Here is a 72,089-nt window from a genome sequence, read left to right as displayed (position 1 = left end):
CAAAGTAGGTGGGTTCCATTCAGTTACTGTGGCTTGCCACACACTCTCATCCATTGATTTGAAGAAGATCCTCATCCTGGCTTTCCAATAAGCATAGTTGGAGCCATCAAATGGTGGAGGCCTAGTGATTGAAAGACTATCAAAATTTAACATCTTAATTATAGCTTAGATCGTTATCTCAAGAAATGAATCCAAAAATAAAGAATTTAAAAACGAGCTATTAGGCTTTGATACCACTTGAAACTGCCTAGCTATACGTCCTAGAGGGGGGGGGGTGAATAGGATGATGCCAAATTAAATTATAACAGTGGAATAAAATAGATAGATAGCCAAATAAAATAAATCAATTCACAGTGCTAAAATAAAATCAACCTCAATAAACAAGTATTGAGAGGTTGATACGAATTCAGTCCTAAGGACAACCTTACACCATAAAAACCAAGGGTTTATGGCAGGACAACCTTATTTCTAGAACGTCCTTTGTATCAAAAACTCAATCTGAAGAGAAATAAATAAATAGCATGGAATTGAAATAAATTGCAGGAATTTAAATCTAAATTATTACAACATTCCACACACTTGCTTGAAATGTAAATTTTATAACATTCACATCCACACATACATCCCATAAACTTGAATGATAAAAGATATAAAACTTAAGCAAGCATTCGAACCACAAGACAGAATTATAGTGGTTCGCCTGTGTGTACACTAACTGTTTAACAACAGCCACACAGAATGCTACTCCACTCCTAATATCCTTACAAAGGGGATATTAGCGTTCACTAACAAAATAGGTTTCACAGGTTCACCTAAAACCTTCACAATTGTGTCTTTTTAATTTGGGCTTACACAATCCAAAAACCCACACTTTCTAAGTTTTCTAGCTCTCCTCAGATAACCACACAATGAGATTTTTCTGGCGAATCTCAAACAAAAACTAAAAGAATAGATATTTTACATAAACGTAAAATACCTGGATTTCTCCTTTTTGTAGTAGTCCAGTAGAACCAATCGGAGTAGATGTTCGAATCAACGTTTAATGTCCAATACTCACTTTATAATGGTTCTAAGTTCTAATTGATTTTAAATTAAATCAAATGGGCGTAGCTCTATTTGATTTTGATTCCAAGAAGAAGGAATACAGCAATTCCTCTTTTCAAATAAGATTGGAATATAGGAATAAAATCAAATAAGAAAAGCTAACAAAAAGAATATTAAATATGCACAGCGTAGCTTAAAATGAACAAACTTATCTCAGAGTGGAGGCTAGAATTTTCTTGAAATTAATCGATGAAAAACTCTGAAATTCGTGTTCAATTTATAGATGAAAAGATCACGTCTACAACTGGTCTTCGGAACCCTTCGACTGGTCATAGAACCAACGGCATTTTGAATTTTTTGAGTGCGATCTTAAAAAACCATTATACGACTGGTCTTAGGGAGTCTAAGACTGGTCGTGGACCACCTACAACCGGTCGTAGCTGACCCAGGACTGGTCGTAGACAACTAGGTTTGGTTGTTGGAGTTTGAGTCGTAGTTCTAGGACTGGTCGAGGGTCGAGTTGTGACCTCTCTACGACCGGTCGAACAATTTCCAAGACTGATCGTAGAGTAACCAAAAAATTTTAAAAATCTTCAACAACTTAGAACTGGTCGTGGAATTTCTTGGACTGGTCGAACCAGTGCTAGGACTAGTTGAACAAGATCTAGGACTAGTCTTAGAACAGACCAGTTCATATAAATAGATTCATTTTGAATTATGTATACAAAATGACCTATCCTAAGGTTAATCTAAGGTCTATCATACCTGGGACATGAAGTATGAACATTGAACTTCATCCTTTCAGATGTAGGTTGACCTTTGAACCTTATGAAGCTTGAGATCTCTATCTTGATGTAGCTTGATCTTGAGATCTTTGAGAGCTTGAAGTTAAACTTCATCTTTAGTTGTACTTGAGTCTTGAAATGTACTTTTCGTATCGATGTAGCTCTGAACATTGATGCTGAAAGTACATGAGTTTACATTTCTTAAAGCAGAGCACCGTACATGTCTTGAACCATTGTAATGCAGTGTCTTGATCATATATATATATATATATATCAATGTACAAACACAAGACACAGATAAAGGTTTTGGCACAATAAAATTTGACAATCAAAGGAGCATGAGACCATAGCACTTATAGGGGTTCACATGGTACAACTAATCCAAGATGACCCTAATGTTAGGGTATGTAAGTGAATAAAGCGCAGCAAGTAGTCTCACATCCTACATATATTTAAAATAAATAAACAAATAAAGATAGATAAGTAAGTAAATGACAATGTATAGGTAACAATGATAATAATTAAATATTTAATAATATAAAGTCATGAGATGGATAGTCCTAACTTACAAAGTGGGACCCATGACATGAATAAAAATGCATACATGTGTGATGGAGAAACTACTAATAATAGTAACAACAATGATGGAAATAAAGTGAAACAACTAATGATAGAAATATATAGTTTATAATAAAGTAACAATAATCAAATTAGCATTAATATTAGTATTGGATTAGTAAACCGTTTAGAAGGACATGCAAACAGCCGTTACAAACCCACTTGCATAGTCCCTAGGATCTTTCTGACCGTTGGTGTTCAAGAACAGTGCTATCTGACCATTAGATCAATGAAACTCCACGACTAAGAGCTAAAAACATAGGAGAATGGCCCACTCAAGCCTTGGAACTGCTCCATCCTTTGTCAAAGGCCCATTTTGAACCAAAGGGACCTGATGGATGGAGTGGATTTTACCCGATCATCACTGTGGGCCCCACACCCTCTGCGTGTGTGTGCCAAGATGGTGCACCTGCAGTTCACCAGACCAGAGGTCTGGTCAAGGCGGGTTGGACCCGACACTACCTTTTGGTTTTGCGCCTGTACCCGTTCAAAAACGGACTGCCTCCATTTGGTTAAGATGGGCCCCACATCTACTACTCCAATACGTGATCTGAACCGTTCATCGTGTTCAGGGCTTGGGCCTCACCAAATTAGAACACTTGTTTGCGCTGGAGACCCCAAGGATGTGCACAATTTCGGCAGAATCGGGCTGACACACCAACGAGATTGTGTTTCCAGCTGCCCCAAAATCGACCCGGTGTGACCAAGGTGGGTCACCTCGGGCTGATTCAAACCGTTCATCTGATAGGGCAGTTCCGTCTGACTTAATCCATTTGTCCGTACACGCTTGTGCACATGTGTGTGTGCACAAACTGGGCCCAAATAGAGCCGCGTGCGGCATTTCTAAAAATGGAAAAAATGCCATTTCCATTTCTGTTTGCCAGGAGGACGATCCGCGTGAACACTTACCCTCGGATCTCACCGTCCATGGGAAGAAGATCTTGGCCGTCCAATGCCAACTGATCCAGCTGTGTGAATAAAAGAAAAGGAAAAGAGAGAATGAAAGAAAGAAAACAGAGAGGAAAACGGCCGTCTCTCCCCAAGCTCGAACCCACCAGGAAGGCATCAATGGAGCTCCAGTTTTCTGCTCCTGCGAGCTTCCATAAGCCTGTCCGCACCTTGTGGAGCCTTCGCCTTGGAGAAAAACCCACCCGATGGAAATCCACCATGAGCAGCAGCTCATCTTCCTCACTAGAGCCGAACCGAGTCGTCTCAACTCGGGGCGGAATCAGGTCTATTGGTCAGTAGAGAAACAAAAAAAAGGGGGAGGGAAGGAAAGGAGGAGGAAGAGAAGAAGGAAAGAGAGGGTGATTGAGTGTGCAAGCCTAACTCTACTCGACACATCTCTGGCTCAACTCGGCTGAGAGTCGGGCTGCCATTCACCGCCGGCATCCGCTATCGTGGCTGCTACTGAGTCTGAGCCGACTCAGTCGACATTGGGACCGCCCAGGTATCATCCAACGCCCCACCTGCATTATCTCGGACTGGACTTCCAGTTACAGCAGGCCGTCTGGCCCTCTTGCAGGTTGGTGATGGGTGAGAGTCAGGCCTCAGCTGGGACCAAAACGGTCCCAGACGTGCGCCCAAAACCACCTGTGAACAGCCCGGATATGAGGCCGAAACCAAGCCTCCAACAGGCCATGCAAACGGACTGAAATCAGCCCTCAGCTGGTCCGTTAGGCGGGAAGAAATCAGCCCAAACGGTGGGCCAATCAGCCACACAGATAGGCCTGGATGCAGCCCAGTCCCATTGGGGCCACACCATGGGCCGGGACAGTCCAGCCCAGCCTCAATTTGGGCCATGATCTGGACCAGGCCCAGCCACCAATTTGGGCCAGGTTTGGGGCTAAAATCGGCCTTTACTTGGGCCTTGAATTGGGCCGAAACCAGCCAATATTCTGGGCTGACATTGGTCCAAAGAATGGGCTGGAACCAGCCCTTCAGTTGGACCAAAACCAGCCTAGAGGTGGGCCAGCTACGGCCACAAACATGGGCCACACCATAAGTCTCAATGGGCCACACTAAGCACTAATAGGCCAAAAATGTGCCAAACCCAGGCCCAATTTGGGGCCATAGTCGGGCAACAATTGCAGGGCCGAATCGGGCTAAGACCAGGCCCAGTTTTTACTTGGGATATTAATATTATATATGAGTAACCATTAGTAAATTGTCCATACCAATATTATCTATTACATACAATTATCAATATTAAATATTAGTGTTTTGTCTTGTCACTCTTAAATATCATCACTAATAGTAGACCATAATGTTAATCATCATCGTTACTGCCATGTTAGCTAATATAACACTAACGCTAGTAGTTATCTTATGATTGTTGAGATTCAAATTGTAACTAACACACCAACTAGAGTTCAAATCCCAGGATCTAAGTTAAGACTAAAGCCTAGGATGAAAGTCCCGATCTTACACAAAAAAAAACCCTAAGATAAATTATTCAAACTCTAGGCCATGACCTCAAACCTAGGTGATGCGTAATCCTCGGATCAAATCGTACTAATTGGTGTCGTCATAATAATTATTAACTAATGTCAACTATAATACTAATGTTAATAAATATCTTATAATTATGAAATTAACACTAAGGTTAAGTTCACAGATCTAAGCCTAGACCTACACTCTAGGGTGAAACCCTAAAGATAAGTAATCCAAGCCCTAGGTTGTATCGGTCTAGACCATAGATACTTGGTAGAACATTGACCTCACATACAACTTCACCGTTCATGGTAGGGTTCAGTTCTAAGGGTGCACACGCTCACTAGCAACATCAGTTGGTGATTCAAAGTATAAGATAATGATTCTTCCCCTTGAGCTTTCCATCTTCCCATTAGCTTAAGTTATAGTTTGTATTTTATTTTATAATTGATACTCTCTTTTATAATCACATGCGTTAGCTGGTAGAAATTGAATTGCCATATTACATGCTTAATGTCCATCTTGTATATTTGTTCATACTTGTAGATTATTTGTAGATTGCTTATGCAACTTAAACTTGTACATTAGTGGGAAACCCTCACTTATAAATACACACCCATACTGGGGATGTAACTCTATTGATGGTGATTGCAATGAACCTTTGATCTAGTGGTTATTGAGTGGTGGTATAGATGGATCATTGATGTGGGCCTACCATCCAGGGTTGTTGTGTCTAAGTAGTTTTCAAGGATGGTCTTTTATCACATGGCTTTGATACTCACCCTATGTGGCTTATTTTGATATTTGGCTTATGTGGCTTGTTTGATATTATCCTATGTGGCTTTGTTTGGGTATTTTCCCTATATGGGTTCGATGTTTCATATCGTGTAACCATGCGATGGTAAGCCCCATATATTGTATTATGATTGGCCACTAGTCAACGGGGTTCCATTAAACATCCTAAGATAGTAGTCTCATGAGCCGGGGATGGTGGTATGGGACCTATGCCCGAGCTGTCGGCCTACGCTGGTGACGAGCTCCCATAGTGACCTTAAGCTTATATAAATTGGCAGATTGTAACTGAACTAATAACGGTTTGGCTAATCATGCATCCATAGCATATTGGCGATGATGGGTGGCTAATTCTGGATGCTGTAGCACATGCCCTTCGGATCTTCAAGGTATCGTTTCACTAGCTCCCAAACCACCGACTATTGATCTATTGTTCCGACTTAAGGATTTTCCCAGGTCGATGATTTGCATGGGTGATGAGCCCACTGTCCGCATGGATGAGCATCCCTGAGGCAATGATTGCATTCACGCATCCATGCATCTAATAAGACTGCATTGTGTATTGTTTTGTGTGTTTTGTTTTATAATTATCCTTACCTAATGCGGTGGTGTGAAATCTTGAGAGAAATTCACACTGAGTTGGCCACTCATCCATCAAATATACAACTGTACAGGTAGTACAGGTGGCTTAAGTGATATGTAGGTTCAGACTGATGAGGAGCCGTTATGATGGCCAAGGATGCATGGTTGTACTTGTCAAGAAAGTTGCGCGATCTTACGGCTTTTGTTTATATATTTTCTTTTATACTTCTCATGTATGTAAATCTTATAATTGTTAATGTAGAGACATTGGTTTGTATAAGTCATTATGGGCAACCTCTTGTATATTTTAGATGCAATTGCACTTTTTCCTTTATGCTTACTTGTCCATTCTACGCTCATCTGCTTACTCTGATAGTTGAAAATATATATATATATATATATATATATATATATATATATATACTCAAATTTAACCATCCGTTAAGGTTAACACCCGAGTTTTTGAGAAACGGGTCATACATTTGCGTCCTGAAAACATGGTGCGTTACATACACAAACTGAGCGATCGACAAGTTGTAATGTAGTCTAGGTGGGTTTTAATTTAGCTAGACCCAGTTGTTCGTAGACCGAGTAAGGGATCAAATTTACACTCGCTCCTAAGTCAAGAAGTGCATGCTCAATCCAGTAATTCCCAATTACGCAAGCAATGGTTGAGCTAGCGGGATCTTTGTATTTCTGTGGCACATCTTGCTTTAGGATGACATTCACTTTCTCTATCAAAAATATTTTCTTTTGGATATTTTGTCATCTTTTGGTCGTATATAAGTCTTTCAGAAATTTGGTATATGAAGGTATCTGTTTTATGACATCTAGTAGAGGAATGTTGACCTTTACTTGCTTAAGCACCTCTAAAATATCCTGAGAGTTAGAGAGAGGTTTTGGTGCAATCAACCGTTGGGGGAATGGAACATCTGGTTTGCTTTGAAGTTTCGGTTCTACCTCATGTGGAGCATTGCTTAGTCTATCGTTCTCATCTACATCCGGGTACTTAGACTTTTCAGCCCTTACCAGAATAGATTTGCCAATTATCTTCCCACTCCTAAGAGTGGTGATAAACTTAGCGTGTTCCATTGAATTTAAAGAGCTTAGTTCACTAACTCCGTATTGCAGTTTAGGATTGGGGATAGGTTGGGCTAAAAGCATCCCTTTTTCCATAACTGTAATGCGTGAGTCTATCTTTTGTATAGCCTTTGTGAGTTCTTATAAGGCTTGAAGAGTACTTTGTTGGATGAGCTCTTGAGGATTTTGAACTAATTCCTCTTGAGGTTTTCCTTGATTTAAGAATTAATTAGGGATTCCTTGAGGTGTAACAAATTGTCCATTCCTCCAACTAAAATTCCAATGATATCTCCAACTAGAGTTGTATGTGTTCGAAGTGAGTCCCTTAAAAGGCCTTTAGTAGTTGTTTATGGCATTTGATTGCTCATTCAATATTTCTTGAAATACAGGTATTGTTGGGCAATTTTCAGTTATATGAATGTTACAAGCACAAATACCACAGACAACTTCCTTGTCCTTATCCTTCCTAAGTTCAATGGTCTCGAGTTTCCTTGTGAGACTGGCCACTTTAGCATTAATATCATCTTCCTCTTTCAAAAGATATATTCCACCTCTCTCCTTTGATTGAGTAGGCTTAGACGTGATTAGGGAGATGTCCCATGATTGTGCGGTTTCAGCAAGTTTATCAAAGTAATCCTACACTTCATCAACATCTTTGTTCAAGAATTCCCCATTGCACATTGTCTCAACAAATTGGCGCATGGAAGATATCAATCCTTCATGGAAGAAATTTATTATGCGCAACATTTCAAAACCATATTGTAGGCATAAACTGACAAAATCCTTGAACTGCTCCCAACATTGGAAGAATGTTTCATCTTCCTTTTAGGCGAAGTTCATGATCGACTTTCTGATGGTGTTCATTTTATGATATGGGAAGTCATGTCATTCCATCTGCCAATAGATCGTGGACGTAGTGAATGTAACCATGTCTTAACCTTTTCTTTCAGAGAAAAAGGGAAGAGTTTCAGCCAGATTGTCTCCTCAAACACATTAGGAAAGTATAAAGTGGCTATGATCTCATCAAACTCTTTCAAGTGTAAATATGGATTTTTAGATTCAAGCCCAAGGAACTTTGGAAGGAGTTGGATCATTCCTGGCTTGATGTCTATGTTTCCTGTAATTTCTGGAAAACCCATACAAGAAGGGGTGCTCACCCCTAGCGGTTGTAAATAGTCTCGTAAAGTACAAGGTGAGGGTGCTCGATGTACCTCGTTCTCATCCTTGATTTCCACTACCCTAGGTTGGGGTGGATTTGGAGGTTGATTGGTCAGTTGATTTGCAGTCATAACTTCAATTAACTCTGTGGATCTTGAGTGGTGTCTAATCCTGTGATGGATAGATTGAAAAGGCCGAGCTATATGTCCTAGAGGGGGTTGAATAGGACTATGTCAAATTAAAAAATAAATGCGAAATTTAAAGAATGATAGCATAATCAAACAATAAATAAGCACAAGTAAATAGCAACCTCAAATGTACTAGTCTTAAGAGGTTGATACAAACTTAGTTCTAAGGACAACCTAACACCAAAAACCAAAGGCTTATGGCAGGACAACCATACTAGAACGTTTGTAAGTATCAAAAACTCAAACAATAAAGAAGCAAAGGAAATAGTAAATAAAATAAACTAAGTTATTACAACATTCCCATAAGTGTATAAAATAAATTACACCATTCACCACAAATGCTTAAAAAAATTAAAACATTCACACATAGGCACATTCAACCATCCATCACAACACCAAAAATTATAGTGGTTCGATTGTGTGTACATCAACTGTTAGAAAACAGCCACACAACTACTCCACTCCTAATATCCACTCCCTCGGGATATTAGCGTTCACTATGAAAAAGGTTTTCCAAAGTTCACCTTAAAACCTTCACAATTGTGTCTTTGATTGGGCTTACACAATTCCAAAAACCCCACACTCTGAGATTTTCTAAATTACCTCAGACTAGACCAAAAAGAGATTTTTCTGGCACAACCTCAAAAACCAAAAAGAAATGTATAAAATGTAAATGTAATTATCTGGAAATTCTCCTTTGAAGAAGCCCGGTAGAACCGATCCGATATAGACGCAGATGTTTAATGTCCAGTCTCACAGATAAAAAGGTTCTAGTTCTAAATGATTTTTAAATTAAATCAACCTAGGCTAACTTGATTTGATTTTAATATCAAGAAAGGGGAAAACACAAATCCCTTCTTAAAATAAGATTGGAATAAAGATCTCAAAATCAAATAACAAAAGCTAACTAAAGAGAATATTAAATGAGCACAATATAGCTTAAAAATATCACAAACTTATCTCTCAGAGTGGTGTCTTGATTTTGCTTTAATGAATAAATAAACTTTGAAATCCATGCTCTATTTACAGGTGAAAATATTGTTCACTTGACTGGTCTAAGGGTCAGTTCGACTGGTCGAAGGATCAACAAAATTTCAAATTTTCTGGCATGATAAGATATGCAAGTGACTTGCTCAACTGGTTGAGTGACCTGCTTGACTGGTCGAGCAATGCACTCGACTGGTCGAGTGGGAACAGAAAAGCTTGCTGGAGTTTGAGTCGAGCCTGCATGACCAGTCGAGCACTGTTCACTCAACTGGTCGAGCAGTCTCCAAGACTAGTCGAGAGTCCAATAGAAAATTTCAAAAATTAGCAACAAACCTTGGACTGGTCGAGAAAACTCTTAGATTGGTCGAGCCAGTACTTGGACTAGTCAAACAAGATCTAAGACTAGTCGAGAAAATGACTTATAAACATCTGAAATGACCTAAAAAGAATATGTAATGAATATGACACTATCTAGGGTCAATCTAGGGTCATCCAAACCTGTTTGTGAGTTGGAACAAATGAAACATCATTCACTTCCGAATATTGATATCTTGCGATACTTGGAGCTTGAGTTTGATCTCTTGAACTTGAGCTTGAGTTACGCTTGAGTTCTAGAGTCTTTAGCGTATAGCAGTTGAACTCCAAACTTGAACTTGAGTTCTTAAAATTTTATCTTGAAACCATGAACTTCAAAACTCTTCACTTCAACTTGAAGATGTAGGCAAGTTCGATAAAGATCTAGAGAACTTTGAAATGTATGAACCTGATCACTTCAACTCAAAGCATGATACAAATACTAAATGGTTTGGCACAACAAAATTTGACAATACAACGGGTGCTAGATTTTCACAATAGCATTTACAATCTCCTCCTTTGTCAAATTTGTGACAAAACCAAAAGAATCATGCACCAGTTATATAAGCATAATAAAGAATCATGCACCATATGAGTAACAAATGATCAACAGACACAACTCTCCCTCATTCCATTACTCCCCCTCGATCCAGGAGAGGTGATTTGCAGAACCTGTAAAAAAAAAAAAAAAATCATACATACTACACTTCATATTCCACGATCACACATCTCAACAATTTCTCCCCCTTTTTGTCACAATATGACAAAGGAAAGATAATAAAAGATAAGAGAAGTAAAGGAAATAAGATAGAAAATAGTATCACCATGATAATCAAAATATAAACGAAAGGCACAATAGCATGTCCACATACTAAAAAGTAAAAGTATGTCCAAGAAATATCCCAACACACAAAGAGTAGAAAGTATTAATACATGTCTAGAAAGAAATAAACAGCTAATTAGATCCAGATGAAGGAGCAAGAATAGAAGGATCTATCTGATGCAATCCCTTGTTAATGCGCCTAAGATATTTATGCATGTATTTAAATTAATTTTCTTGGGACACATGCATACCCTCTACCTTCTCCTCAAGGGATCGCAAACGCTCATCAAAGTCAGAAGGCTGAAAGTCAGGATCAGCCACAGAGTCTGACTCAATCTCATCAAATAAGTCATCCATATTGACATCATCTGGAGGCAAAGCATCCTCCTCTTCAGTTGCTTCAGCAGCTCCTCCAACACCCACATCAACTTGGTTAGGAGTCAACCTCAAATTCATCTTATTTATATTCGAGTTGTTGAAGGGAAGATGGTTAGTGGGAGCTTCTCCAACAGGCATAGCCACAAGACTATGAGTGGCTAAGACAGTCATAAGATACGCAAATAGAATATCACTATGACCTGGATGGAGACGAAACTGAATCATGATGTAATAGATAAGAGATGGAAGACACACAGAGACACTAGTAACAATAGAGTGAAGGATGCGCCCCATAAAAGTAGTGAGCTCAGTCTTGTTACCATACCTAGGATAGACATTAGAGATAAAAATTTGATGGAGAATCCTGTATTTGGGTAACATAAATTTGAAACTGAGCACATTCCTAGAACTCCATTCCGCATTCATGTGGCATAACACTCTAATAAGCATTCTTTTCTCAGACTCAGAAGGTTTTGCTACAAGAGTTGAAATGGGAATACCGTCATTATTAACTGGAAGATCCATCAATCCAGATATTAAATGACGGTCCACATCAATAGGACCTTCTTTGGTTGTAATTGTAAAAGTTAGATTCTCAAAAGAGAAGTCAGTTATACAAGAAAACATGGCCTGCGTAATGGGACGGTATGTAGGACCGCCCCAATTTAACATGTTATCCCATCCTACAGCTTGAAGAGGGGGAACAATGTCAAATGGTTTCAAGTGATTAGAGTTGACCGTCCATTCAACAATCATATTACAAAGACGTATATCCCGCACATACTCGGGGTCTTCTTCGGGTGAACGAAGATAGCGCACCATGAATGGAGCAGAACGAGAAGAAGGACCACGAGTGGGTCTCTTCTTATTTCGACCTTCCATAGCAATAAGAAAGATAAGAAATATAAACAATACAAGAAAGGAAGAATGAGTTTCAAGGAAATTAGATTTTTAGAAAGAAAACCCAATAAACCACCATAAACCTTAAAATAAACTACAAAAACAAAGAAATGGAAGTGCAAAGAACTTAAATCCACAAGAAAATCGAAAATGATACACTAACCATGAAGGAATCGAAGGTGGGTTCGACCGATCGTGGTAAGGATGGTTGGGGAAGATGAAACAAATAAAGAAAAAGTACTTTTTGCATAATAAAAACCCCAAAGCCGAGCGGCTCAACTGGTCAAGTACATACTCGACCGATCGTGTCACGACTGGTCGAGTGTGTACTCGACTGGTCGTGCACCATAAAAATTCTGCAATTTTCATTATTTTTGAAATTTAAAAATTTGTAAAAATAAATAAAATAAAAATATGCAATATATTACAAATAAACACAAACATTTCAGTTTATATTGCACATATCCATATCCAATTTCAACTTAGCAAACCTGTTTTTGTCAAGCAGTTTTATAAATATGTCTGCAAGTTGATTTTCAATCTGAATATAATTCATAGAAATAATCTTATCTTCTACTAATTCACGAATATAATAATATCAAATATCAATATGCTTAGTTCGTGAATGCTGAATTGGATTTTTAGAAATGTTAATTGCGCTAGAATTGTCACAATACAATACCATAGAATCTTGCGCAAATCCGTAATCACATAACATCTTTTCATTCATATAAGTTGGGTACATGCATTACCAGCTGCAATATACTCAGCCTCAGCTATGAAAAGTGATACGAAACTCTGTTTCTTACTATGCCATGAAACTAGACAGTTCTCGACATAAAAACATCTACTGCTGGTTGACTTGCAGTCATTAATATTACCAGCCCAATTAGCATCTGAATAACCGGCTAATTGAAATTAGTATCATGAGGATACCAAACGCCAAGTTTGGCTGAACTTGTGACATATCTTAAAATGTGCTTTACAGCAATCAGGTGGGACTCTTTAGGGTCCGATTGCTATCTAGTATAGATTCCTATGTTGAATGCAATATCAGGTCGGCTCGCAGTTAAATATAATAAATTACCTATCATGTTGCGATACAATTTAGGATCTATACTTTTACCTGTTGAATCCTTAGAGAGTTTAAGTGTCGTACTCATGGGAGTATTAAAAATTTTACCGCTCTCAAATCCAAACTTTTTAACCAAGTTTAGAGAGTATTTGGTTTGAGAGATAAAGAACCCATTAGGAAGCTGGTTTACTTACAAACCTAAGAAATAGTTCAGTTCTCTAACCATGCTCATTTCAAATTTCGACTTCATTAAATCTGCAAACTCAATAATCATGTTAGAACAGGTAGATCCATAGATAATGTCATCAACATATATCTGTACTATCAGTATGTGATCATTGTGTTTCTTTACAAAAAGTGTCTTATCAACACTCCCCATTATAAAGTTATGACTTAGTAAAAACTTAGTCAATTTCTCGTACCATGCCCTGGGAGCTTATTTCAATTTATAGAGTGCCTTTTTTAGGCAATAAACATGATTAGAATGTTTAGGGTCTTCAAAACCAGTAGGTTGTTTTACATATACTTCTTCATATAGATCACCATTCATGAAAGCACTCTTAACATCCATTTGGTAAATTTTAAACTTTTTGTAACAAGCAATGAACATAAACAGTCTGATAGATTCAAGACGAGCTACTGGGGCAAAGGTTTCATTATAATCGATGCCTTCTATCTGAGTGTACCCTTATACAACCAGTCTAGCCTTGTTTCTTATAATGTTATCAAGTTCATTAGACTTATTTTTAAAGATCTATTTAGTTCTAATAATGTGTTTATCATTAGGTATAGGAACTAAGTACCATACATCATTCCTTATGAATTGATTAAGTTCATCTTGCATAGCTACAATCCAATTTTCATCAGCAAAAGCTTCTTTTACGTTAGTCGGCTTAATCTGAGATATGAAGCACACATAATTACAAATGTTTTCTAATTCTCTAGGAGTACACACACCATGAGAGGATTCCATCTTACATAGCTACAATCCAGTTTTCATCAGCAAAAGTTTCTTTTACGTTAGCCGGCTTAATCTGAGATGTGAAGCACACATAATTATAAATGTTTTCTAATTGTCTACGAGTGCGCACACCATGAGAGGATTCTCAAGAATTTGATCAGTTGGATGGTCTTTAACTGACCACAGTTCAAGGTCATTTTGACTAGATGAAGAGTCTGGTTTATCAAATAAAGAAACTTCATCATCTTCTGAACTTGAGATAGGTGTATTCAAGTAATTATCTATAACCACATTAATGGATTCCTAAATAACATCAGTCCTCTTGTTAAGAACATAATACGCTCGATTATTTAGCACATATCCTAGGAAAATACCCTTGTCACTTTTAGTGTTGAATTTTTTCAGATTTTTTCGGTCACGCAAAATGTAGCACTTGCTGCCAAAAACTCGAAAGTATTTAACAGTAGGCTTCTTATTGAACCATAGTTCATATGCAGTCTTATTATTAGACTTTCTTATATAAACACGGTTAGTAATATAACACGCCGTGTTCATAGCTTCAGCCCAAAGATTTTTAGGAAGTTTCATACTATTTAACATCACATACTCATGCGATATTCCATGATCGCTATAGAACTTCCCAAAACTGCTATTATTAAATTCGGAACCATGATCACTGCGGATTTTGGTGACATGTGATTCCTTCTCAGTTTGGATATGCTTGAGTACCCTTTTCACTTCATCGAAAGTCTTAAATTTTTCTCTCATGAAAACTACCCATGTATACATGGTAAAATCATCTACTATGACTAGTATATATTTCTTATCGCCTCGACTCTCCATTTTAGTCAGTCCAACGAGATCCATGTGGAGAAGTTCAAGGGGTTTGGATGTGGCATTAGAGTTCACTTTCTTGTGAGCACTCCTAGTTTGTTTTCCAATCTGGCATTCGCCACAAACTTTATCCAATTTCTTAATCTTGAGTAGACCTCTTATTACTTCACTTTTGCTCAGTCTATAAAGATTACGGTAGTGTACATGTCCTAAGCATTTATGCCATAGTTCGGTCTCATCGGTTTGGACCATATAACACGATAATTTAGACAAGCTTGAATCACTGACTATATAGCAGTTCTTAGATGTTCTGTGACCAGTTAATATTACAGAACTATTCTCATTAGAAATTTAATACCCTAGGTTGGTGAATTTTACGCTATGTTTATTATTACAGATTTGAAAAATGCTTAAGAGATTATGCTTAAGGCCCTTTACAAACAACACATTCTCAAATGGAGGAAGATTAAAGAGTTGAACCGTACCTTGGCCAATAATCCTGCAGTTGCTACCATCACCAAATGTGACTGAACCATCTGTCATATCTTTAAGATTGGTGAACAAATCTTTATCACATGTTATGTAACTAGAGCAACCACTATGTAGGTACCACTTTGATTGACTCGACGCCTTGAAAGCAGTATGAGCAACCAAACAAGCAACCTTAGGAACCCATTTCATTACCATTTTGGGTTTTGGAGTATAATTGGTCTTTCTATGCTGGTAGTTGTTGTATATTCTACCTTTCGAGTTAGATTTTAGAAGCTCGTTAAGTAAATCCACAATTTTCTTAGATAAGGGGTTATGATTCTGGTTTCTATAGTTGATATGGTTGTTTTTAGGTTTTATAGGCTGAAAAGTTTTAGAATTTTTAAAAGCATTTTGATTCAGACTTTTCCCTTTTGAGTTAGAGAACTCCCCTTTAACAAATTTAGGAGGAGTAGTCTTATATATTTAGGAGGGGTATTTTTATTGTAGCCCAGACCAAATCGATCACCACATTTCCTTGATCCGATTAGTAGTCTTTCTAGTTTAGGATCACCCTGGGCATACCTCCAAGTATCCTTCATACTCAAGAGAGAAGAGACTTCTAGTTTTAGTTTTTCATTTTCAGATTTGAGGTTTTCAACTAGGGATGTTTTGAAATCTAAATCATACTTAGCTTTTTCAAAATAATCTGAAAGGTGCGATTTTTCTAAAACTAGATTATCAAAATTTTCTTTTAGTTTCAAAAAATTTTCTTTTTGAAGTTTTAATTTTACAACTATCTTGTAACTTTCCCTGTATAGGGCATCATAGGCATTTTGTAAATCCTCATCATTTTTAGGATCACTTCTTAGATTTTCTTCACTAGTTGAATCACAACTGTCTAAGAAAGTGAATTTAGCTAGAGTCATTAAGGCTTTGACTTCATTAGCAGACTCGCGTTTAGAATCATCTGACTCAGAAGATGCTTCAGAGCAAGACGATTCATCCCATGTAGCCAACATGCCTTTTTTTTTATTTGTCCCTCTTTGGACATTTGTTTGCCAGATGTGCGTATTCATAGCAGTTGAAACATTGGCTGTCTTTAATAGATTTTCAATTTTTAGATCCAGTCCTTTTCTTTTCTGAAGGTTTTTGAAAATCTACCTTCTTTTTACTTTTGAAAATCTTATAAAACTTCTTGCTTAATGATGTCATATCATCTTCAGAGTTTTCAAAATCAGAATTACTAACATTTTCATGAGAAGTATTTTTAGAAGACTTAAGGGTGATGGACTTACCTTTAGAAGCTTTAAAGTTTAACTCGTAGGTTTGTAAAGAACCAACTAGCTCTTCAACCCTCATATTATCCGTATCACGAAGTTCCTGAATGGCAGTGACCTTTGAATTGAACCTTTCAAGCAATGAGCGCAGTATCTTTACACAGACTTTACTTTCTGGGATACTATCACTAAGACCCCACATAAAGTTGACTATGTCATTTAACTTAGTATAGAAGTCCATGAAAGTTTCACTTTCTTCCATACATATTTCCTCAAACCGAGTGGTGAGGATTTGAAGTTTAAATTTCTTGACAATAGTTATACCCTCCTGTGTCATTTCTAGAATGTCCCAAGCTTGCTTTGCAGAATCATAGGATATAATTCTTTTGAATTCATCTGGTGACAGTGCGCAAGTAATTGCATTTAAAGCCTTTGCATTGGCACTACTCTCATTTTTCTGAAGTGTGGTCCAAGAAAAATATGGTGTAACCTTTATAGTTTTGGATCCATCAGTGCCAGTCACTTCAATGGTAGGAGGGGTCCATCTAGTCACTGTGGCTTGTCACACGCTCTCATCTATGGACCTTAGAAAGATCCTCACTCTGGCTTTCCAATAAGCATAATTGGAGCCATCAAAAGGTGGAGGCCTAGTGATTGAGAGGCTATCAAAATTTGATATCTTATAAGCTCAGATCGGTTAGCTTGGGAAATGAATCCAAATAAAAAAGCAATTAGGCTCTGATACCACTTGAAAAGGCCGAGCTATATGTCCTAGAAGGGGGTGAATAGAACTATGCGGAATTTAAAGAATGATAGCACAATCAAATAATAAATAAGCACAAGTAAATAGCAACCTCAAATGTACTAGTCTTGAGAGGTTGATACAAACTTAGTTCTAAGGACAACCTAACACCAAAAACTAAAGGCTTATGGCTGGACAATCTTACTAGAACGTTTATAAGTATCAAAAACTCAAACCAATAAAGAGGCAAAGGAAATAGTAAATAAAATAAACTAAGTTATTACAACATTCCCACAAGTGCATAAAATAAATTACATCATTCGCCACAAATGCTCGAAGAAAATTACAACGTTCACACATAGGCACATTCAACCATCCACCACAACACCAGAAATTATAGTGGTTCGCTTATGTGTACACCAACTGTTAGAAAACAGCCACACAACTACTCCACTCCTAATATCCACTCCCTCGGGATGTTAGCATTCACTATAAAAAAGGTTTTCCAAGGTTCACCTTAAAACCTTCACAATTGTGTCTTTGATTGGGCTTACACAATTCCAAAAATCCCACACTCTGAGATTTTCTGGATCACCTCAGACTAAACCAAAAATAGATTTTTCTGGCACAACCTCAAAAACCAAAAAGAAATGTACAAAATGTAAATGTACTTATCTAGAAATTCTCCTTTGAAGAAGCCCAGTAAAACTGATCCGATGTAGACGTAGATGTTCGATGTCCAGTCTTACAGATTAAAATGTTCTAGTTCTAAATGATTTTTAAATTAAATCAACCTGGGCTAGCTTAATTTGATTTTGATCTCAAGAAAAGGAAAAATACAAATCCCTTCTTAAAGTAAGACTGGAATAAAGATCTCAAAATCAAATAACAAAAATTAATTAAAGAAAATATTAAATGAGCACAATATAGCTTAAAAATATCACAAACTTATCTCTCAGAATGGTATCTTGATTTTGCTTTAATGAATAAATAAACTCTAAAATTCGTGCTCTATTTATAGGTGAAAATACTATTCACTCGAATGGTCTAAGGGTCGGTTCAACTGGTCAAAGGACCAACAAAATTTTAAATTTTTTGGCATGATAAGATAAGACCGTTACTCAACTGGTCGAGTGGCCTGATCGACTGGTTGAGCAATGCACTTGACTGGTCAAGTGGGACTAGAAAAGTTTGCTGGACTTTGAGTCGAGCCTGCACAACCAGTCGAGCACTGTTCACTTGACTGGTTGAGCAGTCTCCAGGACTAGTCGAGAGTCTAATAGAAAATTTTAAATATTATCAACAAACCTTGAACTGGTCGAGAAAACTCTTAGACTGGTCGAGCCAGTACTTGGACTAGTCGAACAAGGTCTAAGACTAGTCGAGAAAATGACCTATAAATATCTGAAATGACCCACAAAGATTATACAATGAATATGACACTATCTAGGGTCAATCTAGGGTCATCCAAACCTATTTGTGAGTTGGAACAAATGAAACATCATTCACTTTCGAATCTTGATATATTGCGATACTTGGAGCTTGAGTTCGATCTCTTGAACTTGAGCATGAGTTATACTTGAGTTCTTGAGTCTTTAACGTATAACAGTTGAACTCCAAACTTGAACTTGAGATCTTGAAATTTTAGCTTGAAACCATGAACTTCAAAACTCTTCACTTCAACTTGAAGATGTAGGTAAGTTCGATGAAGATCCAAAGAACTTTGAAATGTACGAACCTGATCACTTCAACTCAAAGCATGATAAAAATACTAAATGGTTTGGCACAACAAAATTTGACAATACAACGGGTGCTAGATTTACATAATAGCATTTACATAGATAACCCCTTAACCAATCCTCCTTCACTCAAGAGACGTCGAGTATTGTCACGGACCTACTTGGGCGTGAAACACTCTCAGCCCTCAATTTCAGAATCTAACCTAAACCTAAAAAGAAAAAGGGAAATAGAAATGTAGAAATAGAAAGAGAGAGAATTAGAAAGAAATTAACAAATTAGAAGTTTCTATGTTAGGATCCTGCAAAAGAAAAAGGAAAGCAAATTAGTTTCTAAAAAAGAAATAAGAAAGTTTCTAAAAATAAAAATAGAAAGATGAGTTAGTATCTAAAACTAAACAGGAAAATTTCTAAAAAAAACAACATAGTTTCTAAAAATGAAAAAGGAAAGTTTCTAAAAACAAATTAGGAAAGTTTCTAAAACAAGCAACCTAGTTTCTAAAAACGAAAAACGAAAGTTTCTATAAACAAATTAGGAAAGTTTCTAAAAAAGGAGCCTAATTTCTAAAAACGAAAAAGGAAAGTTTCTAAACCTAGAAATAGAAAACTAAATTAGTTTCTAAAAACAAATTAGAAAAGTTTCTAAATCTAAAAATAAAAAGAAAAGTTAGTTGCTAAAAACAAATTAGAAATAACCCTAACCTAAAAATAAAAAGTAAATAAATCCTAATCTTAACCTAATTCCAAAACTAATCAAATCTGGAAAACTCAACCAACCATCCTCGGCAACGACACCAAAAACTTGTTCACAACTCCAAGTGTAGGGTCGCGATGTAGTAATAATCTCGATGAGACCGAGGTTGAATCCACAAGGACTAATATCATGAGTAATTCTGAAAGCAACTAGAAGAAGAACTAGAAAAAGATCTAATCCTAAATATGAAAGTATAGAGAGTAATTATAAGAGATTTAATGAAAAACTTAATAAATTCAAAGGTGGGAACTAAGGTTTCCAAGGATCTATTTGTAGAGATCAGGGAGATCTATGGCTGATTCAAGGACACAACTAGAATCAGAGTCTCATCTTATCCAATTGGAAGATATCTCAGTAAAACCAAATCTAAACTTCCTTTGACTTAATTCTCAATGGATGAGAGGTGTGAGAACTGTAAGTGATCCCATCACAAAACCATGCCCAGAGGCAAGGCAAGCAACAGGATTTACCAATCCCACAACCAACATGGGAGAAGTGTGAAAGTTAAGAACGATTCCATCATCCAACCATGCTTAAAGGACGATGGTGAACAACAAGATTTCCTAATTTCACAATGTCAATACAAGAAAAAAAACATACTCAAAGCTATCGCAGATTTATTGTAATTTGAGTCATAACAAACCATTAAAAACTGAAAGTATTTCTTAAATATCAAACCAGAATAAAAGATAGTTCAACTTAAACATGAATCAAAGCAATAGAAAATATCTCATCATACTACAAGGTTTACCTCCTAGCCCTAGCTAAGAGGTTCAGCCAACTATAGACATGATTGAACTAAAATCTCTTAAGAAAAGCATAAAAACGACTAAAGAAGAGGAAGAAAAACTCTTGGCGACAGCTTCTCCACACTTTTTCTCCACTCCTCAAACCCTAGAAAATGCCTAGGAACATCCTAGGGAGACCTATTTATAGTTGTGGAACTCCAACTTTTGCACCTAGTTGAAAAACTCTAGCAACCGCCTTAAATTTACGCAATTTTCCAAAATAGACTTCACTTTGCGCAATTTCACAGAATGACCCAGAGTTTCAGAATATGTTTCTTCAGGACACATTCAGAAATATGTTTTTTTAGGACAATTTCAGGATTCCTTTTCTTCACTTCAAATATTTGATTCTCTTCATTCCTCATTTGGTTTTCTTGGATCTTTAGCATGTGAATTCTTCAATCTTAGTCTCCTAAGATCCATCCCTTGCCTTGGTGATTCTTGAGCATTAAATCCATGCTTTTAGCACCCTTTTCAATCTAAGCTCTTAAATTTACCTTGCAACACAAACATGAGTAAAATAGAATATTAAGCATTATTATGTTCATAAAACCAAGATATAAATGGGAGATAATATGCAATATTTGGCCCTCAACACCCTCTGAGGCTTCGTCGTTGAGGATTACATCCAAGTTCCGATCAGGATACAGCCGCTTCACATCCTTAATGCTGGTATCATAACCGCGGCTGTAGATAACATCAGCCTCATCAGATCTTTCCTTCGAGGCCTTGTATTCTTTTACAGACGCGGCCTTAGTCGATGCCTCAAACTCGGCCAGTTAGACAGCTAAGGTCTTTTTGACCTCTGGCAACTTGGCTGCCGAACTGGTCATCACCCTCCCCAGCTCTGCCCTCAACCCTGCTGCATCCGGCTCAATAGAGGAAATATGCACCCTCACTCTCCCCAGCCTAGCCTTAGTGGAGATGAGATGGGACTTCGTCCCGTCAAGCTCAGCCATCACTAAGCTCTCCTTCTCCTGGGCTTCTGCCAACAGGATCTTTAGAGCATCTCGCTCCTCCCCAGCAGACTTCAGCGCATTCTTTAAGGCCTCAACCTCGGCCACCTTCTCCTGAAGGCCCTCACCAAGGGCCCCAACTTCGGCCGCCCTTTCATCGAGGACCTTGTTCAAAGCCTCGACCTCAGCGGTCTTTTCTTTAAGGGCAGCCTCGGCCACGCTCGTCAACTACCTGCATTATCCTATCCCAAGTGGATATCAACATAGGGACGATCTAAGCACAAAAGACAAGCGAGCAAATTAGAAGATGCAAAGGAAGCTTAAAGGCAAAAGAAAAGAGTGTACCTTATAGCAAAGTGCAACCATGTCGGTAAGAAAGGACTCCAGGCGAGAGCCCATCAGGTCGGCAATATCCTCAGGAACATGTTTCATCGCCCAACTAGACAAGCGGGACATATGGTGACCAGGTGAATATGCTCTCGCCTCCTCAGGAGCCTGGGGGCTGGGAGAAGCGACCCCATCAATGTCACCGGGGGCCAGTGGATCAAACTCGACCATCAAAGGGCCGACCCCCTCAGCTGTTCTGACAACCTCGTCCGAGATGAGAAACTCAACCTCCTCGGCCGTAAGATCGGCATCAGCCCCTTCAGCCACCGGAGCCTCAGGGACTAGAGATATCTCCTCCATGTCCAAGTCAACCACCTCCACCAAGCTCAGCTGTGAAGGGGCAACTAGCACAGGAACCTCTCCTCCTCTCGCCTCGGTTGGGGCTGGTTGGTCTACCAAGGGCGGCTCAGCCCTGACCTCTGACCTTACCTTCACGACGGAGGAGAGTATATGGGCGATGTGTAACACCCCGTACTTCTAGTACTCGGGTGTTACCTTATCTCAAAACCTGCATCGACCAAGGTTTAATTACGAACTTCGACATGTACAAGTGGGACTGCCAGTCAACATTAAAGCCATCCCTCAAGGTCGGTAGGAGTCAAGATAAACCTAACACCAGTCGGGGAGGTGAGATACAACAAGTTAATATAGTTAATAGATAAATTAATCAAGTCAATGTGGAATAATGCACCCACTAGCGACTCTCAAGAGTGAATGAATGTCCAACCAAACATGCAATAAACTCTAGAACCCCAGTTAACCGTTGAAACCGAATGTCAAAACAATCCAACCATTAGGTCGGCCTACATCAACCAAATAAACTCTCAGACGTATGATACAGCCCACATGGGCCTCACCATCAGCTCAAAGTGGGCAAGGATCCCTGTGTAGGGTCCCCAGTGCGAATGGACGGAGTGGATTAGGGTAATAACATCGCAACGGGCCCCTACATGGTGCGTGTACACTAAGGATGTATGTGCACGACGTGCACTGGAGTCATGAGGTCGGTCAAACGGCCTTTGATCGTGCTCCTCTCAAAAAACCGTAAAATGGCGTTTTCTCCCGCCATTTTTTAAAAAAATTTTGAACGATGGATCTTTGGGCCTCTAAGTGGCCCACCCTAGCCATTTTTTGAGCCATCTGAACCGTTCACTTTCTCCACGGGGCCCTATTTAACAAAACTGTATAGCCTCTTGGGCCATTATAAACAGATGAGATAGATGGGTCGCCACCATCCGTTGCGTTACACATGGCAGATATCTACAGGGTGGAACCCATCTGGGATTGCTTGGACGGCTCACAATTGGCCCGATGGTGCCATCCCAGCCGTCCAACTTCCAAGGAGAGGCGTGCTCTCTCTATTCCAGAAACGGCTGAGCAAGGCCTGTATAAGAAAAAGCAAGGAGTGGCATTCTACTTCGGGAAGGAAGCACAGGCTCACTTCTAGCCGTTCCTGGGGACGCATGACTACGTCCCTGCCACTAGTTTGGGGCGAGACGAAATGGGGATGAAAACTAGAGCTCTCTCATGAGAATTAGAGATTCTCATGAGATATGGGGTGATGGGCGTTTAGGACATGAGAAGTGGGCCCCACCCCAATCCTAGGTCCCATCTGGACCGACCAGACAGACCAGATCATGCCCATGCACATTAGATGGCGATCCACCATTAAAGACTGGATCATCTTCCCCATTGAAAACCCGCACGAAACAATAAGATGGGCCCCACTAGATCAGAAAGAGTGCTTTTCTAGTGGGCCTCGAGGTCAGATTTTCATCCAATCGGATGGATGGACCCTATGCACAACCAATCTCAGATCTCAGCCATGCACAATCTGGGCATTCCTAGCCGTTGGTGTCCTCCCTCTCCCTCTATATAAAGAGCCCTGTAGCCTGGGGATTCGCACCAACAAGAGAGAGAGAGAGAGAGAGAGAGAGATAGTAGAGGAAGGAAAGAGAGTGGGCCGACTGTGTGGTCTCAGTTTCCACTGCTCCAACTCAGTCCGCGTGAGGTTTGGACCGAGTTGGATCAGTTGGGATTGTAGCTTCACAGGCTGGTGAGAAAGAGAGATAGGAGAGAAAAAGGGTGTGGCCCTGAGCGGAGGACCAACTAGGTGGACTCAGTGCACCCTGCACCGCCTCAGCCGTAGGAAACTAGGCTAAGACGGGTTAGTGTGGACCTGTAGTAGCACCACAAGTAAGAGAAAGTGAGTGAGGAAAGAGAGGAAAGGAGAAACAGGGAGAACGAACCTCTATTTCAACGTAAGTAATGCAATTGCCCCTGTCAAAACACTCTTCCCTTGTCCCTTATCTTTCTCCTTTCTTGTAGTTGAAATCAGGAAACGTGTAAATCCATGGCTGTCTTTCCATCTGAGAAACCGGCTAAGCAATGGCCAAGATTTCATGCCAATATCAGGCCGCAGTTAGGGCCGAAATCCAGCCAAGTAATGGTTGAGATCATGCCCAAAACAAAGCCAGGGACTGACATTGTTCAGTCCAATCCCAAGCTAGACAATGACTGTGGGACAGACTGAGAAATCTGCTTGCAGAGGGTCCCCGTTTTGGACCTGAGCTGAGCCAATCCATGGTGCTGTTTTGGTGAGAAATCTGACCCTATCGCAGTACCCGTTTCAGGCCGGGACCCAGCCAATCAATGGCTGTGAGTCAGTCCTAGGAAGCAATGAGTTGGTCCCTATTTGGGTTGGAGGCAGGCCCTGCAAATGGCAACACTTGAGGCCTGGAGTAAAGCCCGTTTCATGGCTGCAAATGAAAAATAAACTAGGCCTTATGAGGTTTTGCTTTGGGCTGAATGACTGACTGAAATCCATAGTCAGATAGCCTTGATCACGCCCAACTAAATGGAAAACGGATCAGGTAGATTAAGCTCTGTTTGAGCTGAAGTCAGGCCACGATAGTAGCCATGGTTGTGCGTGTGTTTGAGGTAAAAGCTTGGGGCCGGTAGTGGTTTCAGAAAAAAAAAACATACAGCAGAAGGAGGGTCGTGTGCGTTGGTAGTGGAGTGTTGAACAGGCAGTGGGCTCCACCAAATTGCAGGTGGGCCGCACCTTGCATCAGCTAGGGAACAGGATGTGGGTCCCTTTCTAGGACCAGGCGAACCACCCCCATGTGAATATCAGAGGGCCAACCCGGCCAACCTGGGCCCTGCAAATTGCAGGTGGGCCTCACTCAAATGCCAAGTGGGCTGCATGCTTGGGTCGTCCCATGCAAACGGCTAAGTCCCTGGACTCAGCATATAATTGCCTTGCATTATACGCTGTGTGGTGGGCTCCATGTGGGACCCACATTGATATATATCATCACATATATGATAGTCCATGTGGAACCCACGTACAAATGAAACCACGCACTATGGGTGCTTCATCTATGCCGTCTATCAGACGGACCCCACCGCTAGGCTGTTGGCCACACACTGTACAAGTTGTGGGTCACGACATTCTTGTTGTTAAGCCACACACTAACTGTTGATGAGCTGCACCACGTTGTAAAATTTTTGGCAGTCCATCAAAGGACCTTGCATCCAAGCCGTCCTTCAGTGAACGTCCAGAACTGGACATCCTCTCCTCCATTTTAATGTTTTTTTATTATTTTTATTACTGTTATTTATTTGATTTAGGTAGCAAATAAATAGATAAGTATATCATAGAAGACATACATAGATATGTGGTGGGCCCCATATGGGACCCACCTGTGGATGTGGATGACTGATGTACGTATACATCGACTATATTACATCAAGGCCGTCCATCCACTCTGTCTACAAGTGGGCCACGTATTAGGCCCCCACCTTGATGCCTCTAGTTCATCCAAACCATCCATCCAGTAGGCGAGCTCCTACTAGGGGCTTGAAAGGAAAGTAAGGCTGATCCAGTGATCAAGGGGACCACAGCAGGGGCTGGACGTCCAGTTTTAGATCTTTGGGGTCACAGAATCTTAACCAATGTAATATTTATTTTCCCACTCCGCTCAGGACCACACGATTTCCATGGACGGATCATATGATTCGTGCACATTGTCCAATAGTTGGGCAAACGCTGACAAGGCTGGAAAATGTGGGAAAATACCAAATTGCATGCCCAACACTTAAGCAATGCCAACCATCATTAGCAAAGTTTTGTACCCCAAAATTTACCAAGTCCTTCCTAGTCGTAATTATTTTAGAGGAGAGCCTTCTAACGTCAACAATTGCATTGGGAATGATTCCAGGAGAATTCTCTTATGTTGTTGGGCGGCTAGGTACTTGCGATTGCTCGCGTCGAGGGGCACACTATAAATCGTCTGGTGATGATTTCCTCCCCTTAAGCTTTCCATCCCTATATAGACCAGAAATAGTAGTTTCATTAGTGTAACTGGCTAGCTAGTCTAATGATATATTGCTTTTACTTGATTTATCTGTTTATCATGATAATGCCTACCATTGTTTAGATTTTGATTTCTCTGAACTACCTAGTGAATAACCCAATCATTTATGTCACGTATTTTATGGGAATTCAGTTAATATGTATCAATAGAAATATATGTATTGTTCTTTATTCCCTTTTTATGATCTATGTTGCTATGATACACATATTGCTAAAATCTCTCCATGGGAAGTCCTAACAAAGGAGAGTTTGTGCTTGGGGTGTAACCAGATTGATCGTGACATAAGTAGGCCCCTGACATGGAGGGTTTGATTGTGGTGCTTGACCGTGGGGTTTACCATCCATGTGTGGTTTCACTTAACTGACTGGGGGTGAATTTCATAACTTTTCTGAGTACCGCTGTTTACTCGTTTTTGAACCATTCATGCCGACATGTTTTACTCGCCACTCTTGGTAATTTTAACATTTCACCCCTAGTCGACATTGGTGGTGGCCCCCTCTATGATTGAATTGATTGACCACATGTCAGTGGGTACCATACACACCCTAAGACGGTAGTCTCATGGGCCAGGGATGGTGGTAATGGGACACTATGCCCAAGCCGTCGGCCTACGCTGGGCCCTACGCTCCCCGTAGTGACGGTGAGCTTACTCAAAAACGGCTGATTGCAATTGGATTAATAATGGGCTGGCAAATCATGCATGCATAGCATACTACGACAGCTTAGATTATTATGCCCATACGATTATGCCGCATGTTGCGCTAATGACCAGCCGATCGATTTATGATGATGACTTGAATTCTCATGCCCATACGATTACGCCGAGTGTTGCGCTGACGACCAGTCACATCCATGGGTGACGACCCCAATATCCGTCCGGATGTTTTCCCCGGGACATAGGCAGTCTGGATGTTTTTCCCGGGCCGACGTTGCATTCATGCATTTAATAAGACTACATATACTATATTTTGGATTACTTGTATGCTTTTATGTTATTCCTTGTTTAGGGCGGTGGTGTGTAATCTTGAGGGGAGATCACACTGAGCTGGCCACTCATTCATCAATGTTCAACCGTACAGACGACGCAGGTACGGGAGACGTCGAGGAAGTGGTAAGTCCGGAGGCGGTAGCGGCCGAGGAGGAGCCATATGACGAGGAGTTGCAACAAGAGGCGGCAGTCTACTACGGGCTAAATCAGTAGTTTAGTCACATTTATTCTATTTCAGTACATTTGGGTTTTAAGAAAACTTAAGGTTTTGTAAGTGGCCCCCAGCTGGGTGGGCCTGAATGTTGTTCCTATTTTGAGATCATATCTATGCTACGTTTTCATTCCTGCCATATCGCACTTTGATTCATTGGTTGATCGTCGTTATCAATAGCTAACTCCTGGGTTCTTGGAACTCGGGCCATGCACTCAGGTTCTGAAAACCGAGGCGTTACACAATGGAAGGAATCACCTTCTTCCGGACGATCATCTTCGTTCGGATCATCTCCTCAATGGGGGGGGGGGGGGGTTCTTCCACTTCCCAGACTTGTGGGGCTCGACCATACTTACACAACACAACTCAAGTCAGTCGAGCACCATCGCAAAAATGCAAAAGAATCTTAACTAATGGATAGCTATTCACTTAGAGAAGAAAGAGAAGGAACCGATCTGCAGAGCCCGGATCAGTGTAAAAGGTCAGGAGTGATGAGTTTGTTCCAATGGCGAAACTTCTCCTTCAACACCTTCGCCTTGTCCACTTGGCCGCGGTGGAAGGCGGACAGCTCGAGTGGACCCTTGGGAAAAGCTGTAGATGTACAAAAGAAAAATTAGGTCAGTATAAAGCTTAAAAGCAGGAAAAGGAGACCTAAATATCATGGTGATGTCTGACCTGGGATGACAAATTTGGTGGGTACTCTAACCCAAAGATGAGCCAATTTAGCAACAGGCACCTCCCACTCTCCCGATGCCTAGAATCATTTGTTCTTCCAATCCTTATTGGAGGTTAGGAGTTTGGCGACAAGGCATTGGCCTCGGTTTACTCGTGCTGAGAAGTAGTACCAGCACGGCTGCACAAGGTTGTGCTTGGTCTAGTACAGATAAATGAATTCATCTGGCGTCAGCTCTTTGTTCTTGAGCTGAAACCAAATAATGTACGTCCCCAGTAGCACCCTCCAAGCGTTCAGGATGAGTTGACCCGGAGCCAATCTCAGTCGCGCTATCATGGCCCTCACAAACGGGTGTAGTGGAAGCCGAAGTCCGCACTAGAGGGTAAAGATGAATATGGCTACCTCCCCTTCAGCTGGATCCCTGGGAACATCATAAGGGGCCAATGCTCAGATGTGTACAGAGTCGGGAATCTGGTATTCCGAACGGATCTTAGCCATAATAGCCTCCTTCAGAATCGACCCCCCGGGACCGACCTCAGAAGGCTGCTTAGCCGATGGCTGAGTGGCCACCCTGCTGGACCCCAACGGAACCGGAGAAGTTGGTTCCGATGGGACCCTAGACCGGGAGTCCACACTTCCTCGGTCGGAATCGCCCTCAAAGGCATAGACCTCGTGTCATTTGTCCGAATCGTTCGACATATCGGGTAGTTAACAGAAAAAGGGAAAGAGAAAGGGAAACAAATGCAAAGTGGGATGACAGGAAAAGATGGCGAACTCACCAGAAATTGCCTGCTCCGGGAGTCTAGTAGCAGTGAGGATACTTGAAAAGCAAATAGCCGAGCTGAAGACGCGTATTAATGACTAGCATTAAATGCCACAGGCGAAGAGCGTCTCCCCGACCACTGCCTTACATGCGTCCGCACCCCATTAGCTCTGCCGATCTGGATCCCTAAGCTGCATCATGTCTTTAATGAGCAACATTAAATATCGCATATGAAGATCCATCTCCTTGTCCATCACTTTACACGCGACGATCTCTCATTCGCTGTGCTGATCCGCCCGCGTTCTCGGCCTGTGCCACGCGTCCGCACCTCATGGGTCCGCAGTCGAAAAGCTGCCGCAATAGTGTATGACGCCTCAGGTATAGCAGGCCATCATTACGGATTTTCCTCGATCTTGTTGCCCCACTTACTGGCAGTTAATGTGTAACAACTCGTCCGCCCGATCTTGTTCCACCGACTTACTTCCCGAGCTCACATTGTAAACTTAAGAAGTAGGGGGCTTCTGTTATGGGGAAATATGGTCCAACCGTCCTCAGGATCAGCTTGGGCTGACGAGCATACACTCCTTCGCCACCTCATCCAAAGAAGGAAGACTTCGCACCCCCAAGCTTAGTCCTCCACGGCCTCGCAAGAATTGTCCTGAGGTCCTCTGCTAGGACAGGCCCAAGGGATTGATTGACTCGGTGAAGTTGAGGAAGAGCTCGTTGAGAATAGATGGGACCAATGTAAAGATAGGTCCAACCCTCAGCTCGACAAAATAAAAAAGACTAGATGACAATGCAAAACTTTTGAGCTCCTCATAGCAACCCCTAGCCGGTTGATCAATGGGATCAACTTGACTCAGTTCTGATCGGTTTTATCCGGTCAATCAGTTGGTCCAGCTCGGTTCCGACACAAGTAAACAAACGCTCAATTCAAATATTTGTGATGTCTAATTTCTGTAGCCTTTAACTTCTTCATGAGCCCTAATAGCCTCCTTAGATCGTTCATATACGGATTCACCTCTGACAAAATAAGGGGTCCATACCGTGCCGACCTACAATGCCCCAACTAGTACTGTGCCAACCTATCTCCTCGGCTGGGCAAATAATCTTCCTCGCTATGCACGACTCCAGGGTAACCGCTGACGTCTGTCACTTGCGTGTAACCGTCCACCGCGTACATCTTGTCTAACGGCTAAGATCGTGCCTAAAATTACGGACTACCCCATCCTATGAATACTATAAATAAGGGGGCCATCTACATGAAAAGGTACGCAGAATCTCTTACCCTAAACTTTTCTACACGACCAGACCCAGATTCCTAACCTGACCTTGGCATCGGATGGTCCCTTGCTCTAGTTAGGGTCTCCTTTGTTTTTCTCTTGTGCAGGTGCTCAGAGGCATGAGGAGGACAATCCAGATTCTTGCATCAACAATTACAATAAAACATACCAATGTTACATATTCATTGTACACTTGTAAATGCGTTTATTTGGGCAGGAAATGCTCTTGGTGAACCCTGTCTGATGAATGGTCCAGATCGTGCTGACCTGGCTAAAAGAGCTTTATCAAGCTGGGCCGGGATAAAACCTGCATGACATGCACCCCTCTCACACATGACTCTAACATAGTCGATGTGATAGGTTCATGAGATCTGAGCCGTTCATCTAGCAGTCCCTGCTATGAATGAGCCATTGTGTAAAACTAAGGGTGACAATGGGCCGAGTCGCCTGCTCGACTCGACAAGCTCCACAGCCCAAGCTGGCTACGGGCTGGGCCTTGACCTACTAGCTTGGCCGTGAAGTGGTCTTGTCCCTCTCACATGGCCCAATCAATTTTCAGGTCACGATTGGATTTAAGTCATTTTAGCCCCATCCAGCCCGACCTGGCCCACCGATCAAACGTTACATGCACCTGATATATCCTGTAAAAATACCATTCCAATTCCTGATTAGTCAACCCATCTATCCTGAATGCAGACCATTGGTATCCTACCACTAAAAAGTCTAGTGGCTCACTTGATCAATGGATGGATTAGATACATTCAAGTGGGAAATAGGAAATGCTGTCACGGACCCAACTAATTTTTGGGCTCGAGTTGGACTTTCTGTGCTAGGCCCATGCGCGATCAGCCCTGCCTGGGGCCTGGGTCTTCTAGTGTTAGGGCAGGCCCGCCCGAACCCGGCCCATTGGGACGCGGATTGAGTACTCCCGTCCGGAGGTCGGCACAGGTTGGGGCTAGGAGGGCCCACAATAATGTATGGGTTTTATCCACACCGTCCATCCATTTTTCCATATATTTTTAGGGTATAATACTAAACATAAGGCATATCCAATTCTCAAGTGGACCACATAGTGGGGAATAAATTCTTAACGCTGCAAACTTCTTAGGGACTATAGAATTTTTGGATCAAGAATATATTTGTTTTTTTTCCCTTCATCCGGTGGGCCCTAGGAAGATTTCAAGTATGGGCATTATTAACACCACTGCTCCCTATGGTGGTCGACTTGAGGGTTGGATCTGCCTCATTTTTGGGTTTATACCCTAAATTGGTATGAAAAAATGAATAGACAGTGTGGATGAAACTCTTACATCACGGTGGGCCCCTCGGAGGCCCTGCCTCCGCCGAGCTCCCACACGTGGTGGTACCCTAGTCCGCATCCGGCCCATTGACACCCCTATGTAAGACTGCAACAATCCTCAGCCCTCGAAACGGGTAATAATATCATCCGACGATTCTAATAATCTGATCATTTGTTAACATTTGGCCGTTTCTTTCTAACCGTCCATTTTATTGTACGCGTGGGCCATCCACGCACCCGTGGATCGATAGGTAACCACCAGTTGAACTACCAAAATTATTTTTCCTGCTTCCCTACGAGAAATGCTCGTGAATCTCGCGGAGATGGAACCGATATGAAATGACAAAAATACCCCGATCTTTTTAGTTGGTAAGATATTCGTCCGGCGGAGAAACAAGGTCATAATGGTCATTCTCTGTCTGGCTTTTTAATTAGGAGAGAGAAAGAGAGAGAGGACCGGGTCGCAGGGAAGAGAATCGAAGTCCAACGAATGATAAAGCTGCTGCACTCGAGGGGGGTCTTTACACCCAAGGCGCTCTTTAGCAATCCCTCCTCCCATTTCTCTTGCAGATACGCTTCGTCGAGTTCTATTAACCTAAAGGTATGTATGTATCATACTGAAAATCTTATTGTAGAAAAGAAGATTTATACAGTCTATCCACTCCTTTTTCTACCTATTTACAGATGGAATCCGAGTTTTATACGTTCGGGCCGTATAAAATAAACCAAAAAGAAGTATTTTACTCTACGGCGCTATCGTACGCCCTGGTGAATCTGAAGCCTGTTATTCCCGGTACTCATTTCCCATTCCCTCTCCTGAATTCTTTTAACTAAGAAATCATCATCTGGTTTACTTATGGTGTTGGCCTGTCTGCCTGGTAGACTCCACCTTTAACTGCCCATGGCCCATAAATCATTCTGATCTGACCATCCCTTTGAATGAGCTTTGTATCTTTACGTTCGGACGGCTAGGATCGTCCTCTTCAGGTGGTTTTCATGGCAAAGAGCAATTGACGGTAGGGCTCACTGGTTTGACGGTCCTGATTGATGATCGGACAGCTAGGATCGTCTGTTCGGAGTGGCTTTCATGTTGATGGCACTCGGTGGTGGGGTCCACTGGGCCAACAGTCCTGATCGATGATCGGACCACCACCCTATATGGATCATGAGCCCCACATCATACATAACATGTTGGAACAATGTTATTGGGCTTTACTCTTGTTTATTTAGTAGACATTTAAATTATGATGAAACATGTTTATTTTAATTTATAACTGTTATTGCTTGAATCTGGATGGACCAGTGTAGTCACCTATATAAGCAGACCTGTCGAGTATACCTGCACGGACAATGTATAGAGGACAGAGGGTGTGCCAATCCCTTCGATGCCTAAGTAAGGCGGGTAGACTAAAATATTTAAGCTAGGCTCGAGCTAAGGTTTTTGTTACTTACGCCCCTTCATCCACAGCAAGAGTATTTATCATTGGTCAGAAGATTGGCTTTACTAAGCCTTTGGACCTTACACATGCCACAAAGAGAAAGGGCATACTAAAAACTATCTGTATTAAATTGTCTAACTACCTGCTTACTTTCAACATGCAATACCACAACCCTTTATATAGAGATTTGCTACCATGTAAAAAGACCAAAATGTCCTCATACTAGAGGAGTCTATGTGAGACAAAGGCATTTACATTAACTACTTTTTACGAAAAAAATAAAAAATAATATTAAATGAACCTATTTCCAAAGCATTGGAAAACCAACAACCTCCATTCTTAGTTGTCAAGAAATGCATCAGGATGAATTTAGACAAATTTGAAAAATACTAGGGAGAATGGATGGAACTGGATGAATCTGGACCATCCAAAAGGTCGGTTTGGTTTGGACGTTCCAACACTCCCCTTTAAACCAAAACTAGCTTCATTCTGTGCATTGACCTTAGTCGTCTGAATACATCTGTCGATAGTGTCTTGGTGAACATATCTGTCACCTGTTCAGTAGTTTGACAGTACTCCAATTTCACTGTTTTCTACTTGATCTCTTAGGAAGTGATACCTAGTATCAATATGCTTTCTCCTTCCATGCTACCGACTTGTTATCCACATATATAATTGTGGATTCCTCATGCGGATGTTTTAGCTCCTTTAGCAGGTTTTTCAACCATATTACTTCACAGACTATGGACGATGCTGCCACATACTCTTCTTCACATGTGAACAAAGCGACCACACTTTGCTTCTTTGAGTTCCATATGAAGTCAGTCGACCCGAGATACAATACATATCCCATGGTGCTTTTTCTTTCATCTTAATCACCTCCTAAATCACTGTCTAAGTATCCATACAATATTGCTTCATCATTGTATGGATAGAAGAGACCAAATTCCACAATTCCTTTAACATATCTAAGGATTGATTCTTATGGTGCTTACATGTACCTGCTTAGAAGCCCAACACTGTAGATGATATCTGGCCTAGTGATTGTGAGGTATTTGAGACTTCCAATCAAACTCTCGAATAGAGTAGAGTCCACGCTTCTTCCTTCTCCTTCTTTTGTCAGTTTCAGGCCCGTTGCTACAAGCGTATTTACAGCATTACAATAAGCCATCTTGAACTTTTCAAGAAGTTGTTTCGCATACTTCTTCTGAGATATGTCGATGCTGCCATATTGTTGCTTCACCTCAATGCCCAAAAAGAATGACATAAGTCCGCCATCGGTCATTTCGAATTCTTTAAACATGACCATCTTGTATTCATCAAACATCGACTAGTTGTTCCCTATAAACATCATGTCATCCACATATAGGCATACAATTAACATATCTCCATGAGCATTCTTCTTGATGTAGACTGCATGCTCATATGGGCATGGGGGGAAGCCATTTTCCTGAAGATAGTTGTTAATACGTGCATTCCAGGCACGTGGAGCTTGCTTCAACCCATAGAGAGCTTTCTTCAGCCGGTACACTTTGTGTTTCTCCCCTTGCACAACAAAACCTTCAGGCTGGTCAAAATAGACTTCTTTGACTACTCCATTTAGAAATGCGGATTTCACATCCAGTTGGTAGATCATCCGACTGTGATGGGCTGCAAGTGAGATTATCATTCTCACAGTATCAAGACGAGCAACGGGAGCGAAGACTTCTTCATAGTCCACCCTGTACTTTTGTTTGTAGTCTTTTGCTACAAGTCTTGCCTTGTAGCAATAAATCTCACCATCGGCTATATGTTTGATCTTGTACACCCATTTGACACCAATACTCCCTTGGCCTTTGGGAAGAGTAGTCAACTATGATTCTTTTTTATGGCATGAATCTCTTCTTTCATGGCAGTTCTCCAACATTCTTCTTTTACAACTTGAAATGTAAGAGGCTCATGGTCTACATACAGGCAGAATAGATTGACCTCTTTTGTTTGCTCATAGATATCGCTTAGACTCCTCATTTTGATAGGAGCCACGGGTGAAGGAGAGTTGGATGAAGAAGGGCTGGATGAATTTTGAATTGATGAAGTACTTCTAGGAGAGATGGAATGTACTCCTGGACTTTTGCGCATTGCTGGTGAACCAGCTCGAGTGGGTGTTGCAACGATCTGCTCCTAGCTTTCATATTTTTCTTCACGTTCTTCTACCTCGATTTGATTTTCTTTCGTTGTTCCTTCATTCCATTTCCATGCTTCTTCCTCGTTGAAGACTACATCTCTACTCACCGCTACTTTGTTGGTTAGTAGATTGTAGAGCTTGTAGGCCTTGGATTCTTCAATGTATCCGATGAAGATACATTTCTCACCACGATCATCGAGCTTCTTTCTTTTTGCCTCTGGAACTTTAGCGTAGGCGACACACCCAAAGATTCTTAGGTGCGCCATGCTCGGTTTGTAGCTGCTCCATGCCTCCTGTGGTGTCGTGTACTTGACACTCTTGGTAAGGCACCGATTGAGCAAGTAAGCAGTATGTGCAACTGCCTCTGCCCAGAAACTCTTTGGTAGGCCTTTCTCTTTCAACGTGGTCCTCTTCATGTCGAGAATGGTGCCATTTTTTCGTTCCCCAATTTCATTCTGTTGTGGCGTGTAGGCTACAGTGTGCTGCTGCTCGATGCCTTGTTCCCTGCAATAGTCTTGAAATGCGTTTGAGGTGTACTCCCCTCTACAGATCTGAGAACTTTGATTTTGTAGCAACTTTCAACTTCAACATGAGCTTTGAAACTTTTAAAAATACTAAAGGCGGCCGATTTCTTTTTAATGCAATACACCCACAGTTTCTGCTAAAATCGTTAATGAATGTGATAAAGTATTTATTACCTCCAAGAGGGTGTCTCAAGTGGGCCACAAATATCAATGTGAACCAACTGCAATGGTTCCTTTTCTCTTCCGGACACTCTACTTGGAAACGAGTTCCTTTGTTGCTTGCCAACTGTGCATGCCTTACAGAAATATTCTAGAGCTTCAATAGCAAGCAAGCCATGTATCATGCTTGATGAAGACAATAGTTTAAGGCCATTGAAATGGAGATGCCTAAAGCGAAGATGCCATCTTCATGAATCATTCTTCATAGGTCCATAAAGACACTTTTCAATTCTTGTGTTAATATGGAGTGGAAATATCCGATTCTTCGCCATTTGGACTTGAGCAATCAGTCTTCCGTCTGCATATTTTATATAAAGAGAATAGTTCTCCACATGTATAACGTACATCTTTTCGAGGAGTTGTCCAATACTGAGGATATTACTTTTCATGTTGGGCACATAATACATATTAGAGATATAATTTGGCACACCATTTTTTTGATAGATTTTAATTATACCTTTTCCTTTCACTTGGACTTTAGATGAATCACCAAAGCGTACATTGCCTTGAACTCCTTCCGTGAGTTCAATGAACAGTTCTTTATTGCCACACATGTGCTTGCTTGCACTAGTATCGAGATACCATTGTTTGTACCCGATCCGACCGAGTCCTATTTTCAGCCAATTAGGGTCGGTTACGTGTGATCTGTACGAATGCATGTGCAACGGTCGCAGGATATCCTGTAGATATGTACGGTTACATCTCGAGGAATGGAGCCACAACGTATCAATTTCATTAAAGTGGTTGATATGTGTGCGACCGAGTCCAGATGGCCAACGATTAAGTTCACACGAGCGTTGGACAAGTGACGAGGAGGAAGCCAAGGAGCAAGAACGTGGGAAATATCTAGAAGCAGAATAATGGAGAAACAGTTGTTGTAACCGTCCAAACGTGAGAAGGATCCAGAATCGCTAGATCAAGGCTATAAATAGAAGTAGGATGCAAGTAGGAAAAGTACGAAACCAAACATTATCTTTCAATTATCCCTTTCATTTATCCTATCAATTTAATTTCATTGTGTAATCGTCTGCTGCTTTAACTTTTGAGCAATTTACATTCCTTAGCATAACATTTACATTCTGCACTTGTTATTTTAACGTTCCATAGTGTAATCTGTAGTTGGTAAGCTTGATCACAATCGAAGATTACATCGGAAAGGTGCTCCTCAGCCGCAGTGAGCGACCGATTGTAAGAGCTCTCTTCTCGTTTTTGTATAATTTATACCGAAAAGTCCTTTCGTATGGAAGGTAAGGAAGAAACTCACTCTTAAAGGACGAACCCCACCCTCTGTATATCGCCTGATCCCTTTGAACAGTGAACGAGTGGTTGAATAGGCGACCAATCTCCTTCGACCTTGGTCATACACTCTGTGTGTGCCTATCTTAGCGCTTGGGGTCATCGTTGTTCAGTTTGAATTGGAACCACAAATCCAATTCTGGCACGCCTGCACATTACACACCCGTGCCAAGAAAACAACAACGAACAATTTTTCTGGCACGCCCTGTGGGACGCTTTATTAACTATCGGTGGTTTGATTAGTGTCAAAAATGAGAAGGATGACTCGTGCTTCTAGTGTCAAAACCACAACACCGATCGTGCCACCTTCGAATGAGGATGTGCAGGTCATGGTGCCTGCAGAGGTACCTAATTTGAATGTTAACCTGATTGGAAATCAGGTTGGACCATTTGCGCCCCGAGCCGTACTCCCGGACGAGGTTTCTGTTGTACTTTGAGACGTTCAAATAAGTCTCCAGATGGTGTAGGAATTCGGAAGATCCCAAGCCGAACAATTCCGCGTCTAATATGAAAACATTAATCGCTTTATGGCCAGTCAAATTGAGGCCATGCAACGATTATTGGCCGTGATAACAGAACGAACACAGCCAACGTCTCAACATAATGGTAGTTCGGTTGGCAATGCAGTTCTAGTGGCAACCCTTGCCACTATTGCAACGTAATCCACCTTTGGTTCTTGCTCCAGAGGTCAGGAATGTGCCACCTCCCATAAAGGTTAGGCGACCTGAAACTAGAGATTTCGTGCATGAAAATAGAAACCATGGACCGCCACTTGGACTCAATCGGCAGCAAGGCTTTAGGTTCCATGATATCCTCAATTGATTCAGTCCAAACCAGCCACCGGTTGCATACCCTCAACGAGTCGATCGAGAGCAGATTGTACAATTGGTTCAGGAGGTTGCTAGCCAAGTGTTGGGCCATAATACCATTCCCATATATCATAGGCCATATCTTGAGTGGATAAATCGGCAACACCCATTGCCAAGAAATTGTCGATCGGATTTTGCTTTGTTCTCGGGTGAACTCGGTCAATCAACCATCGAACATGTTGGTCGATTCACCATGCAATGCAGTGAACTGGCCAACAATGATTACCATAAATTGCAGTTGTTTGGTCATTCTTTGACCGCTGCGGCATTTACCTGATATTCAAATCTATTACCCGACTCAATACATACCTGGCAGGAATTGGAAGAAAAATTTCACGCCCAATTTTTCTCTAGAAACAGGAGATAATAATGGTTGATTTAGCATGATTCCGTCAATTGCCTGGAGAGCCACGTGAAAGTTACATCATGCGGTTCAAGAGAGCAAAAAGCCATTGTAAGATAGTCATGACTGAGGCTGAGTTCGTGCAACTTGCACAGGACGGCTTGGAATATAAACTCCGCAAGAAGTTCATTGGCACGGAGTTTACAAATTTATATGACTTAACTAAAAAAGTCTCCCGTTGCGAAGAGCTCCTACAAGAAGGGGCCAGACGTGCTAATTCATCACTAGGATCGTATTACAATGATCCCAACTATGAAATTGCGATTGCTGAGGTAGTGGCTAAAAAGCCATTAGTATGTTCAACATTAGTTAAGGTGGAATCAACTACCCAGACCTCGCAAAAGGCCCAAAAAGTATATATTTTTGACATCACTCGAGCCGAAGAAATATTTGATATCTTGTTAGCTGGGAAGTTCATTAAAATTCTTATAAACTATAAAGTACCCTCGGCCAATGAATTACAGAAAGTTGACTATTGCAAATGGCATGGTTCTAGATCACATTCTACTAATAAATATGTTGTTTTCAAGAATGTCATCTAAGATCATATCGATCGTGGTTTGCTAAAGTTTCCTAAGAAAGACAAGGAAGCAATGATGATCAACATCGTTCCATTCCCAAACAACATGGAGGTGAGCGTGGTTACAACCGACCTAAAGGATCATCCAAGGCATCATCCAAGGCCAAAGATTGACCTTAACCCAAGCAATTCGCAAGGGAAGAATGGTCGACATAGGAGGAAGCACCAATGGATCCACCATCCTTAAGGCAACCAATCAACTACTGTAAGGGGTAAGCACCAAAGTACTCAAGTTTGCGGCCGATGTACATGAGAGATCATGCCTCGGTCAGGAAATCCTCCAGAAAGGGGAAGAGATTACCGTAATGGATATCGTGATTACCAACGGTCAACAAATTCGACTCACGATTGTTGTTCACGATGGCGACCACCTTCGACAAGGATGGTCAAACCTCCTAACACCAGGGAAGGAGTCTGGAAACGAATTGTCCATCCAAAGTTTCCAACAGTACCAGAGGTCATGACAAAAACTCAGAAACGTCGGTGGCAAAGGCAAAAGAGCAGCAACAAGAAGAGAAGGAGAAAGAAGAGGCACTTCCTCAACCGCAACCGCGTGCCAAACTTCCCCGTCCATTCTGGAAGGTCCCTATACTAGAAGGACAAGCGGCCGTAAATACGATTGAAGCTGTTATACCAGCGGAGGTACAACGGAACATCGACCCACCTAACATCAGGGCTCAATCAAAAGATTCCAAATAAGAAGACCTCAATGAAGATTGTTTCCCAGTAGAGGAATGGCTAGCGAACGAGCTCTCGTCGGCCGCTGATGCAGAAGGGAGCTCCCTTATTACCAATCCCTCAACTGAACCAATAGTTAAAGAGCACCCTAGTCAGATCGAGGAAGTCAGATCTGAAACACTAGGGGGGAAAGTGTAAGTGGTGAGATTGTGTTTGGCTCACTGTATTCGGTGACTTTTTATTGAAACATGGTTTTCACACTGCCAACTGGTTTCCAAGCATGGCCTACACAACTAAACACAATGCCCGGGGACGTAGAGAATATTCCCCTCTAGTAATCATTTATCACACCTCTTTCTCATTCAAAGGGGGAGAGAGGTGAAGTCAGTGAGAATAAAACGCTACCAATTAACACAGTCACTGTCACAGCCGATGGCGCCTCAGAGAAGGTAGTTATCGACAAGCCAACTAATGATATGACACATCTTAAACCATTATATATATCAGCTCATTTAGACAGATGTCCTGTGACCAGAATTTCGGTAGACAATGGGGCCGCGGTGGATCTGTTACCAAACAGAATGATGACCAAATTAAGAAAAACTTCAGCCAATCTAATCCCATCAGAGGTGACCGTCAGTAATTTTGTCGGTCATGTTACAAATACACATGGTGTCTTATCGGTCAATCTGACCGCAGGCATTGAAACGGTTCTAGCATCGTTCTATGTGGTTGATACCTCGTCAAGTTAAAATGGATTGCTAGGATGGGATTGGATCCATTCCTTTGGTTGTATCCCGTCTTCCCTGCATCAATTTGTCGTCTTTTAGAATCAAAACAAAGTCGAACTGGTTTTGGCCAATAATAAACCTTTTCTGACTACATCAAATGCCAATGATGCTTATTGCTACGGCGAAGTAGGACCTATCAGATTTATTGGGGGAAACAAACTCGATCGTCCCATTGGAATTACGGTAAAAAAGAATCTGGATAGTATCGTACAAGCTATCCCAGAGATAACTCGTACTGATGATACCCAGCCGAAGGACATTGTCCTTTATCGGCCGGCTTCCCATTGTGTCATTGAGGAAATTCCATGGTGGGAACATCAAGAAAGAAAAAGGTTGGGGCCGATTTCACGGCCAGAATAAAAGTGCTTGAAGAAAGCCTAATAGAATCTAATGAAAGTTTGTTTGTAAATTTAGTTGAGCTAAATGAATCGGGCGAAGAAGACGATTTGGAGCTGAAAGACCTTTCTGAAGAACAGGAAGACAGTTGACCACAAGTTCAAGACCCATTGGTTGAAATCAACTTGAGGACATACCGTGACCCAAGCCGACATTTATAAGCAATTTATTGCACCCGCCTGAAAAAGAAAGGTTGACAAGTTTACTCTTAGAGTTTGCCGATTGCTTTGCATGGGATTACCATGACATGCCAGGCCTTGATAGGTCCCTAGTCGAGCATAGGTTGCCCACGAAAGAAGGATACAGGCCGTACCAAGGCGAATGACTGGCGAAGTCACAATTAAAATTAAAGAAGAAATCAAGCGACTTCTAAAGGTTGGATTCATTCGACTGATTAAATACGCAGAGTGGATGTCGAATGTGGTCCCTGTGATGAAGAAAAGTGGTAAGCTAAGGGTGTGCATAGATTTCAGAAAATTAAATCTAGCCACGCCTAAAGATGAATATCCTATTTCAGTGGCTGATCAGCTTATTGATCAGGCTACAGGGCATGGAATTGTGTCTTTCTTAGATGGACATTCAAGATATAATCAAATTTATATAGCTCTGGATGATGTCCCAAAGACAACATTCAGATGTCCAGGACCTTTGGGAACATATTGCTGGGTGGTGATGCCTTTTGGATTGAAGAATGCAGGTGCCACGTACCAAAGGGCAATGAATGCTATCTTTCATGACATGATCGGTCACTTTATGAAAGTTTATGTAGATGATGTTTTAGTCAAGTCGACCAATGTCAATGAACACTTAGTTCACCTACACAAATCTTTGAAATGAATGAGATTTCATAAGCTAAAAATGAACCCATTGAAATGCGCTTTTGGGGTATCGGCTGGCAATTTTCTAGGTTTTTGGGTACACCAAAGAGGAATTGAGGTTGATCAAAATAAGGCCCGGGCCGTGATAAATACACAGCCTCCAACAAATAAAGCTGAACTCTAAAGATTCCTAGGTCATGTTAATTTTCTGAGTCGATTTATATCTAAATGCGTAGGAAAAATTAATGTCTTTTCTCCTTTACTAAAATTGAAGCAGGGGATTGAATTTGTGTGGGAAAAGGAGCACCAGCTGGCTTTTGACAAGATTAAGGAATATTTAATGAAGCCACCCATGCTGATATCGCCCATCAAAAATCAACCGCTCAAATTATATATTGCAGCTTCAACAGAGTCGGTCGGAGCTCTCCTGGCGCAAGATGACAACATGCAAAAGGAAAGAGCAATTTATTACTTGAGTAGAATGTTATTGGACACGGAGAGAAGGTAATCAGCAATAGAAAAGCTTTGTTTATCATTGTACTTTGCGGCCATTAAATTAAGGCATTACTTGTTGGCCGAAAGAGTAAATGTAATAGCTATGACTGATCTAGTAAAGTATATGTTAAACTGGCCAATCCTTAGCGGCCGAATTGATAAATGGGTGTTGGCATTGTCTGAATTTGATTTACGCTATGTACCACAAAAGGCAGTCAAAGGGCGAGCCATAGCTGAATTTTTAGCCTATCATCCTTTAGATCTTGAGGAACAAATTCCCAAAGATGTCTTAGACTTACATTGTCTACAACTCACACCATGGAAGTTAATTTTCAATAGGTCGAGAACACATGAGATGTCTGGGGCAGGGATCGTATTAATTGCTTCTAATGGAAATCGCAAGAGTTTGCATTCCAATTAGAATTTGAACGTACCAACAATCAAGCCGAATGCAAGGCTATGATAATCGGCTTAGAATTGTTATTGGAATTACAGGTAAAGAATGTGATGATAATTGGAGACTCACAGTTGGTGATAAACCAAATGACAGGAACCTTCAAATGCACTAGTCCATCATTGTTACCATACTATGCTCTAGCAATTTAGATTCTTAATCAGTTTGAGGAAGTAGAACTGATGCATGTCACTTGAGATTATAGAGCTGATGCCAATGAAATGGCACAGCTAGCTGCAAGTCTAGAGGCATGGAAAGGATCGACCTGTCGGTCGATTATTGTCCAGAAAAGGTCCCTACCTTTTGTTTTTCAAAGAGAGGGCGTTATGGAAGTCTGCCAAGTAGATTCAGAAGAAGAGGATTGGAGAACTCCACTCGTGAGGTACTTGCTGAATCCACGAGATAAAACTAACAGGGGCATACGAAGGTCGGCCGCCAATTATTTAATGGTCGACAACGAATTGTACCGAAAAAGGGCGTATGGAGTGTTGTTTCGTTGTTTGTCTAAAAATGAAGCCATGACAGTCATGGAAGGGGTACATGAAGGATGTGTAGGGCTCATCAAGCAGGAAGAAAGATGAGGCTTACGCTAAGATGCTATGGCTATTTCTGGCCAGAAATGATGACCGATTGCGTTTGGTACGCTAAAGGCTGTAAAGCTTGTCAAAAGAATGGTCTAGTCCAGAATGTACCTGCGACCGAATTACATCCCATAGTAAAGTCATGGCCATTCAGAGGTTGGGCGATCGATCTAATCGGACAAATTCATCCACCTTCGACCTGAATGGACACGTTTCTCATAGTAGCGACCGATTATTTTACCAAGTGGGTGGAAGCAAAGCCCATGAGGAAAGTCAATCGTGAAGAAATCACTGGTTTCATCGAAACCAATATTATCCATCGATTCGAGGTGCCAAAGTCCATTACTACAAATTGGGGAGCAGCCTTTTCTGCTAAAGAAGTGCAGGCAATAAGTGACCGATTGTAAGAGCTCTCTTCTCGTTTTTGTATTATTTGTACTGAAAAGCCCTTTTGTACGGAAGGCAAGGAAGAAACTCACTCTCAGAGGACGAATCCTCACCCTCTGAATATTGCCTGATCCCTTTGAACAGTGAACGAGTGGCTGAATAGGTGACCGATTTCCTCAGACCTCAGCCATACACTGTTTGCCTATCTCAGCGCTTGGGGTCATCGTTGTTTGGTTTGAATTGGAACCATAAATCCAATTCTGGCATGCCCACACATTACACACCCATGCCGAGAAAACAATAGCGAACAACCATACGTCAGATTGTTCACATGCCTTTTCTTGTGCAAGGAAAAGTGTGAAGTCTTCATTTTCATGATGTGATGCTTCGGCATAGTTGGATTGTTTATCTTGATCTACTTTGCTCCAACACTTAGATGCATAGTGGCCGAATTTCTTGCAATTGTGGCATTGAACGTTCTTTGTGTTTCCACGACCGCGCATGGACCGGCTTCTACCATTTCCTCTTCCACGGAAATTGGTGAACTTTTGTTGATTTTGTGGATGGCTTGAATAATATCCATGCCCTCTGCCTCTTGCATGAGTGCCACGGCCCTCACATTGTGTATGGCCATTCTTTTGTTCATTTAGAGTCATCTTAGACTCTAAGGCTTGTTCTAGCATTATAAATCTGGCATTCTTTTGCAGTTGTTGCTCATGAACTTGCAACGATCCCATCAACTCCTCAATGGAGAGTTCTTCCAAGTCTTTTGATTCTTCGATGGCCGCAACCACATGCTTAAATTTGGTTGTGAGGGATCGAAGCATTTTTTCAATGACACGAATGTCATCAATCTTTTCACCATTTCTTTTCATGTTATTAATAATTACAAGCAATCTTGAAAACTAATCAGAAATGGTCTCACTTTCTTTCATGTGTGCAACCTCGAACTCAGTTCTAAGTATTTGTAGTCGAACCCTCTTTACACTATTAATGCCTTTGAATACGGTGCTTAGGATCTCCCGTACTTGCTTGCTTGATGTTGCTTCGGCAATCCGCTCAAAGGTTGAATCATCTAACCCTTGATAGACAAGAAACATAGCATTCTTGTCATTCTTCCTTTAATCTTTTAGGGCAGCCTTTTGCTCGACGGAGTAGGCAGCTTCTTGCTCCATAGTGGGCTCTATCTACCCGTCGGTGACGATCTCCCATAGATCTTGTGACCTAAACAAAGCCTTCATCTGGATGCACCAATTTTCGTAGTTGTTCTTAGACAACTTTGGAATTTGTGGCTAGATTATGGTGGCCATCTTTTAACGAACCTGGCTCTGATACCAGTTTGTTGATCAGAAGATTGGCTTTACTAAGCCTTAGGACTGTACACACACCACAGAGAAATGGAATACTAAAAACTCTATGTATTGAATTGTCTAACTACTTGCTTGCTTTCAATGTGTAACACCACAACCCTTTATAAAGAGATTTACTACCATGTAAAAAGACTAAAATGCCCTCATTCTAGAGGAGTATGTGAGACAATGTCATTTACATTAACTACTTTTTACCAAAAACAAAAAATAATATTAAATGAACCGATTTCCAAATCATTGGAAAACCAACAACCTCCATTCTTAGCTACCAAGAAATCCATCTGGATGAATTTGGACGAATCTGAAAAATTCTGGGGAGAATGGATGGAACTGGATGAATCTAGACCATCCAGAAGGTTGGTTTGGTTTGGACGTTCCAACATTTATAGGGTGCATAGGATTGTGTTTGGATTGCATATCTTGTGGAATTTCATAAGGTTACACTACCTAAGGATACGTTGAAATCTTATCTTGGATATGGATCTTCCTCCGAATTTATCGCCAAGCTCGCCTCAGTCGGTGTGATCTTTAGCTATGTCGGATCTGATTCCTTGATTCAGGGCAAGATATTCTTTGAGATCCTCACACCACCCTGATGGCGATCGACCTGCTCAACTCGAGGAAGGGCTTTTTGCACCTAAGCCTTGTCTTTAAGGAGCTCGGCTGGAGGTCGATCTCTCTGTCGAGAGGATCACTAATAATGCTCTTCAAGCTTTATGCTTTGTCATTTTGGAGAATTCACTTTGGTGCTCTTCCTATGGTTAGTTGCCATTTCCACACGACATACTGGTTCGGTTTTCCCCACAACAGTTGCTCCTTCCGAGCTCGTCATGCACAAGCTTGGGAAGTAGAAGCCTAAACTGGTATGGAAGCACGGGAACTGAATTTTAAATTGCGAGTAACCTAATCTTTTTTCTTTTTCTTTTTAAAATTTCAAGTCGAACCCAAAATTGTCTTTTAATGATGAGGGTGGAAGCAGGAAAGACGACGCCCGACACTAGATTTGAGAAACACATGATGGTGATTGTGAGATACGAGGGGGCGCCCATTAATTGCCAAGCACCGCTCTACCTCAGGCGAATCACAAACGGATAGTTGTCGCCCAAGTCATCATTACTTCACCCGGGCTAGCCCTGTGCTACTACATGGAGAGGTGCGTCAGTCGAAGCGCCTCCTCGAGTCCACGTAACTTTAGTTAGGAATAAATTTGTTGCCACAAGGATTGTATAAATATTGCTTCCTCTCCCTTGTTGCTCGTCAATCTGTTTCTGCGAAGCCCGAGCTCTGCCGACCAGCATTTTCCTTCTGTCTCCAGCTTCCAAGTCCTTTTTTCTTTGGTGTCCTTCAACTGGAGACCTTTATGCTGAAGCTTTCTTCTGGTACGCCTAGAGATTCTTCCATCCCCCATCTCTCTCTCTCTCTCTCTCTCTCTCTCTCTCTCTCTCTCTCTATATATATATATATATATATATATATATATATATATATATATATATATATATATATATATATATATCCCTTTGGAACTGCCACCATCTCCGGTGCCTTCCATTGAGAGTCAATGAGTAGAAGTTCAAATTCCCGGTCTATCCTGTCTTCAGGGTCAAGGTCTTAGGGGCCCACCCCTCCTCCTAGAAAGGAGCCATCAACAGAGATGGAACTTCGAATAGGGGAGGACTCTCACATCAACCTCCTCATCCTTTAGGGATGTGACCCTTACAACCAATATTTTTGTGTCTAGGTCGAGGACGGGCGACCTACAGCCCTTCCGATCAGAGTATTCGATTCGTAGCTCAGTGGTGCTCCGGCTCTCTCGGGCAGGAGAACTTCCAGGCCAACCTCTTGTGGGAGAGGTTGCCTTGTACCCGATTTTCTTTTCTCGTGGTCTTCGTTTACCCTTTCATCCAGTGGTGAGAGAAATGCTCCACCGTCTTAGGGTCACTCCAAGACAGCTAAATCCTAACGTGTGGACAGTCGTCTTTGGCTGCTACATTTTGTGGCAGCAGGTCAGTAATTCCGGGCTTTCTGTGGATGGGCTCTTTTACTTGTACCAAGCCAAGAGAACCCCTGGTTCTTGAGATTGGTACTATTTTTCTTCTGTCCGGGCAAGGGTCAGCCCATAATCACCAATAACCCGTCCTCCAACAAGGGCTAGAAGGACAGATGATTCTTTGCGAATGGAGAGTGGGAGGCCCCCATGATGGATTACGAGCTCGAGTCCCTACCTCTTTTGCCCTCCTAGGTTGGAACATACGCTGAGCCACTATACTCAGTTCTTGTAATACTGTTTTTTTGTAGATATCTAACATACCTTTTCCCTTTCTTCTTTTTGAAACTTTCCCAAGGTCTCAGCCTAGTCTTTCTACCTCCTTATGCCAGATTAGAATTGCCAGAGAGCAACCCGCGGCTCAACGAGGTTATAGGAGCTTAATCACTCCACAGCTCCTGCAGCAATTCGGCCTTTCTCTAGCAGGATTATGAACGCCACAATTCTGGCTTGCTTTGACTTTTGTTCTTTGCAGAGATGTGGGATTGTCCACGGTCAAAGAAAAGGAAGATGCCCTCCGTTGCCGAGATGGAGCGGCTAAAGGCCGCTGCTAGGAGAACAGCCCCAGCGGCTCCAACTCGGCCTTCTGCGATTGGTGCTTCCATGGGTAGGTTTGTCGCTTATGCCACAGAGAGGACGGCGATGGGGGCCGCACCGATTTCCCTGTGGCTAGGTAATACCCGTGATCGTGTTGAAAACCCCATGTGCATGTACGAGCACCTGGAAGACCCCATACTAGGAAGATGCACATGGGCTGCTTTATGGAGTGATCCAGACTGTTGGATTGGATGGACATGACAATCGGGCCATTGGATCACATGATCAGGTCATTGATCGTGGATCATACACACTAGTTTTTCTTAGATTTTATCAGCTTATAGGATTTAGTTTTGTTTATGTTATGTTTAGACACCATTATAGTTGTTTTTAGTTGATTTTAGTTAGATTATGGCTATTTTCATCAAAATTCACAAAATAGGGTGTTTATTGTAATTTTTGGACTTTCTTGAAGCTATAAAAGAGGGTAGGCGTGTGAACCTCTCGCTCATTGGATTTTGTGATGAGAGAGAGAGAGAGAGAGAGAGAGAGAGAGAGAGCTCTTACTTTCTTCTTCTCCCATCTTCATGCGATTTAAAGATACTTCCATGCGATTTTGAAAGGAAATTGGTGCGAGATTAATCTTCATTAACTTAGGTGCGAGGTCTCCATCTATCCCCACGCCATCATTTTTTTTTCCCTCAATCAAGGTATTTTCTTCAAGTTCTTCAATTTTCCCATCCTATGCCCTCATCTTCTCCTAAAGTCGTCTTTCCTTTACCTATTTACAATCCCAAACCTTAACCAACCTAAACCCATCCATCCCACGCCACACGTGTGATCGTACGGCCACACGTGTGAATCCTTCGGGTTGGCCGTACGGCCACATCTTGCCTCTTTTGGTTTTCCATCATCCTTATATCAAAATCTTTTTCTTCCATTCCCGAACCCTAACCCTAAATCTAAAATCCTTAACTTTCCTACTTTCCTAAATTACCCAAACCCTAATTTTTATCATAGGTTGTTTTAGGTTTTCTACTTTGAAATAGACTATACCCTATACTAATTGGATATCCCTACATCCATTAGATCCTAGTTTCTTTTTCATTTAATGATCTTGTGTGACGATGTTGGTAACTTAGGCTAGGATTATGCATGATATTCTTTTGGTTTTCATGGGATTTGTGATGATTATGGTAATGCTTGTTTTTTTTTTTTTTTTGGTTAATTGTCTTAATTCTACTACTTGATCTCAGATGTTACTTGGTTCATGCATCGGTCCTGCATCAATATGCTACCTAAAATCTCCTCCTTTTGTTTTTTAGTTTTTCTTCTATGCTAGTTCAACACCTATTTTAAAATGGTGGTGACTCATTCCCATCACATGTGGTACTACATTAGATCAATCTGGACCATCTAAATTGTGGTCCATATCATGGATGGAGCACTTAGATCAATCTAAACCATCCAAATTGTAGTCCATGTTGTGAATTTATGATGTTTCAATAAATAAATGAAAAGAGGTCACACTTGGAGATGTCTAAAGGCAAAGAGATAGAGAGATTTTGTATGGAAATATGTGGTTGACGATCCATATTCGTAGTAAAAAAAAAAAACTCATAGAAATTATGCATTTTGTAAATTTTATCATATTTTTCTATAAAAATATTAAGTATCATGTAGCTTACACTATACACTACACGCTATAGAAGGCCAAACGCTCCATTATACACTACATGCTATTTAAAACACTAGTTGGGAGCCAGGTTAACACTTATCAAGGCCGCCTTTTCGAATATGCCAGTTTACTTCATGTCGTTATTCAAATGTCCTAAGTCAGTGCTTCAGAGGTTGGAAAAGTTGAGACGGGAATTTCTATGGCAAGGCTCAAAACACAAAAAGAAGTTCCATCTTATTAGGTGGAAAGATGTTTTGCAAGCCGATAACGGAGGGTGGAGTGGGTATTAAAGATTTAGAGATGTCCAACTTGGCTCTTATCGAGAAATGGCTATGAAAGCTTGGAACCGAGAAGGGAAGATTATGGTGGGAAATTGTTGTGAGCAAATGTGGGATTTGCTCGGACGGTTGGAGGGTGAAGCGATCATCCTTATATCGAGCGTCGGGTATTTGGAAGGTTGTGGCTTCAGTTGAACATTGGTTTCACAAAGGTATCTTCTTCTCCTTAGGAGACAGAAGTTGAATCCATTTTTTGTCAGGCTTTTGGTGTGGGGATTGGGCCCCCATGCTATCCTTCCCAGGCCTAGCTCATATTGCTTTGGATAGAAACATTATGGTGAAGGATTGCTATTCTATATGTGGCGGTTTGATGGTTTGGTCTCCTTCCTATAGGCGAAATTTGGCGAATGATGGGATTGCGGATATGGTGGAGTTGCTTGGTATTTTGAAGGACATGATTCCCGCGACTCATGATAAAGATTATTTGGTTTGGCATGCCCATAACTCGGGCAGATTCTCAGTTAGATTTTTATACTGTCTCATTTGTGGTGTGCCTTGCAATCATTCCTTCCCTTTCCATTGTTGGTTTTACGGTGCTCCTCGGGCGGTGGCTTTCAGATGGTAAGCGGGTAAGAAAAGGGTGCTTACCATTAAAAATCTGCAAAGGTGATCTCTTATTCTCCCCAATATTTGTTTGAAGTATGGAAGCGGCAGAGTCAATGGATCACCTTTACATCCATTGCTCTTTTGCTCGTATTGTTTGGGATCATTTTCTGGAGGTCTTCCACATTGCTTGGGTGATATTGAGATCGGTTGTGGAGTTCCTTTGGGCTTGGCACGAAGGGGGAGTGGGGAAGACCGGCAAAGCGATTTGGAGGCTGCTCATTTTGGGGGTCTTTTGGGTTATTTGGGGGAACCGTGATGAAGGTGTTTGCAGAAAAGCTCTACAGTTCAAGAGGTTATAAAGGAAATCAAGTGGAACTTGGCAAGTTGGGTTCCTTATGTTAAAGAAGCAAATTTTGTAAATATTTTGTCCTTCTTGATGAAGTGTAGTTATACCCTTTCGTGCGCTTGGCTCACTTCTTGAATAAATTGCCGTTGTCTCTCTCTCAAAAAAAAAAAAAAATCTTTATTACGACAAGCTAAATTTCCAATAGGTTTTGCTTACGGGGTTTTTTTTTTGAGAAATAATGAGATTTATTAAAAGCTAAGAAACAAAACAAAGAAAGAACAAGCTGACAGCCAATAGACAACAAGTAGATCTCTCTCTTTTAAGGGGATCTTATGATTATCAATATCTGTGAATTTACAAATATCTTTATATGCATGTTATAACTTGCTCTTTCTATGACATTTTATGCATTCGTAGGCATCTCTCTTAGTCATGTTCTTCCTTACGTCTCTTAACTCTTTTCTAATAAAAAAAAATTTTCATTTACTTTTGCAGGTCATATCCTTTTATCTACAATTAGCCGTCTTATGGATTCAATGTGGCCATTTTATGTGCATGGTCTTGGACTGTTTATTTTTCTCCCAAAATATAGGGCATGTTTGGATATGTGGAATCCAAGACAAAAGAAAGGAGAAAACAATATTATCCAATGATGATTTCCGTGAGAACTATTGAAACATGGATTCTAAGTTTGAGTTCTTGTTTGGATAGTAGATGGAATCCTCGTTTTCCTTTCACAATAATCAACTTACTTTCAAGTGCCAAGAATCCAAATTCTGGGAAGCTGTAATGATTACTTGATGGAATCCACCCTTTTCTTTGCTCTAAACAACACAAATCATCACATCAAAGGAAAGCTGTTTTCCTTTTCCACTGTTTAGCATGGAATCCGTGGTTTCCAAACATGGCCATCGACATGATAAAGTGACGTGACTGCTTAGTTGTGTATGGCTGATGATTATTTAGTCCGTAGCTCTAGTAATCTTTCATGTGCATATTGGCACACCTTTTTAAATACAGAAGCATATATGCATGCTTACAGATGCCAACATGTGATCCCATAAGAATTGTGTGGGCACATATCCATGAATCCACATAAATACATGCACGTGTATATCTGCTTATGCGGGCTCTAGCAATACCTGCATGGGTGGCTATTTATAAATGTTCATGCTACATAAATGTGTCTGCATGCCTGTTGAATGTCCATGGCATGTAAGCATACCTTTAGCTGGGATAAGATGTAGGTATGCTTATGTGCCTGCATTTATACATTTAAAATCCATACACAATGCTAATATACTCAAAATCTTTAATCCTTTATCCACACTAAGTACTTAATAAATTCCTACATGTATTCCAGTCAGTGTTCAGAGTATCGGTATCATTGCATATCGAAAACCGACTCTGCAGAAACATGTATCTATATCATTGATATTATCGCCAATACCCAGAAAAAATATCACTGATTCAGGGAAACATTGGAAAATGGTGGAATTTATCGGTAAAACTTTAGGAGATGTTTAAAAAACCCATGTTTGTGTTTACACATTTAGGAATCAAAGTATTGCAAAAAAAAAAAAACTGATATATAATAAGTTTCCATTTACTAGGGACCCTAAACCATGTGTTGTTAGAAAAAACCAGTGCAATTATAGTCAAAACGAATTTATATCATTCAAATACCATACAAATGTGAGTAATAAAACATAAATGAAAAGGAGTGGTCAAAATCACCTAAAGAACAAATTCCCCAAAAATTCTACAAAAACGAAGAAAAATTCTATTTATGGGAATTTTTGGGAACTTTCTCGCAAATTTCCAGGTGTTTCCCTGGTATCAGTGATAATATCGTTGGTGTCACCAATAATATCGCGGGTATCACCAATACCAAGGAAAATATATTCTAGTCTCAAACAAAAAAGATTGGCAATATCGTTATTATCACCCAGAAAAATTAGCGATATCTAGAAATTTTCTATTTCTTGGGGTTTCTGTATTGGTGAACTGGCGATGCCAATATTATTGGCGATATCATCAGATAATATCTCCAATAATTGGAACACTGATTCCAGTAATGTCCTTATGGGCACTTATCTACAATCATCATCATGATCATAGCCTCGTCCCAGCTAGTGGGGATTGGGTTTATTAATCATGTTTTGCCAATCATATATAAAACAGGTATATATTCTCTTGATCACTTTGCAGAAGTTATATGACGGACCCACCTGAAGTCAACCCTATTCCTTTTAACCCCTGGGACTGCTTAGCACATTGCTTGCAGGCAGAGTTTTGAATTAGGGCACTTATCCATAGATTCACATAAATACATGCAGACATAATCTGCTTACGTGAGCTGAAGAATATCCTCATAGGCACATATTTGTAGTGCACATGTGTCATATATAAATATGCCTGTGGGCCTGCTGAATGTCTGCAGCATGTAAGAATGCCTTTAGCTGGGATAAGGTGTAGAGATGCTTATATGCCTTCACTGATGAATGTATCATGCATGTGTGCTTTCATGCTTTAGCTCGAGTTATATGCTCATGTGAGCAAGCACATGCAAATACACACATCATACATGCCTACTCAATGCCTGGGTATGATAGCATGCCTTTGGCAGCCTTCACTGTTAGCATGTAGTGCTTATACTATTTGATTGACTTGACATTATTTACATGTGCTCGTTTGCCCAAGGCGCGAAGTGAAGCGCTTTGTTGATCTCACTGTTGAAGAGACTAGTGATTTATGGCTTGCGGCGCAGAATGTTGGCAATCGGATTGAGCATCATTATAATGCATCTTCACTTACATTTTCAATCCAAGTAAGCCCAACATGAGTTGATGTATCCTCTGTTTCTTTAAATTTCATTTTCTTTTATTGGATAGGGTCCTTTGAACAAGTCGATCTTTTCTTCTTTTTTCCTTTCCCTTTACAATGTCCATTGCCCGTTGATGATAGTAAGGGTGTGTCAAGCCAACTCCTCCGGTCTTCAAGTCTAGCTCGAACTATGTGCGTCAGTGGGATGAGTGCCATAGCTTGCTAGAATTTTGGGCCAATCTAGGGTCAGTTTAAAGCATCTCAGGTTCATGAAATCATCAGACAACCTGAGACGGCATTCTCACCCAGGAGTGGACTGTTACACCATCATAAATGTGGCCAAAATAATTTAAAAAATACATATTTAGAATTCTCCAAATGTTTGGGATTTTCCCCACATTTTTCAGATTTTTTTATCAAGAAAATAAAAGACAGTTATGGCCGTTACACATATTGGCTTCGGTAGGCACCGATATGCCCACCAAATCCAATACGGTATACCTTCAGTATGACGCGTTTGATTTCCCAATAAAGACCCAGAAATTATTACATGCAAATATCTAATAGAGAACCGACCAGACTTTAGTCCACACAGTAGCATTGCTCTCACCCAAAGAAGGGCTCGCAAGATGAAGCACCTCTAGGAGCCTTACAAAATCTTTTTCACTCTTCGTCTGTTCGATTCCTACAATGGGGGGGAGAAACATCGCACCACCATAATGTTTGCCTTTTGCGAGATTGAAGCTAATGTAGGGAAAACTCCTTGCAACAGTCTTTTGCCTAGCTACACATCCTGCCAAAACTGTATCCTTTCGCCATCACCCAAAGAAAACCCCATCCCCTCGATGACCTTCTGCCTCAATCCAACCACATGCTTACATACATTTGATGCCCTATATAGAGATGAATCTCTTGTCCACCAATCCCTTTCCTGAACTCCATATTTTCTTGCCATTACCTCTCTCCACATGAAACCATCCTCCATGCCAAATCCCCATATCCATTTTCCTAAGAGAGCGGAATTCATGACCTCTAACTTAAACCTGCTCCCCCACCCATCAAATGCCTTGCACACCTCATCCCATTTTATAACGTGAAACTTGTGCTTCTCTTCTACTCTCCGCCTTACAGCACCACACTGTTGATATTAATAAAAGGAGACCATTATGGTCATCTGCACAAGAAGAATCACTATATAGTACACGTAGGACTAAGTGTTTCTCCGCAAGTTGCTGATCCTTCTTAATAGGTGCCACTCTCGCGTCGAATCACACTTAGATATAGGCTCCCGTTTTATACATGAAAGCATTTTGAAAAAGACGGTTCCCTGCTCCTTCCCTTAAATCTATCAGTACTTCGCTTCACGCATCATGCAACTATAGCTTTGGGGCATCCCCCATCCAAAGCGAAGCCCACAAAATCAACGGTCTCTCTCAGTACATGTTACTACATGATTAATAGGTATTGCTACATGAGATTCAATACCTACTTCAATACAACTACATGAGATAATTGAAAGCATTGAGAAGGTTTTACTTATAATGGGAAACAGTTTTTCTTTTGAACAAAATTGAAGGGAACTTGTATCTAATGTTTTCGAATAATTTACAATTTCACAAAAATGAGGTAGTTTTCTTAATAACTTTTCTATGTGCGCTCAACGCACAAATGATAAGTGGGGTTGGCATGCAATTTTTCTAAGGGCTTCTTTGATTTGCCAAAAATGGTAAATTAAAGGAAATGTGTAATAATTACAAATTACTCTACCTATCTGCTGACGTTAGCTACATTTGACCATTGATTTTCACGTTTGGTTTCTCCGCCATAAAATCATAATGATGACATTTTTACATTACTTTAATGCCAAATCGTCACCAAAATGCACCGATGTCATTGTTTGATTTAAGATTTTCACAGTAATTACATGAACAAGTGTGTTGATTACAAATTCCTTGTCTCCTAAATACATATGCATTTGACCGACCATTCCTATGTTTGATTTGGCTGTGGTAAAATCTCAATGATGACACAATTCCTTTAATTTCCCAGGAATTTTGGCAAATCAAACTGTCCCTAAAAAATGGAGTCCGTGTTCCATAGATCAAGGGCTATTCACCTGAAGCTCAATAGTGGTTAGCATGACATAGTAACTTCACAGTTCCTTAAATTTCGATCAAATCTTTGAGATAGGTAATAGGTGAGTTCCATTGTTGATTTGAATGTTCTGATGGATAACAAATGCCTGTAGTACTGTCGGTCATCTCACATGGCCCACCAGACTCCGGGGTCCAGCATACCGAAGCTACAGGCCATGCTTGGCTTTTAAGTTTTAGGTCCACTGGCTGGTCTTGGCCTCATGTTTTGGCCCCACAAACTAATGTTAGGGTTTGGTGCTAGGTTGACAATATTTTGTATTGAGGCCCGAATCTTGGCCTGTTTATGAACGTTGTGGCAAGACGTGAGCCTAAAATCCGGGCCTGAAGAAGAAACAGTCCCGCCTCTGCCTAACCTGGTCTGGCCCATGCTTGGGCCCAGCATGTTGACAGCCCTAAATTGCCAGGTGGTGATTACTTAACTTGAAGTAGGATGTGAACCTATATTGCCACATGGTGGTTAGTTAAACATGTATTGGGACGTGGACCTGTTTTATGTAATTGGTAGGAACGACAATCTTCATTTTTTATGTTTAAATGTCAATTAGTCAATCTCTATTTCTAAGAGCATGATTCTCAATGACCCATCTCTTAGAACACTCAAGAAACCCTGAATTTGAGACAAATTAAAAATTCTTTGATCATGACCATACACACTCATGGGTATGATTAGATTAAGTTTGATGCTTGTGTGCTCGCTTGCTTTAGGTGCATTAACCTAAGATCCCAATTCAAAAACTTCAATGGCGTTTAGGGCCTTGCTCTTTTTCCTTTCCTGGATATTGACATGATTGATTCTTGAATAAATCATAGTTCTTCAACTCAGTGTGTCGACTTAAAACTTGTCCAAGTCACCTTAACTTGATGAGATTTCAAGCCAGATCACTATGAAACTCTAATGTTAGGATGACGTGGTCTCGAATCCGTGTGACTCCTTGAGTTGACTTGACAACTAATTCAACTTGACCCAACTCGGGATAACTTGAACCGAGTCACTCTCTAAAAAAGCAGCCTTTGTATAAAGTTTTAGGCAGGTTTTAAACCCAAGACCTTCTAGTGGAGATACTGACCTCTCAAACCAGCAAGCTACCGGTAAGCCAACCAATGCTTGCTTTCTTTTTCTTCAAGTTTTATATGTTAATACTCTACATAACTATTTAAAATATTTATCGTAAAATATTTGAGTTTAGTCAAGTCCATCTGATCCAGCTGGACATTTAAGTCGAGTTTTCGAGTTTTTGAACTGTGGTATTAATAGTTAACCAAAATGCAGGGATCTTGATCCTTTTCATCATTGAGATTGTCCTTAGTATCAAAGATTTGATGTACTTTCTTTTTTCTCGTCATCCCTTAGGATGGGCCACAGGCAGGACAGACTGTACCTCATGTTCACATCCATATCCTCCCGAGGAAAAGTGGTGATTTCAAGAACAATGATGAGATCTACGATGCTGTAAGTGGTTTTTGTGTGTGTGTATGTGTGTGTGTGTGTGTGTGTAGCAGTAGCATTGACCCAATCAATGGCTAGGGCCGATGCCTACCTAGATCAAAATTTTGAAATAGGCTCGGCCCAACAGGCCCAGCATGATTAATACCAGGTTTGCAGAGTACCAACCCAGGCCCAGCTTGTTGACGGCTGTGACTAGCAGCCTCTTTCCACCATCCTCACTTAAGAATCTCATGATTCCCATGAGGCTTCCAGTCCTAAAATAAGCTTATTTCATCCCCATTCTGTTGTATGTACTCCATAGCAAAAGGTGTGTTTGGATGTTCAGTTGAACTGATTTGCAATGTATCAATTCAATACAAAGAAAATGACCAAAGTGGGGTTGGTGCCATTTTTAAACTCATAGTGATGACCAAACCTAATTGCGATTCCATATGTTTTTGAGTTGGCTGATGATGGTAAGATGGGGCCTGGTCCCTTGCCATGAATGTAGTGTGGCTGGGCCCCACATTCATTTCCTCGTCATTGGTTGAGTTATTTCGGTTCTTTTCAATTGAGCAACCAAATGCACCCTGAAGTCCATTCCCGTTCAGGTGGGTTTCATACACTTTCTAATAATATTCTTTGATCTTATACAGGTGGATGTAAAGGAGAAGGAACTGAAAGAGAAGCTAGACCTGGACAAGGAAAGGAAAGAAAGAAGCTTTGAGGAGATGGCTCAAGAAGCAGATGAACTTCGAAAGCTATTCGCATAGATATTTCTATCGTGGTGCATAGGTGTGGTATATTGTCATTTCACTCCAATATGTATTTTGATTTGGTCAACCAGCAATTTTTTATTGGATGCAGAAGAAATTTATTCCTATAAGGAGAAAATTCATCAGCATCTCTCATGGTTTCTAAACTTGTATGAGGTTTCAGTAAACAAGGGGAAAAAAAAATTATAACTTTTAGGACAGAATTATTGGGTTCTGAGCAAGGTTTACAAAAAATGTCACAAAATTCATTATAATTGCCGTTTTAATAGAAACAGTCACTATCCATTATTTCATCCATTGAAAGATTGCATGTTAGATCATAGCCGTTGCTATTACTATAGTGGATGCCATAGGCAACACATGTAGAGAGAAGCTGTTGCAACGCAAGTGAACCGAGATCTAATCTCCGGTCTCACTCACAAAGGATAAACAAGAAGAAATATAATCTAGAAGTAGAATCAAAGCATACCAACAAACCACAAGACAGAATATACGTAGAAAAATCCCAACAAGGGTAAAAACCATGGGTGCAAAGTTCCACTATGAAGAAAACTTTTAATGGTGAAAATCAATTTTCCGGCTGCTCTTTGTGGTGTGGTCCAGTTGATCTTTGGATATATATATATATATATATATATATATATATATATATATATATATATATATATATATATATATAAACCTTTTGCATACACTTTAAAATACCCTAGAATAGCCCTAGGAACCCCTATTTATAGTTTAGGCAACTTCCCTTCCGCACTCTTGCGAAACCGCCTCAAATTTATGCAGTCCTCACCAAATCTGAACTAGGATCTGCATAGCCTCGACTGGTCGAGCGGCCCACTCGACTCAACTGGTCGAGCATCGCAGAATTTCAAAACATTAGCTCGCTGGACTTTGAGTCGAGCGACCCACTCGACCAATCGAGCAGCACGGTGAAAGGCCTCCATTTTTCAACGGACATAATTTGGTGTGCTGGCTCCACACCTCAACAATTTTTCACTTTGAGACACATCACCATAAACCTTCGTCTTTTACATCCAAAGTACATCATCTCCTAGTCTTCAAGCTTGAAGAACAATCAAAGTTGAACAGAGCTTCAGCTTCTCCCGTGTGACCGCTTTAGTCAGGATATCCGCAGGATTCTCACTTATATGGATCTTCTCTGGAGCAATCGATCCGTCTTCCAGTAACAAATGTATAAAGTGATATCTAATGTCAATATGCTTGGTCCTTGAATGAAAGACTGAATTCTTGGCCAAGTGTATTGCACTCTGACTGTCACTATATAGCTTGCAATCTGCTTGCTTCTTTCCCAACTCTTCCATAAAACCTTGCATCCACACCATCTCTTTGCATGCTTTTGTAGCTGCAATATATTTTGCTTCCGTTGTACTGATAAATACTATCTTCTGTAATTGAGAGACCCAACTGACTGTAGCACTACCCAAAGTAAAGACATACCCTGTAGTACTTCTTCTGCTGTCGATATCTCTTGCCAAATCTGAATCTACGTAGCCTTATAGCTTGATTTCTGATACCCCATAACACAACCCTACATCCACAGTACCTACCAAATATCTAAGGACCTACTTCACAGCTTCCCAATGTTCCTTCCCAGAGTTGTTCATGAACCTGCTAACAACTTCCACTGCTTGAACAATATCTGGCCTCGTGCTCACCATAGCATACATGAGACTCCCAATAACTGACACGTATAGAACTTTAGCCATGTAGTCATGTTCCTCTTGTGTCTTCGCACCTTACTTCTTAGTAAGCTTGAAGTGGTTGGCTAATGGAGTGTTAACTGGCTTAGCACCTCCCATACTGAATCAGTCAAGTATCTTGGCTATGTACTCTGCCTGTGACAAAACTAATTTCTTATTTTCCCTGTCACGCTTTATCCTCATGCCTAAGATTTGTTTTGCAGCTCCTAAATCCTTCATGCCAAATTCTCTAGACAGTTGTCTTTTGAGATCTGAGATGTCCTTCATGCTTGATCTAGCCATAACCATATCATCAACGTACAGAAGAAGGATGATGTACAACGTATCAAACTTCTTCAAATAGCAACAGTGGTTTGCATGACATCTCCTAAAACTGTTTCCTGACATGAAACCATCGAACTTCTTGTACCACTGCCACAGGGCCTGCTTCAGGCCATATAGACTCTTCTTCAGTCTACACACCTTGTTTTCCTTTCCTGGTGTCACGTATCCTGTCGGCTGATGCATGTATATTTCTTCTTCAAGGTCCCCATGAAGAAATATTGTCTTAACATCTAGCTGCTCTAGATGTAAGTCCTCTGTGGCCACTATACTCAAGACCATGCGAATCGTAGACATTTTCACTATTGGTGAAAATATTTCAATGAAGTCGATACCTGCCTTTTGTTGGAACCCTTTCGCAACCAATCTGGCCTTGTACCATTTCGAACCATCGTACTCCTCCAGTCTGTAAACCCACTTGTTATGAAGAGCTTTATTTCCCTTAGGTAAAGTGACTAGCTCCCACATACAATTAGACTCAAGAGAGTCCATCTCATCATCCATAGTCTGCTCTCACTTAACCTGTGTATCTAACTGTAATACCTCTTCAAAACACTCTAGTTCACCATTATCTGTCAGCAGTAAATAATGTAAGGAGGGTGAATATCAGACCTGAGGTCTCCTCTCTTGAGTAGACCTCCTCACAACCGCTATCTACGGCTCTACCTCATTATGCTCCTGTGCATGCTCATCCTGTGGCATTATAACACCCGTGTCTAGTAACTCTTCTAATTTTACGAATTCTTTCTTATCGGCCTTATCTCTGTTTTGTTGCACACTGTCCTTATGCATCACTTTTTCATTTAAGACTACGTATTTGCTTCTGATGATTTTTCGGTTCTCTGTATCCTAAAAACGGTAACCAAAATCATGCTGCCCGTAGCATATAAACGTCCACTTCCTAGACTTCGCATGTAGCTTGTTTCTGTGTTTTGCATCAATGTTAACATATGAAGTGCAACCGAACACTTTGAGATGTGCAAGTGATGCAGGATATGAAAATTAAATATGATATGCGAGATTTCAGGCTTAAGATCACGTTAATTCAAAAACAATTACACAAATTCTATATCCCACATGAAAGTCCAAACATTCAATTAAGGGGAATCTATGCGAGTCCAGGCCTACACATGATAGAGCTAGAAATTATGAACCAAACGATACTTAAAGATAAGAAATAATCATCCACACATGCGTAGTAATCAATCCTTAATCCAAAGGATTCACCAATTTCAAATCAAGGAACCCTAAGGTAAGAAAATGGGCATAAAATTAGAGATTTGAGTAATTTAAGGTTAGGTTTAGGGATTTTGGGTGAAAGCAGAGTGAAAGAGAGGAGAGACACGAACCAAAGAAGTACTGCACGCATGGACAACAACAATGGCCTAGACACACGTGAGTGTGATCTCGGCCACACATGTGTGGGACCCGCTATTAAGAAAAAGGTTACCTTGGCCCTAGTCGGCTAGGGATGAATTCCAAAACCCCCAAATCTCAGTTCGATCCGATGTACGGTTTGTGCGTGGTGATCTGCCGAAGTTTCAGCCCTCCTGTAGGGCCAGATTCTGGAAATTTGTTGTAAAGAGAAAAACGGCTGCAATAGAAGATGGATTTGAAGCATAGATGATTGTAGGAGAATAGAAATATGGATGGAAAAAGGTGAAAAGTATGGATGATAGAAGATAGGGAGTAGTAAGGATAACGATGGATGGGGGCGAATCGGGATAGATGTGGTTTCGCACCTCAGTAGTTAACCCTTCGATGAAGGGAGGGCTTCGCACCCAATTAGGTTTCACAACTCAATGAGTAGGCAAACGTAGAATTTTTATTAATCTTTAATTAATCAAAAGAACTACAAGGGGTGCCTATTTATAAGGAAAACCATATACCCCAAAACTTGCGCCATGTGCGCAATCTATTACTTAGCGATGAAGTAAACTAAAATAAAAATCAATTAAAGAAATCTAAAGCATTCACGATATTCTAAATAACATAAATAAACAAAACCTAAAATATGAAATCAATCTGACTAGTGAGTCATGATCATGAGATCCCATGATGGGCTTTTCTTAGCTATCGGGCCCACTCTCTTGAACCAAAACTTCATCTTTTAACTAGGAGGCCCTCCCTGGACGTTGTCATCGATCCAGATCGACGGTGGGGCCCTCCTTTTGGCGTACGTGCATGGGGGGGCGACGTGAGTGCACGTGTGCGCGTGATGTCCCCATCAGCAAGGTTCACTTCTTTCCCAGTCCACGTTTCTTCTGGTAGCCCACCATCCAATAGTGCTGAGGGACTTCTATTTATAAGATATGTGGTAGTATTCATAGCATCTGCCCAAAATGTCTTAGGTAACCCTGTATGTAACCTCATGCTCCTAGCACGCTAAAGAATGGTCCTGTTAATGCGCTCAGCCACACCATTCTGCTATGGTGTCCCTGGATTCGTTTTCTGATGTTTGATTCCATTTGTTGTACAATACTTCTCAAACCTCTTATCACAGTACTCTCCCATATTATCTGATCTGAGATATTTTACTGTTTTACATGTCTCATTTTCTACCATTACTTTCCACTTCTTAAATACATCAAATACATCAAATTTATACTTTAAGAAATAAACCCACAGTTTTCTACTAGCATCATCAATAAAAAAAAAGAAAATAACGTAAGCCACCAAGATATGGTATGTATGCCGATCCCTACACATCAGTGTGTACAAGCTCCAACAGATGTGTCTTTGGAGTGCGTCCTGTTTTCTTAAAACTTATCCTCTTCTACTTGCCATATATGCAGTCTTCGCAGAATTTCAAGTCAATAGACTTCAGCCCTGGTAGCTTCCCTTTTGATAATAGCACTTTCATCCTTTTTCTCACTCATATGTCCTAACCTCTAATGTCATAACTGCTCATTCACTCTAGTTGATGCGATTGTGAGTGAACTATATGATCCTGAAGTCACGTACAAAGTACCTTCCTTCTTACCTCAAGATATCACTAAGGCACCTTTTATGATCTTTCAGGAATTACTAGTGAATGTCGTCATATATCCGATACCGGTCAACTGCCCCACTGAGATCAAATTCTGTTTTAAATTCGGTACATGTCTAACATCCTTCAATTTCAAAACTATTCCGTCTTTTTGACTTATATGAACGTCTCCCTTTCTAACAATACTGCACGGCTCATCATCACCCAGGTAAACTCTCCCGAAGTCACCTGACACATAATCACGCAGAACTTCCTTACACGAAGTGGTATGAAACGAAGCACCCAAGTCTATGACTCAAGACTCATTCATCGCATTAAGAGACAAGATCAACGCCTCTGTGTCACTCTCCTCAGATAGATTTACTGAATCATTCCCGCCTTGAGAGCTTCCTTCTTGTTTCTTAAGCGCCCTGCAATCACATTTCATGTGCCCCTTATTCTCGCAATGCCAACGCCCGTCTTTGTCTTTCGATCCCTTGGACTTCTTCCTCGACTTAAAACGTTCGCGTTTATTGCCTCATTTGTTCAGCGATCTTCCTCTTCCTTCAACGTTTAGAGCATTCCCTGAATCCCCTGAAACTCTCGATGTCTTTCTTCTAGATTCTTCGCTGAGAATTAGATCGGTCACATCATCGAATTTCAATTTTTTCGACCCTGAAGAATTGCTCACGGCAATCACCAAACCATCCCAACTGTCTAGCAAACTGGACAAGATCAATAATGCTCTGACCTCGTCCTCAAAAGTGATGCCAACGGATTTCAATTGGCTCGTGACTATATTGAACTCGTTTAGATGTTTAGCCACACTCTCACCATGTGACATCTTCATGTTGAATAGCGGTTTCATAAGATGAACTTTGTTGGACGCTGAGGGTTTCTCATACATCGTAGCTAGAGTTTGCATTAATTCTTTTGTTGTCTTCACCTTGGATATATTGAAGGCGACTCTCGTAGACAAAGAGAGTCGGATCGTTCCTAAAGCCTTCCGATCCAATAAAGACTATTCATCATCTGTCATCTTTTTTGGTTTCTTCTCTTTTCCTCCTAGAGGAATATAGAGGTCCTTCTAATACAGATAATCCTCCATCTGCATCTTCCAGAAGGCAAACTTTGAACCATCAAACTTCTCAATTCTAGTCTTTCCTTCTTCCATCATCGCTCCCACTTGAACTAAACCAAAAGCTCTGATACCAGTTGTTACGCAGCACACCAACAACGCAAGTGAACCGAAATCCAATCTCCAGTTTTACCCACAAACGATAAACAAGAAGAAATATAATATAGAAGTAGAATAAAAGCATACCAACAAACCACAAGATAGAATATACGTAAAAAAAAAAAAAAAAAACCCAACAATGGTAAAAAACTACGGGTGCAAAGTTCCAATATGAAGAAAACGAAGTTACAAGCAATACACTAACCTTCTCAATGCTCCCATGCACGGAGATAGCCCATTTCTCTTTGGATGTATATAAAAAAAACTCTTTGCATACATCTTAGAATACCCTAGAATAGCCCTAAGAACCCCTATTTATAGTTTAGACAACTTCTCTTCCGCACTCTTGCGAAACCACCTCAAATTTACGCAGTCCACACTAAATCCGAACTAAAATCTGCGTAGCCTCAACTAGTTGAGTAAGGGCCTCGACTGGTCGAGCGGCCCACTCGACCGGTTGCGCACCGCGGAATTCCAAAACATTAGCTCGTTGGACTTTGAGTCGAGCAGCCCACTCGACTGGTCAAGCAGCGCGCCGAAAGGCCTCCATTTTTCAACGGACGTAATTTGGTGTGCTAGCTCCACACCTCAATAGAAGCAACACATGCTCCCTTGTAGCATGTTTCGTGCGGGTAACACACAAAGAGAAATGAGTGCAGGCTACTCGCAAGATGGAATTGAAAGGATTAAAAATTTTGCCCTCGAGAAAGCTCACTGCTGCAGGGGTAAAATTGGTCAAATGCTAGCTTTGGGTAAATCTAAGCCATTTAAAGGCTTTTTGTAAGTGAAATATTTTGGTCAAATGCTCCTGGCTTGATGTAAATTGTCTTCCCGTGCTTTTGCAATATTCAAAGCTCTCCACCCCCACAAAAACAGATTGTGAGGGTAAAATTGTCCCCCGCATTTCATGTTATATGAACTATAGATTTTCACAATATTCGTCACTATATAACTATGGACTGTCATGAAACAGAAATCAGACAAATGGAGAAATGGTAAATATTGAACCCACAGGAAAATAAGGACTTTTTTTAAATTGAAAATGTTGGTATCTTTAAGACCTTGGTCATCAGGCATTACAAGTATGCTAATATGCAAGTATATACAGGCCTGGCTTATGATTTGGTGATCTAGATGGTTAGTAGGATGGGACCTGCCATGGATGGCGGAGCCCCAAAATCTCCCAAATTGGAAGTATCTTTGAACTTTGATCTAAGGCCTACAAATAGATGGCTAGTATCTTCTGGTGTGAAAGCCTTTCAAGGCCCTGATAATAAACAGTTCTGGTCCTCGAAACAGATGTGCATCAGGACACTTTGTGTTATGATGTTGTTAAGAACCTAACCAATATGCCGAAAGTCCTAAGACTGATGGCCATGATGTCAAGCTAAGCTCTTTAAGCCATTGGGATCGTAACATTTCACCATGCTCTACAGCTTGACGTTTGCAGCGGCCCACTCCGTGGTTGCACTCGCTCTCACCTCTTTTCTTGGTAGCCATTTTCAAGGATGGCGGCTGCACTATAGTTTTTCTAGAAAGCTCATTCCACTTGGTGGTTGCACTCTACTTTTTTCAGGTAGCCCATTTCAATTGGCAGCTTTGCTTTAGTTGTCCTGGTAGCCTTTCCCACGATGTCGCAGCTTTCACTCTGGTCCAGATTGTCCTTTCCATTGGTCATTCTTTTTGTAGCTCGAACACATGATGTGGTGTTGACTTTAATAATAAAAATGATAGAATTTGGTTAAAAGTTATTTTTATCTACTAACTTATATAATTATGTACCTAGTAAAGAAAAAGTAATTATCCTTCTTGCTTTTCAATCAAACAAGATATTACAAATTTATGTAGAACTTTTATCTAATAACTCTTATAACATAACTTGGACATTAGGCATTGTAACATATATATCATGCTCTGACAATTCCCAAGGGATGTTTGGATAGAGAAACCAAAATGAGGACATGAGATCCCTACAAAATAGAAAGCTGCGAAACCCTTTGAAGTGCAATTTTTCATAGAAAGTTAAAAGGTTAATGGTCGATTAACGAGAGGCATCTTTTGTGACTTTTGAACATTCTCAAACAACACCTCACTTCATAATTTTCGATATGGTTTTGTCCGGATTAATCAACCCTGGGTAGGTTAGTTTTCCAATGAGAAATCTTAATACTGATTTTCACATTCTCATGCAAACAAGTATGATTTTTATTTACAAAATCAAAGCCATCTCAATACAATTTAGTACAGGAAATCTCATTGGTGATGTTACAGTCTGACCATCAAGAACAAAAGGCAGGGGCATATGGTTTCCCACAGATACGGTCCATTACAATAACAAAAGCCATGATCAATTCACAATCGTAGCCTGGTTGAACAACCAGGCTAAATACATCGTCGCTAAGCAAAACTGTGGTGTTTACTTTCTTCCTAGATATTTCAGCAGCCAGCTCCCCGGTGGCACTCCTGATCTTGCAATGCCGCTTCCTAAAGCAGCCGTCCATTGTAAAATCTGGTATTGGGACATGGTTCTTGGGGCCACTCAAGAAAACTTCAGCTTCATCGCTGTTCTGGAGTATCGATCGCCTTCTCATTGAGAAAACGGGCATCACAGGCCTAGTTTTCAAGCAATTGTCGCCTCTAAAGCCGTTCCATCGGTGGGTCATGCTCAAAATCTGCATGAACATTAATCAATTAATAGAGGAATTACTTACAAATTAATGTTTGATCATGGTGTTTGTTTATATATATAGTCCTATGAAGAAGCTTTTTAAACCGATTATCAGAAGAAATGTTTTTGATATATATATATATATATATATCAAAAACATTTCTAACATCGTGGCCCACCTAAGGATTAGACAAGCCAGATTTTCAGGGTGAGAACATCCACATGGCTGACCCACCTGATGGATGGGTTGGAAATTATATGGTGGTAGTGGACTGGGCCAGGGCATGGCTGATCTCTTAAACTCAGTCCAGGGCTCCACCCATTCCATTCCTAACTGGACAAGGACCTGCTCCTTGGGCTGATCCTCAGTTCAAAAGTCCATCAAACTGGGCCCACACCAGATATGTTTATCAATTGGACCTCACCCGCACATAGCTTAAAAAAGAAAGGTGACGAACCAGCCCAAACTCCACAATGCACGGTCCACAAACCATATATTGTGCAGACGAGGCATGCTTGTAATCATCCAGGCCATTCATTAGGTGGGCCCCATGTGGGTAGTATAGCATGTGTAATTTTAACCAGAAAGAACATCTGTAGGTGAGAGATATGAACTCTGCTCAAACTCACCTGAGGCCTGAGAGTCAATAGAGCCCGCCCAGTTCCATCCATGAGAACAAGCCCCCCTGACATGTACCGATTCTTCCTCGAGTAGTTGTCGACTCGGTACACCAACCTCCCCTTGCCGTCGAAAACCGAGAACCCGTCGGTCCCCTGGAATGCCATGCTAGACTTCTTCCAGACCGTTAGTAAAGTCGGGCCGTCTGTCGAGCTGGGCCGTTTGGTGGGCCATCCAGACTCTGTGGGATATATCCTAGACATATGTTTCCTACTAAAACTCTTCACTCAGAAAAAGAAGATGGAAATGAAGGAGGAGAAGAAACAGCAGGAGAAGGATAGATGGTTGCCCTTTTGAGTTGAATTGCTTATAAGATGAAGGGTAGGGATAGAGGTGTGGTTTTATGGGCAACATGTGGGTGTATGTAAGGACGTGGAAAGAGAGACCCTTCTCTCTAATCTTTTATTTGTTTTGGGATTATTTAAATATTTACACGAGTGATTAATGCGAAGTTACGTAGGTTTTCTACTTTATTCCACCACCCATGTCCTGTTTTTCAATTTATATTGTTTTCTTATAATAATAATAATAATAAAAGATTCCGTACTATTTTTATAGATATATAAGACCCCTAGGTTCCAAAAAATGGGCCATGCCTATTGGATGGTCCAAGGATAAGTTTACTATGTCGATACATATGCTGACACGTGGCATCTAATGCATGCTCAGCGAGTCGACTTAAAACTCAGCCGAGTCAACTCGAATTGAATGCATTTTGAGCAGAATCACCATGAAACTAGAATGTTCCAATGACTCCGGCTAACTTGGTGTCACTTGTTGAGTTAACTCGACAACCCACACAACTCAGCCCAACTCAGGATTACTCGAACCGAGTCATTCTTTTATAAAAGTGCAGGTATTGAAGCCAAGAGTTCCCAGTGCCTTTTCTTATACATAGAGGGAGAAGAATGCTGCTGCGCACGAGTTCTCATACGGTTTTTTGTGAAAACTTTTTGAGAACTCATTTCCGATAACATGAGCTTAAAATCTGAATTGTCCACATGATGAAGCATCTTATCAAACTTGCCCAACTTTTACCCTAATCCAAAACTTTGGTCGGCCATAATGAAAGAGATAGGCAAATCAAGGGAGGAATCTATTTCATTTTTATATAGCCCATCAAAGCTTTGGATCAAGGTAAAAGTTTGGCATTTAAGATTTCATAGGATGCTGCGTAAGGTAAAATGGTTCGAATTTTGGATTCATGTTTCTGAAATTAAATTCTCAAAAAGTTCTCATGAGAATTTACTCATACGTGTGTCTGTGTATATATATAGGGAGACGGTACTATAAGGTCTATGTGGGCTGCACTGTGATGTATGTCAAACATCAACACTGTGTATTTGATGAGTCCCCTTTAGATTATAGGATATCTCCAAAATTAGCTATATATGGAATTCAGGTTAAAATCATGTGAAGGCATGACTAAAATATAAAAAAGCATTTAGTCGGGCTCACCTGAGTTTAGATGCGGATGAAACTTAGTCTGACCCCTCATCCAAGTGGGACACACACAATGGATGAGTTGAATTTGTGAACCAATCTCAGTAGGCCCAATAAATGATTATGAATGTTTTAATGAGAGGTTAACCCTCTCAACTGTTGTATGCGGTGTGGCCCACCCAAGTCATAAATTGACTTGATTTTTAAGCCAGTGGCCCACCATCGAATGGGGTAGATGTTCGACAAACATCATGGAGGGGCCCACACAACTGGACCTCATGGGAACTTCCCACGAGGTGTGTGTGTGTGTATATATATATATATATATATATATATATATATAGGGAAAAGGTTCTATGCTCGGAGCTCATGGGAACTTCCCATGAGGTCGAGTTGTGTGGGCACCACTATGATGTATGTCGAACATCAACACCGTACATTCGATAGGTCCCCTTTAAATTATGGGATATCTCACAAATCAGTCATATACCGAACTCAGGTGGGCCATACCATCTAAAATCATGTGAAGACATGCCTAAAACATATAAAAGCACTTGGTGGGGCCCACCTGAAATTTGGATGCATCTGAAACTTGGTTTGACCCCTCATCCAAGTGGGACACACATAATGGATGGGCTGGATTTGTGTACCACAATTCGGTAGGCCCAACAAATGATTATGAATGTTTTAATGGAGGGAAACCCCTCTCAACTTTTGTATGTGGTGTGGCCCACACAAGTCATGGATTGCCTTGATTTTTAAACCCTAGGCCCACCATGGAATGGTGCATCTGACTGATGGGGCAGATGTTCGACATGCACCACAGTGGGGCCCACACAACTTGACCTCATGGGAAGTTCCCATGACCTCGACCGCATAGAACCTTTTCCCATATATATGTGTGTGTGTGTGGGCGCGCGTTTGTGAGAGAGATGCTCACCTGTACACTTGCATTTACACACGTGTCATGTGTGTCTAATTTGAACAGTCCATGTGATGCGGAATCCCATGAAACCCCACTGGGCAAATTTTGACCCTGATCTAAAATTATAGTGGGCCATAGCAGAGAAAAATGCAAATCAAGAGAGGAAACTGTTTTCATTTTTTATGGTCCACCAAAGCTTTGGATCAAAGTAAAAATTGGGCCTGAGGGGTTTCATGAGGTGTTGCTTCATGTGGACCGTTCAGATTTTAGAGTCACATCACGTGCGATAAGTTTTCCAAAAAGTCGGCACAAGGTGCGAACTAAGCATTAGGATATATATATATACACACACACACACTATTGAAAATATTTATAAATAATATTTTAATCATAAAATTTCGAATCATAGTCAAGTAAAAACTCGTCCTGGTCTTTTAAGTCCACCCAGCCTTGTTATACATCGAATCCTCAGGTAAGACTCACATGAGTCGACTCAGAAGCACCCTGAGCTGATACCCCGAGTCACCCTGACTCAGTCGGGTCCCAACTTCTTTTTTTTTGGTTAGTTTGTTAGTACACCCGGCCGGGTTCCAAACTTCACTCACGGCAAAACGAGTCTGCCCAAGTCGCCGAGTCTTTAACCATGCATGTGTTTACCACAGTCCAAAACCGTCTATAAACAATGGGCCCATTGTGGAAGGAGAACGTAGCAAAAATTATCGGTTGGACAGTGTATCACAATCCAACCCATCCATTTGTTGGCCACCAATCAGATGTGTACAATGATAGTTTAACGTGATTTTTTTGTTACGAGCAATCTGCCATGGGGCCCTAATGTTTGGACCGTTTGGATTGGCACACGTGTGGCACATGTACAGTGGTTGTGTTTGTGCGTGTAGATGGTCATACTGTTCTAGCGTGCCAAAGTTTTTTTTTTTCCTGATTGTTGATCACCTCTTATTACTAGGGCTGTACACGAACCGAGTTAGCTTGGTTTGACTTGGTTTGAAATTGAGTTTGAGCCAAAATTGAACTCGGATCGAACTAAGTCACCACTCAACTCGTATCGAACCCCAACTTGAATTGAACTCAGATCGAACTAATTCGGTGACTCGGTTACTTTGATATTGATGTTACTCACCAAGTATTTGATAAAATGACTCAATAAAGTGTCGGCTGGTGGCAAGGAAGGTATATATGAATATGAAATAAATATCAAATTTTCTTGATTTTGGCCTGCAAGGTGTTTGATGAAATACCTATAAAATCGTTGCTGCTATTTTACATACAATGAGAATTCAAAGGTACGGTCCACGTGTTTGTGAAAATGTTGTACGGCCAAACTCGGCTTGATCTTGGCTCGAACTGGCCTGAGCTGCTGACCAAACCGAGCTAAGCCGAGTTCGAGCTGGGGTCAGCTAGTGGCGAAGCTGACTCAAGTTGTGCCAAGCTTGACTTGGTTCGACTCGTGTACACCTCTATGAGTTATTACAATTAGGGGTGTACATCGAGTCAAACTGAGTCGAGTTGGCCTCAACTCAACTCAGCTCAGCCACTAGCTGACCTCAGCTCGAACTCGGCTCAGCTCAATCCTCGAGCCTAACTGGCTAGCTCAGCTCGATTTGATCAACAGCTCGGGCCAGTTCAAGCCAAGATCGAGCTGAGTTCGCCGTTGCAACATTTCCATAAACACTTGGACTGCACCTTCAAAATCCCACTATTTGTGAAACAGAAGCAATAGTTTTACAGGTATTTTATCAAACACCTTCTAAGCAACATAAAAACCAAGAAAAAAAAAAAAAGAATATTTGTTTCATGTACATACTTGCACACTGGAATGAGAGGCTACTAGTGCTCCATTGACAAAGTCCGGTTTCCTCAATTTCCTTTTGAGAGGATTCGGCCGCAGCTACAACAAAAGCATGCTTTGAATCTTGCTTCAGAGGACAGATTCGATGCGGGAGAAGGTGACAGAAGTGAAGGATTTGAGATCGTGTTTGGATCGACATGTTCTTATCCAGATATCGTTCAGTTGAATGATCTCTGGTGCAAATGAGAAGCAAGGTTTGAGGACTAAGTCATTTCATCAAACACTTGGTGAGCAACATCAATAGCAAAGTAACCGAGTCACTAAATTGGTTCGATCCGAGTTCGATCCGAGCTAGATTTGATCCAAGTCGAGTCGAGCTAAGGCTAGCTTGAACTCGGCTCGAACTCATTTTCGAGCTAAAAAAATCAGCTCGACTGGGCTCAAACTCAGCTTTGAATTGAGTCTAATCAA

At 41.0% G+C, this 72,089-nt stretch overlaps 2 protein-coding genes and 1 non-coding gene across 4 annotated transcripts; 2 read left to right on the top strand and 1 right to left on the bottom strand.

Annotated features, from left to right (window-relative positions):
- Window positions 1-8,085: 8,085 nt before the first annotated feature.
- LOC131224568 (small nucleolar RNA R71) lies at window positions 8,086-8,192 on the top strand. Its single transcript, XR_009161041.1, has one exon. It is a non-coding gene; the product is annotated as a small nucleolar RNA R71 (small nucleolar RNA).
- A 23,907-nt stretch (window positions 8,193-32,099) lies between these two features.
- On the top strand, window positions 32,100-58,137 carry LOC131223740 (bifunctional bis(5'-adenosyl)-triphosphatase/adenylylsulfatase FHIT). 2 transcript variants are annotated; one of them, XM_058219237.1, is made up of 5 exons: window positions 32,120-32,301; window positions 32,385-32,496; window positions 53,341-53,486; window positions 56,990-57,088; window positions 57,721-58,137. In XM_058219237.1, exons 1-5 carry the CDS (start codon window positions 32,191-32,193, stop codon window positions 57,835-57,837), a joined length of 585 nt encoding a protein of 194 aa, XP_058075220.1. In that variant the 5' UTR covers window positions 32,120-32,190; the 3' UTR covers window positions 57,838-58,137. The 2 variants fall into 2 exon arrangements, with proteins under 2 accessions (XP_058075221.1, XP_058075220.1); XM_058219238.1 differs by lacking the exon at window positions 56,990-57,088 and having other exon boundaries at window positions 32,100-32,301.
- Window positions 58,138-64,965: 6,828 nt separating this feature from the next.
- Window positions 64,966-67,752, bottom strand: LOC131224365 (protein LURP-one-related 5-like). Its single transcript, XM_058219869.1, has 2 exons — window positions 67,392-67,752; window positions 64,966-66,765 (listed from the first exon to the last, which is right to left on the bottom strand). Exons 1-2 carry the CDS (start codon window positions 67,641-67,643, stop codon window positions 66,373-66,375), a joined length of 645 nt encoding a protein of 214 aa, XP_058075852.1. The 5' UTR covers window positions 67,644-67,752; the 3' UTR covers window positions 64,966-66,372.
- Between the last annotated feature and the right edge of the window lie 4,337 nt (window positions 67,753-72,089).

The sequence above is a fragment of the Magnolia sinica genome, chromosome 13 (assembly GCF_029962835.1).
Source record: "Magnolia sinica isolate HGM2019 chromosome 13, MsV1, whole genome shotgun sequence".
NCBI lineage: Eukaryota > Viridiplantae > Streptophyta > Magnoliopsida > Magnoliales > Magnoliaceae > Magnolia > Magnolia sinica.
Note: the sequence above shows the minus strand (reverse complement) of the source record. Positions and strands in the feature narration are given on the sequence as shown.

Excerpts from the sequence above, each read along its gene's own strand:
- LOC131223740 (XM_058219237.1), top strand. The coding sequence starts at position 32,191 with ATGATAAAGCTGCTGCACTCGAGGGGGGTCTTTACACCCAAGGCGCTC. Across the intron at positions 32,302-32,384 it reads CGAGTTCTATTAACCTAAAG|ATGGAATCCGAGTTTTATAC; the intron begins GTATGTATGTAT and ends ACCTATTTACAG. Across the intron at positions 57,089-57,720 it reads ATGATGAGATCTACGATGCT|GTGGATGTAAAGGAGAAGGA; the intron begins GTAAGTGGTTTT and ends GATCTTATACAG.
- LOC131224365 (XM_058219869.1), bottom strand. The coding sequence starts at position 67,643 with ATGTCTAGGATATATCCCACAGAGTCTGGATGGCCCACCAAACGGCCC. Across the intron at positions 66,766-67,391 it reads TATTGACTCTCAGGCCTCAG|ATTTTGAGCATGACCCACCG; the intron begins GTGAGTTTGAGC and ends ATGTTCATGCAG.